General features: G+C 38.5%; 1 protein-coding gene across 1 annotated transcript; it reads left to right on the forward strand.

The window, feature by feature from the left end:
* The first annotated feature begins 435 nt into the window (after positions 1 to 435).
* On the forward strand, positions 436 to 46,090 carry LOC107188746. Its single transcript, XM_015577092.1, has 2 exons — positions 436 to 3,808; positions 45,837 to 46,090. The coding sequence occupies exons 1-2, from the start codon at positions 558 to 560 to the stop codon at positions 45,940 to 45,942; spliced, it is 3,357 nt and encodes a 1,118-aa protein (XP_015432578.1). The 5' UTR covers positions 436 to 557; the 3' UTR covers positions 45,943 to 46,090.
* Positions 46,091 to 72,089: the final 25,999 nt, after the last annotated feature.

Raw genomic sequence — 72,089 nt, forward strand, 5'->3', positions numbered from 1 at the left:
CTTGCGCGCGGAAGATAAGGCAAGAAAGAATTCCGCGGTCGACGAGAGAAAGAGAAAGAGAGAGAAAGAGTGAGAGAGAGAGAGAGAGAGAGAGAGCGTGGCTTATGTGTCCGGTGCATCTAGCTCGCGGAAGTGTTCGGTCGACAATGTCAATGCCCTCGAGATCGATCGTTGCTTGCTCGAAACTGACTTGTTTGTTAATGGACGGTGAGAAATTGACTTCGGGGTGAATCGAGACCGGCTAAGGGGGTGGTGGTGTGAGTTCGAACCCACCCGTGAGCTAATTACTTAGTCGATGAAGCCATGTGCCAGTAGAATATCATCGCTGAGCGGAGAATGTAATCGCGATTTTAGGAGACTGTCCGTTTGGAATCACGCAGAGTGTACTCTCTTAGGCTTTTAGAATATACTCGAAGATCGTATTCCGCGCGGTACTCGTTCCTTGACAAGTTGATAGTAATTATACCGAACAACTGGAAGAAAGGTGAGGTTCGTTGGCAGAAGAAGTCGTCTCAGTGGACGAGTGGCAGAGTAATAACAGCTCGTTGGATGGAGTGATGAGCGGGGCCCCTGCACGGGGCATAGCGCCCCGTCGTCAAAGACGTCATCATCATCACCATCATCACCACCACCACCACCATCAGAAACACCAAAAGCAGCAGCTCAGAGACGAAGAGCGGAGGGCCTCGCAGAGGGAACAGAGGATCGTCGAGGTGCGATGCGAGGATTACGACAAGAGGAATCGTATCAAGCTGACGAAGACGGCGCAGGGATGGCGTTCGATACCGAGGACAGCCTCGAACATGTACTCGACGAGCTTGGGGGTCACCTCCCAAAAGACGAGCTGCACCGACACATCGAACACCACCGACAGGAGCGACGAGAAGGAGATCGGGAAGGAAGCGACGATGAATCTTCAACATATCTCTACGAAAGAGTTGACAAATGGACGGACCAATGGTTTGGTCACCAAGGACGGTGTTGGAACGAAGAGGAGTTACGATGAGATTAATCGAACTACCGAGCATCGACGGGATTACGGGTATCCGTTGGACAATTTGAGAAATAACGCGAGAACAAAAGCGACTTGGGACGAAGAACGACGAAGGGTGCCGTGTTCAGACGACGACGATGAGGAGGGTGATGACGACGACGAGGAGGATGAGGACGATGACGACGAAGAAGACGACGACGACGAAGGGGCGGAAGAGGAGAATAGATTCGAGAAAGAGCTGGCTAGGGGCAACGGGAGAAGTAAGCTCGAAAGGCTGCAGAAGGACAAGTTACTGCAGCCGCGAGTGGTGCTGGAACAGCTACACTTTTCTCAATTGCCCGAGGGCGTTCATCAGAATGTCCTTCAGAGTCAAGGAAACGACAAGAAGGGGCAAAACGAGGATGATGTTATTGCCGTTGAGAAGAAGGCGGCGGTAGATTGCGAAAAAAGACGACACATTAACAAGGCGGACATTCAAGACATACTGAATATGATAGATGCGACCGCTTCGCCAGTTCTAGCTACTGATACCCCTAGCGCCGATCTGCCTGTCGACTCCACGAAAACATACGAGATACTCGGCGAGAATCTTCATGGTAAATCCTCCGACGGAAAGATCAGAGATTCGAATTCTAGATTACTGGAATTATCGAGCAAAATGACCGAACAGTCGATGAGAAGCTCGATGTCCAGCTATCAGCGCGAAGACACCGATAAAATCCGTGATGATCCTGTCGATGATAGAATCGAGATACACGACGAGAAAATTCCGAACCATGGTGTCCAGAGCGACAGAGAGAAGAAGCCTCGAATCAGAAACGATGTGACCATCGTTCCCAAAAAGAATAACTCCGATTCGAAGTTGTGCAAAGTCGCGGAGGCAGACGGTGGTCTTGGAAATCGTGCGAAGTGCAAATCGAACACTCGTACAAAATACCAGAATATGGTAACGACGTACGACGACACGCAGTTAGAAACTGAGGACGAGCGACCAGACGAGCCCGGTGAACCAATCAAAATAGACTATAACGATAGTTCAAAAATTCTAAACGCACTCAGGAATACTCCGGGTCTTTCGGTTTCTATAACGAGAAACCACACGCCGGAAAGTACGAAGAACAACGCGACAAACTTGACCAGACCATCGTCGAAAGCTTCCTCGTCGAGCCGATCACCGGACTCCCAGGCGGAATCTGCGGAGAGGATGCTGAAAAGCGCAGATTCCGCGACAGAGAGGCATAGAACGTCGTCCCCACCGAAGAATTTTCCTGGCCTGTCCATCATCATACCGAGCTATCGATATAGAAATCCTCATTCGGCCGCGACACACTCGATTTCTCCGAGTACGAAATCGCGGGTCGAGTCCCCGGAGAGTACCGTGAATTTCACGAAAAACGAAGGGTACACGGACGAATCGAAATTGGACGGTTTCCCACACGAGGAGGACCAGGTCGAAAGGGACATGGAGGAGGACATCGAAGATGATTGCGACTCGCAGGTGCTGGAGGATCTGAGGCGACAGAAGGCCGACTCGTTGGCGTACGAGTCCGACTACTTTCACAGGCAGAACACGGGGAATCCGGAGGATCGGGGAACACCTCTGGAGAGCACGAAGAACCAGGCCCAGTGGATCAGCTCGAGCAGGAACAGCGAGGCTCAAGCGAAATGCAAATATCAGGATGTAGAACACTTCGACGAGCAAGTCCTGGAGGAGCTACGCACCCGGGGCACCGTTGTTTCCCCGCAGCCGAGTGGAATTCCGTGTTCCCCGGCGTCCAGGAGGCCCTCGTCCGCGTACCTCGAGAGGTTGCTACCTAGTCCCCCGTGTTCGGTGTCCTGTTCCGAGGACGCGAAGAACGATATAACATTGAAAGGTATTCTGTCGTCCCCTAACCAGCTGGAGGTGAGAAACTACGAGAAGCAGAAAGAGATATCGAATCGTTGCGATCAGATACCGAGCGAGCATCATACCATTCGGCTGGATCAGCCGAGGGATGCCGAGAAGTCGGGCGCACGAAAGGGGAACAGAAGCTTCCATGACCGATTGACCGTTCACAATCAAGAAATGAGAAACTCCGGCAGACCGATGTCCAGCGGTGACATTCACAGCACCTATTTGATGTTGGATCGTGGCGCGCCAAAGAGGCCAATGTCCGCCGAATGGTCGAACGGCAGACAGAAGAATCAGTCGGGTATTTATCAAAAATCTACGGAAAAACATCGTGGACACGCGATGGATGAAGTAGCGACCTCAAGTAGTACGGATAAGCTTCTCGATCCTGCTAGTCAGCTCAGAGAGTTGATCGAGGCTTCTGGACACTTGATACCGGATCCTCTTCTGGTACCCAGGGACTATTTGCCAGGACTCGCAGCTGCCCCAGCTACAGAGATCCCGAAATTACTGGCCTCCAGGCCGGAGCTTAGACTACCGGAGGCGTTGACCAGACCGGATCTACTGAGGGATCCGGATTTATTGGTAATATCACTGGCTCATCTTCAGCACGTTCTGGACCACGGCGAGGGCCCGGTATCCAGATCACGACAGTCCCATCCGAGGCTTAGCATCGGGGCGAACAAAGGGTCCGGTCACGCGAACAACGGGGCGAGAAACGGATCGCACACGAGACCGAAACTAAGCTGCAAACCGATCGGCACGCTAATGCCGGCGCCGATCGATCTGTCCAGCAGTCGACGAACCAGTCCTTATCCGCCGTTGCTTAGGGTGCGAAGCGGATTACTTAAGCAGGAACCGGAAGTCAGCTCTACGGCCAGCTCGCCCGATGACTCGCAACTCTGGCATCCTCTATTCGGCAGGTAATTCTTACTTTTTCGTTGTTTCGTGTCTGTGCCACTAGAAAAACGATCGTTTTATTGCATGACGTTCGAAATGGTTGTTCAGGGTGTGTGGTAATACTAGTAATTTTTGTAGGGAGTATTGATTTGCAAAAAAGTTTGTAAAGGTATTTGATAAATCATTGCTTTGGTATGGTAATTCTTTTACTTTTGATTTGAAGGAAGTTCTACTTTGACGGGTTTTTCCTAATAATCAGATATAGTTAACCCTGTAGTGCACACGTGGACAAAAATCTTATTAGTGCTACACATAAAATTAATTAAACAGTTCATAAGATTAAATAATTGTTTGCCAAATATAGACTTTTTGAGGAAGAAGTATTATTTTGTTATATAAATTGGAATCTCCACTTTTAAACAATTAAAGATAGCGAAGTAATTATTATATCTTTTATTCGTTATTCGAAATTCTTTATCTAGATAATGAATCTGCCCACATCCGACTTTAACGAAGGTATATTTTATTAATGAATATTTATTACCAAAGACGTATTTTATTAATGAACATTTATTAACGAAGTAATATAACTGGACGATAACCACTTTCGTATTCATTAGCTTTTATATCCATTACGTACTCCATTTGATATTTATACTTTCTTTTGATACAAAGTATATATCGTAACCAAGAGTATCGATACTAAAAATATTTGGTATCGAAACGAAAGTATCCATTATTCACTTGTATTTACTTGCATCGGTTCATGCCTAAGCATAGGCTTCCCAGGTTCAAAGTGTGCTCTATAGGGTTAATATGTTTATGATACATTTAATAGCAAGTTTAGTTGAAAAAGTAATTATTAGGTACAGTGGAAAATTTAAGAATCTTGTTGGTGTGGAATGTTAAATGTGTAAATATTTAAAATATATTTAGTGATTCTAGAAGTCTTGATATCAATTTCTGTTAGATTGTTGTGAAACGAATTATTGAAATTGATTAATCATATAATTTTCATTATTGTCAACTAATTCTTTTGCATGACAATTCCACTTTGTTCCAATGGAATGGAGTCAAGATCTTTGTATGTATGGGAATCGGTCTAAATGATTTTTAGAATTCAAAAAGATACAAAAGAAAGAAAACACACATGGCTACGAAGATATTTGAAACATTCTGAGTGGATAAAGTTGTTACATCAGCCTACATCTGCATGCTTACCAAAGAATATCAGGAAAGCCAATATATTCTAAAATAAAACTCCACCTTTCGAAAATACAACGTTTCCCATTGGGTCGAGTCATAAATAACTTCTCCTAGAAGCGACGAAAACTTAGTAAGAAACAACTGAATAATAAGAATAACAAAAATAATTATATTCCTAGCCGTAGAAAATATCAAATTTAGATTAATATTAATTAAAACACTAAAGACAACAAAAATTATCAAAATTTAAAATAAAATTAATTGAACTACGGTAATTACAAGATAGCGGGAGTTGTATATAATTCGTTCTTATTTAAAGGGAACACTTTTAAGGTGCCATAAACAAGTCCTTAACAATATTTTATTTTCATTCAATAGTTACATACTTATAGAGATGCTTGTTTATTTGGATGTTTTCGTACATGAAAATGCAAAGTTGTGTAATAAGTAATAAGATTTTCACCTCATTAGTTAAAGGTTAACTCAACATTATTTTTTCGAACTTTTCAAATCCGTCAAATGTATCCAAACGATCATTAGCACGCGATTATCATTTAAGTAGAATGTGACCGTGCAGATCAGCCACCGCGACGCGCTTACAATAGCTCATCCAATATTTCAATCGTTAAATTCGCAAAGCGAAGAAATAACCGCCTTACGTCTTGAATAACGAACTTGAGTCGCTCGAGACCCAGACTTCAACTTTATGCTAAAACACAGGTTAAACATTTCGAAGAAATGTTTATTTGGAATTTCGGTATGGGTCAGAAATGACCCGGCTCTGCTTTCAACGGGTTAATACGTTAAGTGTCAAGCGACAGTTGTTTACAAATGTTAGATAATTTTGCAAATAATGTTACAAAGAAAATATAAAATGATGTCGGGACAGATAGTGCTACAAATCCGATTATCATTTTCATGTCGTGAAACAAGATATTGAGTTGGTTAGAATGTAATCTGTCATTTCTGCAATAGAAAACGCTATTTTTATTTCAATACAAATCACTACTCCTCATGGGAGTTGCCAGGGGGCAGGGAGGGGGGGTCTTGCCACCCCTCTGGACGGAAAAAGTGGTTCTTGCACTACACTAGATGAAAAAAATTGAATTTTGCCCCCCGCCCCCTGCGGACTGATGACCTGGCTATGCCCATGCAGCTCCTAATTAATAAACTATACACATATTCTCAAAGTTGACACTTCAACGCGTCGTTTAAAAAGAAAATCATTACGATTGCATTAAATTTTCTTGAATTGACCTCGTTTTAAAAATAGGCAACGAGAAGGTGTACTTTCTAGCAATTATGCTTTTTCTTATTTCCGTTCGCTACAGCACCATCAACATGTATGGCAAATCATTTTATGTTTTTTTTGTACATCGTTTTTTTTTTCAGAAATAAAAAAGCATAATTACTCGAAAGTACACCTTTTCGTCACTCATTTTCAAAACAAGGTTAATTCAAGAAAGTCTAACGCGATCGTGAAAGTTTCTATTTTGAATAATGTGTTGAAATGTCAGCTTCCAGAATATGTATTATATTTTACTGGTTAGGAGCAGTGTTTTGCATAGAAAAACAAAAAAAAAATCCTTTACTGCGGAAATGAGAAATTACTTCGTGGTCAACCCAGGATTATTTTCTACATTTCACAGTAATTCATCACCTATGACCGACACGGCACTTACCGTGTTAAGGAAACACGAGTAATTCATTGAAAGGGCGCAGAGTTTCGTGACAGTCTGTCGCGTACAGTGTTAACAGAACGCGTGACTTACATCGCCTCGCGAGGCAACGTTTCACATGTTGGAATTGAAGTGAAAAACACGTTATACGGTCGAGGTGTCGTTGATATTATTCAAAACGGGACAGAACCGTGATACATCGGAACCGTCGTGCTCCGTCCCGAACCGCCACACGTCCCTTTTTACTTCGTCCAACCCGCTTTGCCCACAAGCTTTTCCGCCCATGGTCTTTCGATCGATGTCTCCATGAAACAGGGCCGCATTCGAACATTTTCACCACGTTTATACGTCGGTAAACACGGCTGAGCAACAACTCCAATAGGCCAAAAGCGTAAGAACGAACCATTGTTTCGCGTACGTTCGCGCAAACGAGACGAAACGAAACGCTATTCAGGCTCATTCTTTCGCCACCCCTCGCAGTACATGGGAACAGGGAATGTTACTCGATAAAGATAATTATGCGCGGTTATTTTGTTTATTTTCTGGTATGCAAACGAAGAGAGGGAATCATCGTATGAAATATGTCGGTGTATGAAATACGTCTGGTTAAGCGCGACGACTGTAATTAACGCCAGAGAGGAAGAGAGAGAGAGAAAGAAAGGGAGGAAAGGAGAAAGGGTAGAAAAAAGAGACAGCATTATGAAATGCATATAAAATTGAGTGTCCATGGATTAACCTTCCGTCGCATCTGCAATCTGCATCTAGAAGCGGAATTAACTTGCAGACGCGACGTTGCCGGTTAAAAAGGAGGATGTCAAAGCGTAGGACAGCGACACTCGAGACCATTGTCTGAGGGGGGAGAAAATGTCGTTGTTCGATGACAAAGCGGTGGTTATTATTTGAAGGTTTTCAAGGAAACAGTATTCCAGACGACGGGAATGTATCGGGTTGGTGAAAAAGAATCGTCGCGTTAGTAAAAGACAAAGTAATATATAGGGTGATGAATAGAGAGGGTTTAAGACTTTTAGGGGTTTATAGTTAGGGATAAACCGGTAAGGTATCGATACTTTTACTCATAACTTGTATCAAAAATAAGTATCGCATTAAAAATATCGATACCTATTTGTATTGAAAGAAAATGAATACAAAGTCTTTTTTTTATTAATATGATATATTTTAACTAGAGTTGAGCAGAATATTCGAATAATACATAGTGAAAAGTTGCAGTATCTAAGGACGGCATCCTGAGCTTTAAACAGTTAATGAGATTAAATAATTGTTTACCAAATATCGAGTTTTCCAGGAAGAAGTATTATTTTTTTATAAAAATTGCAATTTCCACGTTTAAACGTTTAAAAATGATAAGGTACTTTTTTATCTTTTATTCGTTATTCGAAATTCTTTATCTAGATAATGAATTTGTCCATCTCCCATTTTAACGAAAATGTATTTTATTAACGAACATTTATTAACAAAGTAATATAACTGGACAACAACCACCTTCACATTCATTAGCTTTCATATCCATTACTCGCTCCATTTGATACGAGTACATTTTTTCGATACCGAGTCTACATCGCAACCGAAAGTATCGATACTAAAAATACTCGGTATTGAAACGAAAGTATCGATTACTTGCCTGTATTTACTTGGATCGGTTCATCCCTATTTATAGTACTCCGGGAAAGAAGTAAAAAATATCTAATCAACGTATTACAGCCACCTCCATAAATTGCAGATTTTACGACTTTAACTGTATTTTTTATAATTACATACGCTAAGTGTAATTATTGTGTATGTTTTTAGGGGAACTTTGTTAATTCAAAATTATCCTGTGTGAAAACCTTGATATTTGTAATTTTATTTTCATACAAACACAAGAAAACATATTTTTCGTAATGTGGCTCTGATATTTGATCACCTCATTGTAGGTCTTAGAATTAATCCTTTCGGTATAAAATTAACTTTCAAATACACGAGTGTTCGATATCGTAAGTTAGCCTCTTCGCAATATATTGAATGTAAACAGAAAAATTGTTTAGAAGTACATTAATTCGAGCTGATATGAGAACAAGCAATACAAGATGCAGAAGGAATAATGGAAATTGTACGCAGATGTGAGTTTTGTATTGAAATATGAGGAAGACAGATGGAACATCTGTAACAAATGTGAACAAACTCTTTTGTATTTTTCTTTGAAAGAATTTATTTTATGACCTATATCGATTACACATTTTTTACTCCTCTCGGTGAGCACTATAAACCTTCTAAAGTCTTAGGTCATTTTTTATTATATTTTTGATGAATCAAAATTTTTATCGGTAAATTTTATATGTTTCGTTCTGAAAGAAGATATTGAAAGTGGAGTACTATGATGAATAAGTAAATATGCCACTGAATTGTTAGAATATGTGAACGTATAGATCCATGAGTAGGTCCATCTTCGATAGTGCTCTGTTTTTAACAAAATGTACGTTTCTGTTTACATTTCATTTATGACTTAAAATTCAATGACGATTGATTCGTCATAAAACTGGAAAAAGTGACACATCTACACGTTTGATGAATCTACATGACGTAATAAACGTTTGTAATGTTTTTAAAGTCTTTTGCCACATTTATAACGAAGAATTTTGTAGATTCAAAATTCACTTTTTCTATTAAGAGAACATCATAACGCATAAATATCTAAAAAGTCGAATATGGGTTGGAAATTTATTTCTTTTGTTTATAGTTTTACTAAACACATAAAGTACATACTTTATATTTTTAGTCAAATATAAAGCAGAAACCTTCTTACATTTGAATATATCTTTTGTCATAGTTTGTTTTTCTAATTCATGTATTATAAACGCAAAAATATCAACAGTCTCTTTATTATATTCTAGCAACAGGTATTGTACAGTAAAAAAAGCGTTTCTTTTCAAATTAAACAGATTGAGTTATTTTAGAGTCGCAAATTCCTATAAGAAATAGTATTTTACAGTCATTTCTTTAGTCTTTTGGGTAAAAAGGTCAAAATTAATATTCAGCAGCTGATGCAACGTGTAAGCTATCTAATTAAAGAACGAATTATGCGTGATCTACGAATGAACACTGGAGACAGACAGAACATTCTACGCGAAGCGTTCAGTCTGTCAACATAGAGATGTTGCATCCACGACATCGTAACAGTGGATAATTAAATGTCAACGTTCCGTAACGCAAGTATTATTCACTAAATGATGAAATTTCAAATCTAGTGGACTAAAAATTCTACGCGTACCCTATCTGCTTTGACGCGCCAGACGCATGTGTGTGGGAAGATTTTTCATTACTTTCATTCCAATTAATTTTAAATGTCTCTCATTCTTAATTTATATATAGTTTAAACGAAAAACATCTTTTGAAAAATCTTAATTCTAAAGAATCTCAAAAATATAAAAAATAAAAAATATTTAAGAAATCTAGAAAATTTGAAAACCCAAAAATCTACAGTATCTAAATTTTCTTGTAACAATACAAAAGAATACGAAATAAAGTCATAATATTACTGTAGATAATTCAACCTTCAACATTTTTCTCGATCTAACCGAACCCACCCAATGACTCAGGAATATACATATGGGTCATTCCGTCATTCCACGCGAAATCGGACACTTTTTGGAACACCATTTCGGATTTTGAGATTTCGCGTGGAATGACCCATATCCAACGAGAATTCAAATTCAATTCATCGAAAACTGAGCATCCGGGAAAAGAATATCATTGTATTTTCTAAACATATCCTTGCATGTGGACTCTATGCTTCGTTTTTAAAACCAATCGCGGAGTACTCTGTGTTTAAAAATACCAATCCTTTTAACTTTCTTACTGTCCAATATTGCAAGACTTGCAATTAAGCACTTAACCTTTGATCGGGACACGGTTCACCCGTCACCGAACTGTTTATACTACTGTTATACTATAATATTTAATGTCACCTTATACATATACACATACTACCCCTGGTAACAAATTTTTGCTTGAACAAACTAAACGTCTAATGTAAATCTTACATTCGTGCTGACTGTAAATATGTTTTTACTAATAGCGAACGAAATAGAAAGGAATAGGCTTTATTTTTGTAAAATATTAATATAAACTTGGATATCTTTGTTTATGTACAAAATACAAAACAACACGATTAAATAGAAATCAAAAAAACTGTTTAATCATCTGTAGGAGGTTGAAGAAAGATTCCTTTCTCTTTAGTTAATCCCAAAATGCTACCAAACACAAATTTTTCATTGGTATGGAATAATTATAAGAATTCATCAAAAAACATGGTGACTTTATAAAAATTTCGGCCAGTATAGCATGACGGTACTAGAAAAAAGATGCATTGACCTTGAAAAAATACAAGAAATCTAAAAAAAGAACTATAATTAAAATGCTATACATATAATCCATTAAAAAGTGTTTTGATATCACTAATAGGTAATAAGTTATTCTATAGTAGTATTAATATGTTCGTGAAATCATGTAATGGGTCACAATTGACCCAACCGTTGTCTGATACGATTTATTATTCCGAGGATCAATCGTAAAGCCAAAGTTACACATGAATGACCGGCAACGTTTCGCTAAACGAGCGTCTTGCCCTTGTCACTTTCGCCACTCGATCCCTCGTCTCGATCGTCGACCGCGAAGGACAATTAAACTTCGATCCCGTGCGCTCGTAATCGTTACCGTCGGACAATTAAATTTCCATTGGGATCGCGCTCGCGCGCGTACCTATATGTCGCGATACTTTATGCATACGGAACGGGAAAGGAGACGGTGTCAGGGTGTTTTGCAAGTCCGCGACGGACGAAGGTGGCGCACGGTGATAGGTACAACACGGTCGGTGATAGTGCGATCATTTGCATTTTAATACCTACCCGCAATACACAGCTCTCTCGCAGACTCCACCTCCTCGGTTCGCGTCAGCCGTGTGTGTTCACGACCGCGGTTAAATATTCAGGCGAGATCGAATCCGACGAACGTGCTCGTTCTGACACCTCCTGAATCGATCCACCGTGACCAATACACCGTCTTCCTTGCGACAGCAATTACGGTAGAACTCCATTTATCCAAACTCCATTTAGTGGAACTCTGTTGCGGATTTATACGATGGATTACAGTAAATCATCGATGAGTGCTCGAAGGCTCCTCGGCACTGAGTGTTCAGACGTCATCCCCACCACTGGGCGCATCGCTGGCTTCACGGACGACCTCCCCCAGTGGTGGGGATGACGTCTGAACACTAGGGATGAACCGATCCAACCAAATATAAGTTAATGATCGGTACGTTTCAATACTGAGTATTTTTAAGATCGATAGTTTCGGTTGCGATAGACTAGGTACTAGTACACTAGTATACTTGGTGTCGAGAAAAAGTACTCAGATCGAACGGAGCGAGTAATCAATATGATAGCTGATGAGTGTGAAGGTAGTTGTTGCCAGTTGTATTACTTTGTTAATAAATGTTCGTTAAGAAAATATGTCTTCGTGAACATCATAGGCAAATTCATTATCTAGATAAATAGTTTCGAAGAACGAATATAAGATAAAAAAGAACTTCGTCGTTTTTAATCGTTTAAGCGTAGAAATTCCAATTTTTATAAGAAAATAATACTTTCTAAACAAGTCGACATTTGGCAAACAATTCTTTAATCTTGTTAATTGTTTAAAGCTCAGGATGACGTCCCTAGATACTGCAGTTTTCCACTATGTCTTATTCGAATAAAATTCTACTCAACTCTGGTTAAAATATAGTATACAGGGACCACGCGATTATTGACTGATTGTTGATCCACGATTAGTGTCCAGGCGTCATCCCCACCACTGGGGGGGGGGGGCGTGGAACCCAGCAAGCGCATACTTTGTTGCCCCGACGTACCGAGGCGGCTTCAGTGGGACAATACTAATGCAACGATAAAACTTTTTTATTTTTGGTCCTTTATTAATAAAACTTTTATGAACATATTGGTGAAATTTTGTCTCATTAAAATGATACCAAACACGACACAATTTGGATCATAGTTACTTATGATTTATCAGAAGCGATAATGAACGAATATGAACTGTTAACACTTTCTACATGACAATGGAGATATGATGTATATAAGATCATATCATACATGTAAATATGATCCAAATTATGTCGTATTTGGTATCATTTTAATCAAAAAAATCTCACCAATATACTAGTCGAGGTTTCATTAACAACGAATCAGAAATAAAAAAGTTTCAACGTTGGATTAGCGTTGTCTCACCGATACCCGGGAATGTAATCTTTTTTGACTCGTGAATGGGAAGCCGTCTCGGCGCGCCGTGCAACAATGTATGCGCTCGATAGACTCGACGGACTGAGCGGGGGGATTTACGACGATTAGTCGATGCGTTCAATCGCCAGCGACTGCCCAGAGAGCTGCCGACGAATTAAATGTAGCTGGATCACCTCCAGTCACGCGTACTTTTACTATTGGCCGAAACGGTACACGCACAATCGGACTGTGTGGTCAGCTATAATGTAATCATTGGTCGGCGAGATCGTCGCAGGCGGGCCACGCAGTAGAGTCGAGTGGAAACAGAAGCTTTCTCCTATTTTTCAATCGCTTGTCCTTTTTTATGTTCCTTATACTACAAAGGCGAGTTGCCGAAGCTCGAGCTTCAGGCAAAAAACGTATTCACGACGGTCAGAAATGTTTTGCGTAGTCCACGATTATTGTCCTGACGCGGACCCGAGTTCGGGACGATAATCGCGAGGCCCCTATGTTAATAAAAAAGAACTTCGTATTCATTTTCCTTCGATACCAGTAAGTGTTGATACTTTTGATACAGATACTAAGTAAATGTCGATACTTTTTTTTATACAAGTTATCAGTAAAAGTATCGATACCTTGACTGTATTGGTTTATCCCTATTAAACACTCAGTGCTGAAGAGCCTTTAAATACTTATCGATGATTTACTGTATTTCATTGTATCTTGTTTTGGATCAATCCGTTTAAGGAGTTCATCTTGAGATAAGGGCTTGGATGATGCGGGTAGAAATGTTGGAATCGTCTCGTTAGAATAAGAACCTTTACTCCCTGTACTTTACTCTGCCCGACTAACATCACGACGACTGACAATAAAATGTCCAATGCGAACCTTTTTAGCCATTTAACTCCTAGTGTTTCACTTGTGCAACACTCGTTTAAAAAAAGCGTGAAATTCTGTCGCTGATTAATATCTGAGTTTTTTCAGTACGGATCCGAAGTTTATTGATGTGAAATAGTTTTCGGTTTGTAAATTCAAGTATTCCCTCGTTTTTATCGTTATTATTAATTTAATACCGATATTTTCGATTTCAAAATACCCAGATACAACATATATATCAGTCTCATAATTTTGAAGTAACGATTTAAAGCTCTGGACGTTAAAGAGTTAAGACGCCTTTTGCCACCGTTTATCTTTGGGGTGGTCCACGTAAGATGCAAAGGTGACAATCGCTGAGTCATTTCCCATCAGTACCACGTGCTTAGCCCACTCTAGGCACTGTGAAATCCCAACGAGATGAGAAAACGGCGAGTGGCCGGAACACTTCGACGTCTAGAAATCTTCGAAGTCTAAGTCTTCGAAAATGTGTGCGTTTTCTAGTGGTGCATCCTGGTTCATACCCAATTTATTACAATTGCCCTGGTTGGCCTACGTAATGCACCATCTGGTGCAGGGAAATCCTATTATATGAACGATCCAGTTATAGTAACTGTTTTGTTCCTAATGGGTTCAGATAAATGAAGTTCTACTTGTACAGGTGGAACTGTACAGTTCTACTGTACCTGGTTAGAGAATTGAGGAAATCTCCGAATAACACGGTGTTGTTACACGGTTAAAGAATTGTATAAAATAGTATGGTTTTGTTGTTCTTTTTGGAACCTAATACTATGTTGGTTGCGTGCACATATCAGTTCTGAATTTCGTATAAAATGGTAATTTGTAAGAATCTAACCACCGTATTGTATTATACGAGGGTTACTTGTAGAAGGTACTGTAAATTAAGAAATTTGAAATCCGTCGTTCCGAAGGATTTGGTAATTCTAGCATTAAATAACAATTACAAGTGAATATTACATTTCATTTTAATATCACGGGTCGACCCGTTACCATAAAAACTATCTTCCAAATCATACAGTAGACAATAAATAGAAATGTAAGCTTCGACATTCACAAAATCCAGACAACTAAATTTAGGAATCATTATTCATACAATCGCCACTATATCCACGCCTATCTTTCTCAAACAAAATACTTTCGTTCCAAAGAAAATAGTACTAAACAGTTCACGCAGCTACCCGTCTATTTTACTTCGACCCGCAGTTCACAAGTTCTACACCGAGCGTATTTCACCGTCGTGTAATAGAATAATTGGTGAAGGGAGAACGCTTCGATCGCGTAGATCAGATCGTTCGTTCCGAGACGAACAGCCCGAATTCCTGAACTTTCTAGTAGCTGATCCTTGCGGGTAGCACCCGAGACCGAAGTAGATCGAGCCGGCTGTGTCTCGCTGGGCGATATTTATTCGACGACGACGAACGTCTGCCATACTAATTCTTACGAGCAAGAAATTTCTGAACGGTCTGGAATAGAATGCTCGTAGGTGACTCGAAGAATCGGTCAGTAGAATCGTTTAGAGAATTACTCCTGGGTTGATCCGTCGATGTTCTTCTCACGAGACGGTCGATTTCTGATGGCCGATCTTGTAACACGTGACTCCTAATTGGTGATCGAGACTTCTCTAATTAGGACTGCGTGTTCCACGATCAGCAATTGGCACGACACGAAAGTGGGTCATGTGGTGGCTTCGCCGTTTCGCCCCACAGTTCGTTGTAGACGACGACGGTATTGCGCAAGCAGACATCTCGAATTCATAGTCCTCGTCGCGGTTCGAGGGATTGACCAAGGTGTCTCTAATATAAACGTCGCAAACAGCCGGATCCTTAACCCATTCATTTCCAAGTTATTTAACCATTACAAAATAATATTTTATTCTATGTTTTATTTATATATTATTAGGTTGTTTAGTGCCTTTATATTGCGGGAAACAACCCATTTTAATTGATATAATTTCCTAGAAACTTCGTAGCGTTTTTAACGGCGGAGTTACAATATATATTTTTTAATCTGTACGATATTTTTATTGACTACTTTTTTTTACAATTTCTTCTTATTTTTGAATTAATTTCATTGCACCCGTTATATACAACCTGCTTCTATATTCTCAATTCGAAGGTTTTTCTTATGGGATATTCTAGCGATTTAAAGGAATAATCATCTGATGGGGCGAAGTCTAATTAATTGGCTAGATGCTATAAAATCTTCTAATGGAAATAGTCTAATTTTTTTTACTACTTTGATGGTACGTAATGAGAATGGACTTTGTGCTTTTTTATACGTTTTGTCGGTATATCTCACAGAACGCAAAAAAAAAAACGATCAGTAACTTCTACAGCAAATACATTTAGTACACCTGAAAAATAGTATCTGTTCACCATATCAAACAGTTGCTCTTCGCGTAGTAAAAATATAACTAAGACACTGTGCTCGAAACGCTACGAACTTTCCGAACGACCTAATTCATGGCATATAAATGATTCACAAGAACATTTCAATATTTGGAAAGCGTTTAATGCCATTCATCATACGTTGCCATTTGGCAACGTTTTTGCTTTTATGACAGTTATGTATCATAATTTTACATTATAAAGTTATTGTGCACACTAAAACCCATTTTTACACGTCAGTCTTTAAATCGTTCTTTAAATTAAAAATCCTTTAAATTTTTAAACATTCTTTGACGCGTTCGATGTGATAGACTACTAACAATTTTTGTGAATCTTATTGGTAGGCTGTCGATATTTGTGCAAACATGCATTTTTATACTCTGGAATCAAACAGAAATTTATTTACCCTGTTAAGGGTTTTATTATATAATTAAGAATATATTTACCTTCTGAATCTTATTCAATAAATTGTTGCATTTCTACTTCATGAAATAAACTTGGTCTAACTTAAAATCAAATTAAGGAAATATATTTATATATTGCTCGATTGTTACATATGTAAACTACTGATATCAAATTAATTTCCTAGTTTCTCTGATAAAGAATATTATTAAAAATTAAAGTCTGAGTTTGAGCAAACTGACCCAAACAATGCACGAGGATTAAAGCTAATTAAACTTTATATGTACTATGCTATAAATACATAAAATCCGTAGTCTAGAAATTTAATTTTGCACAAAAGCGATTATTGCTACTTCCGTCGAGAAAACATTTCTCTATAAGAATGATCTATTAACGGTGACGTCGTTTTCTCTATATTATTCAGAATATTCGCTCACGAAGCAGAAAAAGTGACAACGAACTTTTCTAGTTGAAATTAAGTGCCCAGAAAGCTTGGTTTATCAATGAACGGAGAAAAGAAACATCATGAAAAATTCAACTTACTTATAAGTGAACGTAATTCTCGAGTTACGAGAACGTTGCCGTTCGTCTTAATTGAACCTTAATTAAAATAATTTTCAAGTTTCCAACTTGCCGTACGTTTCTATGGAAAAGTCGTTACTTACGATTCAGCATAAGTCGTTACCTCCCTGAAATTCCTCCATTGTCCCCGTTACGCCTTATAATATCGTCCTCATTAAAATTACCTTCATTGTCGGGCGCCCCGACGGGATCTGGCGGAAACTTTTATTTCGTATTTACACGGTGTGCAGGAAACGTCACACGAAAACACGATTACGGACCTAGTGTCCTCGAGAATATTATTGGTTATTTGATCGTAAAAAATTTCCTTGTCGTTAGACAGTTTAGAACCGCAGAACGGAAATTATGTGGAGATTAAAAAGCACTTTACGCTATCGTTATTCTCAGCGGGTATCATTTAGTCTGTAAAATATAACGTTTTTTATTCTTCGAACGTGCCACTGATGAGCATAAATTTGTCCATTAAAAAGAGTCTAGACTGGCGTGTCGCAGTTTTTGAATTTGCATAAATACAAAAAGTGGCTGTCATTCGTTTAGCTTTTTTTTCCTTGTACTTGAATAGATTTTTCAAACGTAATAATACACAAATAAAAACTATAAGTTTCGTTACTTTACATAATGGTGCTGGTTATGTAGCTTTTTCTAGAAATTTTTGGCACTAATTGTAAAATTACTGAGCACGTTACGTTATTCTAAAATATTTCTAATTTTTTTTTAATATGCTTAATATTTATTTTATAAATAAGTAACGTTCATCGCAATTGCGTTAATTACTATAATTAAATATTTCTGGACAGGCCTAGTATTATCATCCGGGAAATGCTATTCATACAAACAAAAAGTAAAAGGGTAGACGAATACTTCAAATTATAAGAGGCTAAACTTTTCCATTGCTACATGATTATTAGACCGGGAATTGTATACGCGTAAGAAATAGAAAAGCATGTATATAAAACGCAAAAAAACACAAAAGTTTATCCCAGATTTATAACATTACCTTATTTTTAACCCTTTGCGCTCTAATTGGAAGACATCATGGCGCCCTTTTCGAACGATAAAAGTGTTCCTTACCAACAAATATTTATAAACACCCACGATTTAACTTTCATTTCTTTAATAACTGTAATTATTAACCCAGATTTTATTATAATAGAAAAAACTTCCGTTTCACGAAGATGTGTAGCTCAACAATCGTTGAAATACATTATCCATCAGTACCAACAATACATATTTCAAAACTAGATCTCCCATAAACATTCACCAATCATACCCCCGAAGCAACCTAACTGCGCTCCAAACCATTTCTCGATCCATCAAACAGTTCGAAATTGATCACATGGTGAAGGCTACTTAGGTCGGCCATCTTGGAACAGACGCTTTGCTCTAATAAACTCATTTTATTGACGGAAACAAACCGCCAAACGTCTAGTCATCCTCTCAAACGTAGCAAATTGTGATCAGTTTGAATAAAACCGGGTGCTAAATCGTCAGTTTGTACTTTCATCGAAAGGAAATTCATGTTTCGGGACTCTAGAGGAGCCAAACAAACGGCAGACCTCAACAATCGCCGAAATAAATTACCTGTCCGTACCAACATCTACGTAAGAATAATTCAGAACACAAATCTCCTACAAACATCCACCAATCATACCCTCGAAGCAACCTAACTTCCGAACCATTTCTCGATTCTCCAAACAGTTCGAAATTGATCACGTGGTGAAGGCTACTTAGGTCGGCCATCTTGGAACAGACGCTTTGCTCTAATAAACACGTTTTATTGACGGAAACAGACCACCAAGCATTTAATAATCCCTCGAAACTTAATGAACCCCAGTCGATTTGAATAAAACAGGGTGTTAAATCATCTGGGTGTACTTTAATCGAGAGAAAATTCCTGTTTTCGATCTGTAGACGAGTGAAACGACAGATGGCCGATTCAGGCACGAGGCAAAATCGAGAATATGTTTATGTTCCACGGTGGTTAGGCACGGCGCAAAGGCGAATGGATATTTTATTGTGACGCGACGGCACGGCGCGGCGTCGCGACGCTAGGCTACCCAGCATCGAGCGCGGCTTTCGCTCTGGCGGAGCACTTGTGTAAATAGCATTAGGATGCTACACTCTGCGCTCGCGGCGAGCGGACGGCTTTAATGAGCGAGAGGAGGTATTAAAGGAGGGTTCTCATGTGACGACACGAACGTTCATCGATCGCACGCCGACGGGAATTCGAAAGCCGCAGGCCAACGGCTGTGGCGGGGGGGGGGGGGGGGGGGGGGAGGTGTAGGAAATTAAAATCAGGGCTCGTTTTAACGTTTCGCCTACGTCGAACGACGGAATTGTTTCCGTTTCGACGCGACAAATTGCGTCCATCTCGAGCCGGATCCTGCGGTAAATATTGTCGCGATCTAAAACGTGCCAACGATGAAGCGTCCCCCTTCATTTTTCTCTGGTATTCGAAGCTGCAAGCGATTAACGGTTTCCTTCTCCTTCTGCGCAAACATTGTGACGTTTAATTCGTTTGACTATTCGATTAATTTTTTACCTAGTTTAACCCTGAACTGGTTGAATGGAAGTCTTATTACTTATTATCAGACATTTACAGAATATCCGGATTGTTTAAAGTTCAATATAGTAAAAAGGTTCAGAAAATTTATTTAGGTCTTCTTCTGTTTATTGCGAACCTGTTAGAACCCTTAACAAGGTAAATCAATTTTTGTTTGCGTCCAGTTTGGAGAAATTATTCAGGAAATTCTGCGTTTGAATAAAACTTCATAGATTGTTTTATTATACCAAATTTTAGATGATCGTGTACGCGACAAATGCATGAAATCCACAGTCTAGTGATGAAATAACACTTCAACTTTCATGTCAGTTACTACATATACAGCTTTCGTAGTTTTATGAGTCTTTTAAGTGTTTTTAGCAACTTTTGTATAATATGAACGTACATTTGTGACAGTTCTCCAACTGACTATTGCAAGTTTATCAAACCGTATGGAACTTAATCACATATATTGTGTTTAACATTTTATTATAATTATTCATTTTAAGATACAGACTCAAATGTGTCACTCTAGTGACATGGCTGTCAAAGCATTGATGGTTACATGATACCACAAAATTTCGATAGAAAGAAGTAATGTTAAAAGTATTTTGTTTAGGTGTATTTTCAGTATTGAGTCATATTTCTTGAAACAAAAGAATTGTGTCTTTATTACGCACGAAGTATATTTTTTTATATTTCCTTTGGACGATTTTCAACGCACAGTGACATTCCACATTACAATGTGTGTAACACTGAAGAGTAGTGTGCCAATTTATCTGTAAATAGACTGTACGATAAAGCGAGTACAGAATACAATAGCTCTTAATTTATAACTTACGTTAATGAAATTTAATATGCAATTAATTGGATCGGGAAAATACACAAAACTCAGTGTAAGAGTCTAAGGACAGATAAATAATGTAATAACATTATAATTTTTTCTCTATTGAATTTATTTTTGAATAATTAATATTACATAAAGGTTTATCCTAATTATACAACGTTGTTTAACGAAATGCTAGTCCAAAACAAAAAGTACACATTTCTAATACTAAATCATTCTATCAGCTGTACCAGTGAACATCCACCATTTATTCTAATATTACCGAAATACAATGCTTAATTCTTCTTTCAACCATTTTCTACCATGAAACAACACGGCCTTTATTACACAGAAAAGAATACATTTACAGAAGAGACAGGAATAAAAATAAAAAGGATACCTATATATAGAACTAGAATATAACAAGAAGGGTAAAGGTGAGGCGAAGCTCAGCCTATTACTATAATTTACATACAATACATTGTCCTTTACTCTTTGTTCGGAACACAAAAGTGGTGTAGACTACTAAAGAAACAATAAGTAACTTTGTGAACGTAGTCTAAATTTTCATCTCTTCTGAGATCGGTAGCAAATGTAGTTCGAAGTCGTCAATACTGATACACACTCCTAATATAAGGTGAGTGCAAAAGTTTCGATTAATAATTTTAATTATAATTTAATAATAATTTAATGAAATGAAAAATGATTCTTTTACAATATATTTATTTTCAATAGAAATTTGTGTTCTAATGGATAAATTTTTGAATATCATTATTATTGAATTTATATATTAAATTGCATCAGAAATATTTTTACAGTCAAACAATAAAACATTTTTAGTTCCAAACAATTATTTACTGTGTGACAGTGATATCAACACATCAAATTCGATGTATTAATACATATATAAACCATTACATTTTGACAAATTCAGTATTTATTTTCGAGGAAATCAGACGCCGTTTCAGAGAAAGATATTTTAAAATGAAACAGTGTTCCCAGCTTATTGAAAAAAAATGTTGGATTCCTTATCAGTATACCTGATATATTAACATAATTTTGTATTGTTTCCACAATATCAAGACGAACATATCCACATAGAAATCATCCAAACTTTTACACTGACCCAATATTTCAATTCTTCCCAACGTCGCCCAACGATAGTTCCGACACAGGTCCCTTTTTTCCCCTTTCCAAAGCTTTCCCCAAAAAATTTTGTGTCATGATGCCATACGAATGCCTAAACTTAGTCTATAGATGCAAGAATCTATAGGTAAAATATGGATTTCCAAAAAAGGTCGAAAATTTGAATTTAGTTCGTGTTTTTACGGTTTCGGATCACTGTGAGTCGATTTCACGGTGCAATCCTCTATCGTGTTCAAGTTCGACGAGAAACGGGCCACGTATGTCGATCACTCGGGTCAGAATTTGAAGGCCCCGCGATGAAAAATTGTATCGAGGTGTCTGTCAAAGCTGGCCTAGGGAATCCACGAGGTTGGCCACGATTTACGATACGTCCAGTTGGATCGGTCGATGCTCGTCGGCCCTGAAGGCTCACCTCGCCTACGTCCACGCCCACGTTTCCACCGCAAAAACGGGGAGAGGGAGAGAGAAAGAGAAAGATAGAGAGATAAAAAGGTAAAAGACGGCGAAAACTTGTCTCCATCTCTCTCTCTCTCCATCTCCTCATCTGGATCTCCACGCTGCCACTGTGTTTTCTCTCTTTCTCTCTGCGTTTATCCGAGCCTCTTTAAATTCTTCCCTTTTTTTTATCCCCTTCCGCTTCAATCTCGCTCCGTCGTTTTTTTTTTTCGTTTTTCCGTACATTTCCATCCGTATATTTCTAATTGGTTTCCTCATTTACCATTGTTACCTCTCGTTGTCCACTTTATATCCCTTCTCAAAATTTTATTTCACTTATTTAGTTGTATATACGCGTGCATTGATTCTCGTTTGCATTCATTTTAACCCAAAATGAATGATTGATTTATATATATCTTTTCTCATAGACATTTGTATATCGATTTCACATTAATAGTTGACACACGTGAGAATCTAGCAATAGGTAAACGTGTTTTGTCGACCCGACCTTGACTCTGGAAAAATTTCTGTTCTAGAAATTTTCTTTTCTCTAGTTCAGTGTTGTAGACCACTAGATTATTAAACCAGTAATCTTTTAACCACTAGAACTATTAAACCACTAGACTGCCAGACCACTAGTGTTCTATACCACTAGAACATTAGAATTCCAAAAGCAGTCGAAATAATTCTTCCAAAGTAGTCGAAAAATTTCTTTCGAAATTTCAAAGAATTCCGAAGGCAGTTGAAAGTTCGTTTATAAATTTGCACATCTTTAGAACGCTGTCATTTTTATCGATCCGATAGAAGTGGACATGCGTTCTTCATCGGCAGTTCGAGGATTGAACCGTTCACAGGCCAAAGTGATGAACTCCACTTTTTCAATTTTTTTTCTTCATATTTTCATGCTAAAGTACTTGATTGATGCTCGGTTATAAATTTATTAATTATCTCTACTTATTGTTTTCCAGAGTTAATCGCTCCGGCCAATGAACGACTCAGTTAAGATAATTAGACGCGTCCCGAGGGTTCGATTGCTAGAAATGACCTTTCTGGTCGGTTTCGTGCTGGGTTCTTGAGTCATGTTCGCGAGTCGTCGTTGATGTGAATGTCCCTTTAGAAATGGATCGATGGATACGAGCGGCGGAGCCGACTCGAGGAAAGAAGAATCGGCTTGAAAGCGTCCCGCGGCTCCTTCGATCGATGAATTTCAAGGTTTCTTTTCTTAATCCCATTGAATCGTTAAATGTACATTTACGACCCCGTCTCTCAAACAAGAGGGACTGATACCGATTCCGTCGATGTGCTTCTCGACGGGAATAAAATCACCTTTTGTTCGACACGTAAGTACGATTTCAAAGAATAAGTTTCGTGGCATTGGTATTACATTTCTCTGGAATTCTCGTTATGGGATTACTAAGAAACGCTGGAAACTGATGGTTTTTACGGGAGTGTAAAGAAGTGAAAAAAGTGTCGTGTCACTTAGGAAGTCATTGCAGTTATGGGGACGGTATGATACAATATTTTTGTAGTTCAATTTTAAGAAGCCAGACATACATTCCAAATAAAGTCTGTGTCGAACATTATCGATGTCGTCATTAATATTTTGTTATCAAGTATTCTGTATCAAATTTTGTCACTAAATTATTCATATTAATATTATTCACTGATTCACGCTCGTTTCCGTGAAAGTGTTTTTGTCAACTTTTGTAAACATATTCATGCAATAAAAACTCACTTCAATTTATATTTACTGATTAACGGATAGTTATAATAAAAATTCCATTACTTCGTCCGGTTTTAATTATTGGTTGTAGAAGCATGACTCATTACCTAAAGAATTAAGTAGATTACGCAAACATTAGCGCGTTCTTGAGTAAGCATTACCGATTGCATAACCAGGCTTCCTTCACTTGACGTATTCGATCGATATTAACCATTTCGAGGGAAAGTATTTCTCAATTTGAATATCTGCAAAAAAAGAGACTTCAGGAAATGCCAGTGGATACCCAGTATTATTAGTATGTTTTCTACACAGACCTTCTGTACTCTGTTTTTTATCGTTCCACGTTAAACTCTCGTAAATTCAGTTATACACAGTGACAGAAAAATCGAAAAAGTAATCTTTCCTAATCGTCCATTTTGCATAAAAGTACGCCTCGGCTACTAAATTGGTATCACGATATCGATCTTGATTGTATTCTCCGACAGAGGGCTGTAATCAAGATGAGTACACTGTGTAATATTCTTTGGCTTTAAATTAATGCAGCATAACACGGGATAATGGCGTAGTTACATTCTTATGACTTCGAGATACATCTTTACGCCGACAATGAGCGTTTTCATACAACGTTTGTACTGTAATTAATTGTGGGAATCTTTTTATATAAATCGAAGGAATTGTTTATGTATCTAAATACTTATTTAATGGTATTTATTACTACATTCTCATTATATCATTGATGAAAATGTATAATACGAATATAATAGGGAAAAACGAAGCTAATTGTTATATATTTCTATTTTTTATTTTTTATCTTTTTGGATTCAATATTCACTACTATTAATGACTCCTACTTAAAGTACATTTTTACATACGTTTTTCTACCAATCACCCTTACTTCATATAATTGAACCAAAACTATGACCTTCAAAAAGTTCATTTTGGAGGTCGAAACGTCTCTTGTATCAAAGGCTTCCAAGACGGGGCTAGTTGTTACACTATATAGGGGTTAAGTATCTACAATGTTAAATTTTGAAACAGAGGTTAATTATACGTAATACAATTATATTTCCTTGAACAAGATTACTTTAATTACCGTAAAAATCAAGTATACTAAATAAATCGCCATTATCTAATTTTCTGTAAGAAGCCATTAATGACTTCAGATCACGTTGAAAGTTTCCAGCTTGTTCCTCATTAGGATCATGTTTGACAAAAGGATAAGACCTTCATTCAATACCTTTCATAAAAAAACTGTTTCATAGAATTTGGGTCGATCGTGTTAAATCAAAACGAATTGTGTAAAAAGGTTTTCTAATTCGTGTTAAATCAAATTTGTGTAAAAACAGAATTGGGTGTATTCTTTGCAACGGAGTAAAATCAACATCTTTACCATTGTATAGTAACTGGACAGGATTCAGTGAACTCGTAAGATTGGAAAAAGGAAACCTGAAAACTAGTTAAAAACCTAACCCAGACCTAGCTCCCCGAGAACCGGCATCATTCACGAGGTGACACGTAATCGGGCCACCCGTTGGGCCCGTATAATACTCACGCCCATAAACAGTAGGTATTCTTCTAGTCTACGGTTTAGCGCAGAAACTGGAAAAAAATACATTTTCCAATGAAATTAATTAGGACTACATTAGAATGGAAAGATTTCCTAGAGTCCTAACAGAACGTCGAAGTCTACCCCTATCAAACTTCTGTGAAAAGGGTTGTTGCGAAGTGTGAAAAAAGTTCTTGTAGTCATGGAAAAAAATTTCACAAGTTCTATGTCTTCAAGTATGTACTAAGTAGATAGATCTGGTCCACCAACTATACCACCAGTTACGGAACAGCCCATATAGTCTTCGCTGATAGCAAGGCTATCTGGAATACTTGAACAGTTGACTACGTGTTTCAAGTTTTTGTGAAGGTAGGATTCTCTCGAGGTGTGAATAGGGTCCTTGTAGTCGTCGAAAAAAATGTCACGAGTTCTGTATCTTCAAGTACTACACCCTGTCCATCGACTATATCGCCAGTTACGGGAGAGCCTCTATAGTTAACGCTCATGGCGGTACTATCTAGATTACTCGAATGGCTATACCACATATTTCAAATTCTGCGAACAAAAGATCGATGTGTAAAGAACGTCCTTGCAGTCATCGAAAAAATATTTACGAGTACTATATCTTCAGGAAAGAATTTCATAACATTCTGTCCGCCAACTATACCACCAGTTACGGAACAACCCATATAGTCTTCGCTGATAGCAGGGCTATCTGGATTACTTGAACAGTTGACTACGTGTTTCAAGTTTTTGTGAAGGAAGGATTTTCTCGAGGTGTGAATAGGGTCCTTGTAGTCGTCGAAAGAAATGTCACGAGTTCTGTATCTTCAAGTACTACACCCTGTCCGTCGACTACATCACCAGTTACGGGACAGCCGGCATAGTCGTCGCCTGATGGCGGTGATACATATCTGGGCTACTTGAACGGGCGCACTACTGGGCCAGGCGTACCTTACAAAGAGACGTAGACGGTACTCGAGTTACGCGAGATACATGAGACACTTGTCGATACTCGAGATACCCTGGCTGGAGGACAGGGAGCGCGGCGAGGACACCTGAAGTCTGGTTTAAAAGCGTGTACATATTACGCGAAGACACTCGAATTACAGAAGCCGCGGGGACGTGTGGCGAGGGCGCGAATCTCGGTCAGTGGTCGCAAGAAAGTGCACGGTCTAGTTTTAATGACGCCATTGGCATTCGGGACACTCGGATCTATTTCTGGAGACGCTGTTCAGCGACGCTTTATGAAATTATGAACTTGTCCGTGGGGGTACCCGAGGGTTTCGTTTATTTGCTGTCCGCTACGTCGACGTCGGTGTTGCAGATAAACGGGTCTGTGGAAATAAAAGAATTATCGGGAATCATTGTCGACGAATGATTTCCTAGACCGATCTGTAGGACACGTATGTACAAATTGTTGTATAACCTTGCTGTGTAACATGTTTTTATAACTTGTTACAAGACATTATTAATAATGGCGACACACTAGACGGAAATGTGTTAGAAAAATGTTATGTAACATCACGTTATATAACATTTTTCTTTCTGTTTTTCTAACAAGTTTTATAACTTCGCTATATAATTTTATGTTATATAGTGTAGACGCAGCTTTAGTGATCACAATTTGGTTAAGATTGACTGGGGATACATACGTAATTACTAGAATTGGGTATTAAGTTCGCATAGGTTTCATCGATTACTCTTCGACTGATAATAATTGGCTTCTGAGTTTATGTTCTGACTTTTTTTATTAGATTTTCTACTATTATCAACGATATTTGTTCGATCTATAAAAATACTTACGAAAAATCAGGAGTATCTCAACTCTCTTGCCTGTCATAAAATCCTTTTCGTATATTTATTCTAGTCATTCTAACAATAATAACATGGACTCCTTATTGTCGCCATAATAAATGTTAGTAATCTACTTGAATTAATCGAGAATATCAACTAAAAAATACAAAAGCAATTTAAAAAAACATACGAATATTCGACCTGTCCTTAATTGCTTTAGACCTTTTTGAACATAACCATTTTACCTTTCAATAACTATTTTCTATCAAATTGGCATAATTTATTCCATTTACCTTTCACGTTAACTACATAATTTCCTCACCTCCTTGTATGCAACTTGTAATATAATTATCTAAATTACCATGATTGTAGTACAATCGACATAATCTTTCCTCTCTTTACATCGTTTACTACGAAGAAAAGCCAAATAAATATATTCCCGCGAGACAGCACGTTCTCCTAATTTCTATAATTTCGTAACACGATTAGCCCCAATTGATCTAACTGACGCATCCGACGAGCGGGATTAAATTCCGTCGTATTTGTTACGTCCAAGGACTCGGGGAAACAGACGTGTCGTAACACGTGGCAGTCAGTTTGGGGTGCGGAGATTTGTGCCCGAGTCAGCTCTTGTGGATCGATGTTCGTATGATATACTAGCTGCACAGACAATGTGTTCCCTGTAGATAGGTGGGTGGATTCTGCTCGGTGTATTCGGTTCATAGACTCTGGTCTACGTTCACTATTCTCGTCGCGGTTTTAAATGCTTTCATTTAAGACTACACTTCCGCCATTTTTACGAAGTCGCCGGTTCTACACGGTATGTCCCAAAAGTTTCCGAACTAAAATTAAAACAGTTTTCCGTGAAACGGTGATGTTCTTCGTCACCAAATATTCACAACGGTTTTCTTTTAAAGGGACATATTGTTCACAATAATTGTGGAACTCTGGAAATGGCTCTGATAATTCTTCTTCAAGATGGTGGAAAGAACGACGATCGAAACTTTTGGCTTTAAGAGTACACAACATTCTGGTCTCAATATGTATCTCACGATTTGATTACCGTATTTATCGAATTCAGCCACAACAAACTAATTTCTGTTACCCAAATTGAAATAAAACTAAAATCAATTTGACATTCGTAGGGCTTCAACGACCACTTTCTCCGCCATTTTGAAGAAGAATTATCAGAGTTATTTCCAGTGTTCGTATAATTTCCATGAATAATATATCGGTTTAGAAGGAAACCACTTTCAGGGGTTGCTGATAAAAAGTGCGAATAACATACGAAAAATTGCTATTTTAACTGCAATTCGGAAACGTTTCGGAAAAACCGTGTAGAACCGGCGACTCCTTAAAAATGGCGGAATTCAGATTTCTCGTTTCAGAATTACTGAAATGATAAAAACACTTCTGTCGGAATGTACGTTGACCTTTATTTTATTATACATTTTATATTACACCATATTGTGCTGAATTGTACCTACTATAATATATTAGTATATTATATAATTTAATTTTGTACACCTTCTACGCTGGCGGTTCTAGTGTTAAGGACAGTCATTTTGTTACACTGTTATTTTAATTTACTAGTTACGTATTGTCTGTCATGACAAAATAATTTAATTTTTAGTAAAATTACAATTAGTTACAGAAGAAATGGTTCACACGGATGGCATATTTTACACATTAGATTAACGTTCAAGCCAGAATTAAGGACTGCAATTTATATTAGTATAAAACTTTATTAGTGTGAGGAAGTATACACTGTTTATTTATAAGCTTAAGAACATATTAGAAAAGCTTCAGAATAAAGTTTGGATTAAGAAATTCTTAGGACCATGGAAAAATACAGTGAATAACAAGATTGTAAATACTTCAAGAGTTAGCTCATCTCTTTTGAAATTCGTGAATAGTATGTATTGAGTTAATTTCCCTTTTCATGCCTGTCCCTTCGTACGGTACGAAGGTCAAGGGATACAAAGCACGTGTCACCAGTGTCGTCACGTGGCACTCTATTCACATATGTATGCTTTCTTCCCTCCTATTGTAATTCCATTGACGGAGAAGAAGATATTCGTACATTCTCGATTTCTAGAATACACGATTTCTGTCAAATAGTCAGAACGAAAATGACACGATAAGGGGATATCATTCAGTAAGCAAAAAAGCATCGAAGCATGCAAAATACAAACTCCGTATAAATTGAAATTACAATATGTGCATTTCCAATTATAACGGAATAACGTTGTAACTTTTATTAGAAATTTGACTCTCCTCGAGTAAATATCTCAGTAAGCATCAGCCAGAGTTCTCCTGTACTTTAATACTGTTTCTTTAGTTTAATTAGTTAGATTGGTGTATAATAAATGTCGGTTTCGAACTACAAAGTTTGAAGAATTATGGCTCATCTTGAACAAGAAACTTTTAATCGAAGAAATATCCATCTAAATCGACAAATTTTTTCCGACGAGTTACAAACTTCTTGATCCTATGATTAACATTGTTCTTAGGTGGACAAAACGAAACGTGTTGAAAAACGGCATTTATTATGCAACAACCTAATATTTCGAGTTAGACGTAAATAATGAAAACCTCATAAACTGAAGAAGATTTGAGTCATTGGGCTTCTTAGTTTCAATTGGATTATTCTAATGTCAACGATGACAGATAATTCATTTATTATTACAACGCAATGGAAAAACATTCGCCAAATTCAAGGTTGAAACACCATACATTTAATCCCACCACTGGTAATGATAAATTGATCCTCGATAGGACATGGGCCCCGTCCCACGCAAGCTCCCTCAAGAAAATCACCATAATTTTTCAATCATAGCTGCAATAAGGTCGAACGAGCGATATTTTCGGAAAATTTATGAAACCCTCCTTTATCAGAACAAAATCCGAGAAGACGATCAATGGAGAAGAAATTTAATACTTCAAAATTTAACGAGATCAGCGTACCCAAGCGGATTTAATCTGTAAAACAATTTCTACATAATGTTAATGAAATATTGTTAAATCTAATATAATTTTCCTCGGGAAGATTCGACGAACACGTGTGCGAAAGACGTCACAAAAGTTACTCCATTTCAACTCCGCAGAGTGCAGCACGTTGAATGCATTTCATTTGCGATCTTTGTTAGTGTAAACGTGGACGACAAAAGTGAGTTGAGAACATCGACGAAACTTAACACGTTGACTGCCGTGGTGACCACTGGTGACCGAAGCCATTGATCTACATACACGAAGAAATATTCAATTTCTAAACAGGAGCATTTAGCATCTCGAAAATATAATTAGTAGTAGAGTAATAATGAAAGTAATGAGCGTTCAAATCAAAGCGTAAACACTTAATATCATTAGTAGCAAAGTGAAAGGAACAAAAGTATTTTATTATTATATTGTCCTAATAGTGAAAACTGTGACAGTCAACGTGTGAAGGACGTTAAGTTCAGTTCAGTCGATATGTGTCCTTATTCTTCAATGTCTGCCGCCATTTTAAACGAAAAAAAAAGAATAGTTTAGAATTTAAAGCGTGTTTGCAGTTTATTTAAAAAGCAGTGGATTACTTATGGCTGAACCTGATAATAAATGACTAGTTAGTATGCTTCATGCGACACTTTTTAGAAATTTCTGAGAAGGAACCCTTTCCTAAATATGTATTACTCGTCGCTTCACGTTACGAATTTGGTATCGGTTATTCTACGTATCATTGTCAGAAAATGTATCTGTTACGTATGAATGTATTATGTAAAACGGACGAAGGTAGCAATTAATGCATAATTAGGGACACATCGATGGCCACTTTGTCGCGCACGATTGCCGTGTTTAGCAGGAAAATAATTTGCTATCCTAAAGCAATTGGGAAACGGTTATATCCGTTTCGAGTCACAGCGAATTACAGGAGAAATTAATTCTTGTTTACTACGAACCAACCGTATTTTAATTACCAGAAGCTTGCTTTGCAGAGTAAATAAGTCCGCGAAAGCAATTTGAACTCCAGCGGGCAAGTTAATTAAATGTTATTTAACCGAGGAGGCAGAACTGTGTATATACAAGTCTTGGGTATATAATATTAAATATAAGGCTTCCTTTGATATTATTATTGAAAGTTTCCGTTTGTTTATCAGACATACAGTACCCGTTTAATGGAAATATTATTGATACAAGGTATTGAGGTAGTTTTATTTCGCAGGGCTAAAATATTCCAACTGTGAAGTTCGAAAGTGGCTTTTCTCGGAAGTATAGCCTCTGAGGAAAACAGTTCTCCCTTACTTTTACCTTATTTTTGCGCAAGATATCGTCTTTACCAGCTGGAACCACTACTTATTATTGAATTGTAGTTAAATCCGCACAAGAAGCAGCTGTCACATTAAACCGTTTATGACAAAACTTCCATAACATTGAAAAGGACCTTATCTTAGATAAGTTGCAGTAATTTTGCATTTTTCTTGTGGACAACACACAGAGCACTAATATTCATATGGCATTTCGAGCAACGATTAGTGGCGTGCGGGGAAAACTATTGTAGAACGACATTATGATATAAACACCACTAATAACCACAGAGCAGCCAGGAATCATTTTACCCCGAAGGATCGTTTTAGACACCTCTCCCCTACATTTGATTAGATCTTTGTTATCAGCAATATAAGCATTTACGCGTTGACTTGAACACTTATTACTTTCATTATTACTCTACTACTAATAATATTTATAAGATGTTTAATGTTCCTGTTCAGAAATTGAATGTTTCCTCGTTTAATTTAATGGCGCCGGTGATCGCTGACCACCATGGCAGTCAACATGTTAATGTCGATTTCTTTCATTCCAACAGTTAAAATTTTACTAATTCTTTCCTCGTAAACCTATTTCCATGATACTATATCAAAGATGGAACCAGTAAAATCTAGAATCCACTGAATTGACTATTCCAGTCTCTCTTTCGATCAACCCTGTCACCATGAACTGAGATCACTTTCAGTCTCTTCCCAAACTGCGATCAAGAACTTTCCCTCTCACCAAAGAGACAATTAATCCCCATCTACTTTCATGGTAGCATATCAACGATGGGACCAATAAAATGAAAGATTCACAAAATTAACAATTCCAGTCACTCTTTCGATCAACTCTGCCATAATAAACTCAGACCAACTTCAGTCTCTTCCTAAAGTGTGACAAGAACTTCCTTTCGCCAAAGAGACAATTAATCCCCATCTACTTTGATGGTAGCATATCAACGATGGGACCAATAGAATATACAATCCACGAAATTAACAATTCCAGTCGCTCTTTCGATCAACTCTGCCACAATAAACTCAGACCAACTTCAGTCTCTTCCTAAAGTGTGACAAGAACTTTCCTCTCGCCAAATGGACAATTAATCCCCCATCTGAAAATAACCGTGCTACTGCCAGTCACGAGCGGCAACAATGACGCAGGCGGTCCCCGTCCGTTCGGCCAGTACAACGTATGCAACCCGGTGTACACGTGAGCGGTTCGTGTACAGGCGCGTGGGTGGCGTTGCGGATGGGAAGGGTGGGTTGAACCTCGACGCGGTGGAACAGGATCTCCGGCATGGGGATGGATACCGTGAAAGGGAATAGGTAATAACGTAGGAAAAACAGAGGAAGAGGGAAATGGTAAATAGATCCGCGAGAAAAGAAAGATGAAAAGGGACAGGGATAAACCAGGCGGGGGTGGAGCGGGGGAGTGGTTGGAACCAGGGAGTGAGAACAGGGAAATGGGAAAAGGTAGCGAGAGGAGAAAAGAGAAAGGACACATAGGGCGGAAGACGGGGGTGGAGCGGACGATGCTGCGCATGCGCGGCAGCCACCAGCACCTCGATCGATCCTCCTCGTTCCGAAGAGTCGTTACGAGAGCCGGAGTGCCGGTACTCCACGAGCTGGTACTAACAGCCGCGTACTGTCAGACCAGCCGTAGTGCGCTACTCGAAAAATTTTCAGCCGTACGAAACTAAAGAAACACACTCCTTACGATGGCACTTTTCTGGTCGAGTGTTGCCCACTCCCGGATCCGGTGGCCAGGTCCAATCCTTCCGCGGCGAGAACATCGCGGAATCGTCTGGATCGAATGGGGGGTCGTGATGCTTGGGTAGTCGAATGATGGTATCCGTTTCTAATGAAAGACCTTCTATTAGCGAATATCAGGCTTTCTTTGCCTTTTGTATTACCTACTTGGTAAAAGTACTTAGCTATCTGTTTTGTTCTTTCATTGCAAGGTTCTACGATGTTGTACAGTATTGTACTATTGTACAGGCGACCCTCCCCTAACCTGATATTCTCGTAACACGGTTTCGCTCTAACACGGTTAGAGAATTGGGGAAACATCCAGATAACACGGTTTTCAGGCAACGCGGTTTCACTGTAACACGGTTAGAGAATTGTATAGAATAGCATAATTCTGTTGAATATTGGAATATTGGGTATTATGAAAATATTGGGTTTTCGAGATAGAGGTTGTGAGGGAGTTTTTTAGGTGTTGCCCCCTAGTGTTCTCTTTTTACCTGTTGGTATCCTTGGAAAGTAGTACTTACCGACTTTGTTCTTTTATTATATGGTTCCACGATGTTGTATAGTATTGTACTATCATACAGACAACCTCAGTATAACACGATTTCATAACTGGGGAATAGTACGGTAGTGCTACGACACGGTTTCGCTCTAACACGATTAGACAATTGTGTAGAATACAGTAGAACGACGGTTATCTGAATGTCGATTGTCAGGAACGCCAATCATTAGAAATAACGATTATTGGAACACGAATGTTTTGCAGTGAATCATGCAACCTTTTAGTTAAGGTAAATCCTCGATGAGTGTTCAAAGCCTCTTCGACATTGACAAGGAGAGGTCCGCAGGTGTATCGGTGAATTTTTGAATGAGGTTAAGCACAGTGATAGAGCTTGGAATTATAAAGCCAATGATATTTGTTTCAACCGGATATGGCCATTAGTTTATGAAATATCTAATGTTCAGTGTCGGTGAGCCTTTGAACACTTATCGACGATTTAGTGTGCGCTGTACAGAATTTGAATAGTTCAGTTGTAATAATATTCAAGGATAGTCAGAAGTACAGTGAAGGTAATCCAGGACATAAAATTATAGACAAAGATAATATTCGTTAATCTATTTTTGTTGAAGAAAGTACTGATATAGGCGAAAAAATGACAGAACCATAAAAATAGTATTATTTTTTATTGTTTTGCGACCTTCTGTGGAATAGATGTCCATCTTTTGAAATTGTTTTCCTTCTAACCGTTTTCTGATATATATGAAACTTAGATTCTCCTATTATCCGAACGAATGTCTTCCCCTGTGGTTTGGATAATAATCGGCGTTTTAGTATAGTAGAATTTCGTTAGTTTTTAGAACCTGACCTGTTTTTTTCTACATGTGTGAAGGTACATACTAAATAGTTCTCAGTTTCGTACAACACGAATTCCCATAAAAGATAGTAATTTTTAGAAACCAAACCACCGTGTTATACGAAGGTTACCTACCTAATGATTGTAATACTGAAAGTTACTGCATTATTCAGTTAAAAAAGAAACGCAGTATTGCCTGTTTCAGAAGGTGAATTAAAGTCATTGTTTTCAAAATGTTGAAAGGAAAGGTTGAACAGGGTTCTTATATTTTTCATGCAAAATTCAGCGACGAACAACGAAAGATTGACTCGAAATGTTAAAAAGTCTCGAAGCAACCGAGTGACAGAGACATTGACAAGTTGGACATCGTTATGCGTATTTTCAACCTACCTCACTTCCTTTATAAATATGCAAGAGCATCGACAAACAGAAGCATGATGATGTAAAATCAGAAATTATTCATACCCAGATAGCTCATGACGCCTTGAAGACAGCTTAAAGGCGCCTTAGACCTAAAATAGCCGTAAAATGGACGTTTTCGTGTGCTATCTGGGTATAAACTCTACATCGAGTGAAATTATCAGCTCGACACACCGGGCGTAGTCGGAAACTTTTCTGTTTTATGGTAAAAGGAGAATTTTTTACGTGATTATGTTTATGTAGCGCGTACAACAGCGGCCATACTGCTTGAAACACGAAGTTGCAATTTAGATCACGTGAATCGGGTATAAGTATTACTTTTTTATACAATACTAACGATAAGTACGTGAACATATTCTTTAATCGAATATCATTACCTGTTTTTCACAGAATTCCGCGATATGTTGCATGACAATGAAAGACAAATGTATTACATATATTATCTATTTTGCGAAGAAAATTCTGTTCCATTGTATGTTTTAGATTTGTTGGTATTGAAATATTTCTAATTAATTCTGCATCTGTATTACGCAAACCATACAAATATAAACATATAATCAGTATTCATACAAAGTACGTGTAAATACGTAAAAGTTAAAAGTCCAACCGAGAGATTGCAAATTGATCTAACCTTTAATACGTTTTATTACGTCTTAAATTATTCGTTAATTGAACAGAAAAAAAGGTTGCTAATAACCATATTCATGATTTGACATGACATTCAATATTCCGGTGTAATTATTAGTCTGTGAATTTTACGCATTTACAGCATCTACAACTTTACAAGACAACAAAAAGAAAATATTAACGAAAGTACAATAAAATTCTACTGTTGACTTCTCCAAATTTGAGATTTAAAAAACATCTCCTTTAAACGCTGACTTCATATGAGCGTTTAGTAATTACAACACTCAGAAATCAAATCATTCACGTTACTTCAAATAGAAAGAGGGTCTAGAACTTAATTTAATTTCTCGATCTTCATCGCGTCAGCTGATCCGTCTCCGTTTCAACACCCCGTATACAAGATGGAATTCACAACAAAACCATTTTATAAAGAAACAAATATGTCTCTTGAATACTAAATTTGCATAAACATTCAGTTATTAAAAAGTCAGAAAGAAAATCATTCACGTCACTTCGAATAGAATGAGGATCGAGAACTTAATTTAATTTCTCGATCTTCATCGCGTCAAATGATCCCTCTCCGTTTCAACACCCCGTATACAAGATGGAATTCACGCAAAACGACCACACAAGCCGTGCAATTAAATCAGGCAATAAATCATAAAAATGAAGGGACGCAACTCGATCCGCGGTGCAAGTTTTTCATTTTCACGATGGGAAAAAGCGAAATCCCCGCGAAGCTCCATCGAATATCGGTTATCGATTTGTTGCCGATTTAATGAGACACGAAGCTGCCCGAAGAAGCGGAGAGGAATAATCGCGGCAACAAGCAAAATATTGTTCGGGCTCCACGACACTGCGGGGCTCTCGCGACCGAATCAACAGGGAGAGTCATTCATATCGAATGAAAAAAGCTCCCGTTCTGGCGTGCCTTTGATCGGGAATTCATATTTCATAACCAAGTCCGCGTGTGTGTTCGCGAGAGGCGGCACCGGTTGCTATGAGACAAATTGACCGTCTTTGTTTCGAGTCACGGCCCGCTGATTTGTTACTTGCATAAATTACCAACGTGCTAGAAACGAAAGCATGTCAAACGTCTTCGTTCAGACTTTGTTCGACGAGCGTTCGATGTTACAAGCGGTTATGTATTCTTCGCTCGATTTATATGACGTAGGTACTCGTGATTGTATTTAACCCTAGAACAACACTGCTGCAGATTTTTCGAGCGTATGTGATGGGTAGACTACGGATTTTATGCATTTATACCCTATGGGGCTCTGTGCAATACAATAAAAAACGAAACTTTCATCGGATCCAAAGAGTTTTCTATTTTATTCTGAACTGAAAATAAATTTCTACGAATACTCCTGTCTTTATAAATTACTTCAGAAACTTTTACTTTGCATAAAAATCCTCAGTCTAGTGATGGGCGTTTGAATGATAATTTCGAAGCGATATGAAGCTTTTCGATGCTGTGGAAATTCGAATCATTTCGAACGTGATTCGATATCCTAAAGTTCTTGATGAGTCTTGAATTTTGAGTGTTGATTACTCTTGAACCTTGAGTCTTTAAAGATTCCGTAGGTCCTGAAAGTTTTAGAAGTCTTGACAGTTTTGATAGGTCGTAAAGGCTCTTAAGGTGACTATTTAAAATGCTTTTGAATGCTTTTGGGAGATACTGAATACACACCAAGCTTTCGAAACCTGTCAAAACTTACAAGACTCCCAAGACTTTCAGACTCGAGACTAATCAAGATTCAAAATTCAAGGCTTATCATGACTTTCAACAGTTTTAACTGTTAGTATTAGATTACTTTAGGAATTACTCCAATTAATAAGAATACATTTCAAAATATTTATTAATTGCCCACTACCGTGGTACCCTTCGTTTACAGCGGAGCCCAAAACACATCGTTCCCATTACTATTATAGTGATATAAATAATAATAACTATATCATTACTGTACTACGAAAGTTTATGCAAAATCCAAATTTTAGTCAGTGATATCTAAAAATTAAAAAGGAGCCAATTTTTTAATTCTGTACTAGAAGCTTTACTATGTTAATAATAACACAGAAATAGTATTAAACTGTATGGATACGTTTAATTTATTGCATGTGCCAAATTAAGAGTTGTCATAAATGCTTATAATATATCCGCAATCTACATTGATTACTGTCGCTGTCTTAGTGATACTATACCGATTACAATAGGTATATAATTATTAAAAAATCCGTACATTGCAAATAACGATTATATCGCTACATTAATACCATTAACTAGACCACACATGTGTCACGTGATAAAAGGTATCGATGCTTCCGCTAATCTTTCATTCGCAAGTCATCGACGCGAGAAATCTGGTTGCTCGACGAACCCGTTCTATTATAAGCATGAAGACAGTGGCAGAGTAGTCAGGCAACGTAACCAAGATAATTCGTCGGTACGTTCTCAAAACCGGACGATCTTCGGTAGCCATTGCGAACTCTATTTCACCGGTATGCCGTTTTCTGATTTTACATGCAGTTTACGCGCGGTTTACACGCAACCTGTACTTTAAGTCAATTAGGATGCTTAATGCAACAAGGCCCGGCACATAATCGAAAGGTTTCGTGATCCTTGAAACTTATGAGAACTTTACGCGAAGTGGTATGGTGGCGGGTGGAATTAATCCCACGCTGCTGTCTGTTACCATTAATGGGCAATTGTACTCTTAATGAAAGATCAAGTTAAATGCTATTTAACTTCGGTCTGTATTTCACTATGAATTCAGATTCCTATCGAATAGTATAATACAAGCCCTCGACAGCATTAATCGTGTAAGTCGAGTTTTCATGAGTTTTAGTCCAAATCATAGGAAGATAGCCTTAAACCCAATCTATCTTGTACATGTACATACATGGCATTTATTAAATGATTTATGCTATGTAGCTTCACAAACAACAATGTATGTATTGTTGCGTAAGTTATGTCTGTCATTTTTTAGCCATCTGTTTCCGCATTTGGCATAGGTTCTGCAGGCAATGCCAGCTGTACACAATGCTAAAGCAAATTGCCAGCAAGTCTTGCAACATAACCTGTGCCAAATTGGGGGCAAAAACGGAACAGAGTCTGCGCGAGTCAATTTGCAGCCTATGTTGCTACCAATGTGCGCGCAAATTGTTTGTAGCAAATCTTAGATCGATTTTATAACCATAACTTTATAACAGGCATTGGACAAAATTTGGCTATGCAGGTTTGGCTGACTGGGTCAGTCCTCGAAAGCATTAATGGTGTAAGTCCATTGTTGATGAATTTTAATTAACATCATAGAAAGATAGCTCTAATTTCATTATATCTTGTGCATAATTGGTGTATGTCTAGCTTTATTAATAGTTCAACAGGGGATATTGAGTATATAGGTTATACCTAACCTGTAAATATCGCAAAGCATATTAAAATTTGTTGACATGCACCACTAATGCTTTCAAGGGATGTATATAAGTTACTTTCAAATTTTTGCTACATTAAGTAAGGTATTAACTCCAAAACATGAATCGATTGTATATGAACGTTCTCTTTACCGCTGTATTCAAAGAAGATCTTGCCTTTTCAAAGATTTCCATCTTGGAACAAAAAAATTTCAGAATAGTCACAAAAATAGCCATGAACAATATTTCTTGCAAAGTTCACTCTCTATACTTTTGTTACATTTTTCCTGTTTACATTAATGAAGTTATTTTTATACTGTACACGAATGTTCTCTTTTACATAGTTTCTTTTACTGGCAGACTCCATTTACGTAGCTCTCCAACTCTTTGAAATGGCACTACGTGGAACTCAGCATAAATCGAGGTATACAATATATGTATATGTACAATTGAGGAGCAAGGGGAAAAAACAGGGAATGTCCATTTTCAGTGGTTTTACGACGTATAGCGCACTTTGTTGGTGGCTACTGAGACCACAGAATTGTCGAATCACAAACGATTATAACGTAGAAATGTCCACATAAGATACCGTTAAAAATTTAGTATGGTGGACTAAAGTATTAAAAATTAATTTTCTCATTAAAGCTGTTTTGTGACACTCCTTCTTTGTCTCCCCTTAGCTTTCAGTTGTTATTAAGTATACCAATAAACAATGCAATGCACTGTTTCTTGACGAAATCAGTATTCGTTACTAAAGTTAAGTGTCTATATTTTGCAATTTACATCCATAATAATTGTCCAACATCCTACATCATGTTCACTCGGCAAAAGGTCGAGAAGATATTTGGAATTCCAAATACAGTTTTTGCATTTCAATTTCAATATTTTGCAACTCAAATTCAACTTTTTGTAAATCAAATTCAACCTTTTTTATATCAAAACCAACCTTTTCAATATCTGAAAGGAAAAATATTATCCACTCAACAATCAACGATCTAGTTGCCTTTGTGATAATTTGAGTAGATAAGTTATTTTTATTCTTCCAAGAAACGCTTAGATCAGATCCTGGATAGGTCGAAACGTCGATTGAGATTCGGAAAATGAACCGACAAGGCACTGTTAAACTTTTAACCCCTTTTCCTTCGTTAAACAAAATAGGCAATATATATTTGCGTGTTAATAAACGAGAAACTACAAACTCATATCTAAGCATTTCTTACACGAGTAAACATAAATCACCTACTCAAATTATCACAAGGACAACTAAGTCGTTAATTGTTGAGTGGATAATTTTGATAAACTTTGAGTCGAAACTTTAATTTTGAATGCAATTTTGAACACTCCAAATTTTCAACATTCTATTCAATGGAATATCTTTATCTTTGTGATCAGAAATCAAGAGTACATAAAACAGAAATAATGACTCATACAAAAGTGAATATTGCAAAACCCATTCCACTTTTATTTAAAAAAACATGCTGAAATGAAAATCAGAGCTTCAGCTGGTAGCCAACATGTTAAAATGTTTTTTCATTACTTTTCATTTCAAAACTTGCAAAAGGTTGAATTTGATTTGCAAAAAGTTGCGTTTGGAGTGGAAAATCTGTAATATTCCCTTACGATCACAGAGAATGATGAATTACTTGTTGGTATACTTAATAAATCTATACCCTAGTCACGTTGTGCCATCGTGAGAGTATAAACTTCGTCTCGTTCTCTGCATTTCCGTGCAACTCGAGCCTCGAGAATATTATTTTCCTCGATGTGGATGGAAGAAGCGGAACACGGGGGCCGCAATACGGAGGGGGGAGGGGACCTTGTCCTTGTTTCAATTAAAGCGACACGATTACACAGAAAAACAACGGCGATTCCGTCTCGGTCCCATGGTCGTCGCATGAAAATAATTCGGTTAGCAGGGACAAGGGGGAGGGGGGAGGGGGCAGAGGGCGCGATGACAGATTTATAAGTCGCTTAATACCAGGCGAAAAAATAACGGCTTTAATCCAGAGATGGACACCGGCCGCTCGGCGGTCTCGTTAGTCGCCACGGATTGGGAAAAACTCCGAATCGGGAGCCACGACGGAATCCAACGGAGCCGCGTAATTACCGGGTATTCCAGGGCCGGGGGTTAATTTGCATTTCAATGCAATCACGATTCACCGACGTAATCTCATTCACGTCGATTATTGTGACTCGCGACCGCTCGCTGAGCGTTATTGTTACAACTGGCTGTATATACATTATGTACATTATATGTATATATATAGATGTATGTATGTATATACACATGCGCGAGCGGTCGTGCATCGAATATTAATCTCTTGGACCTCGAATCGTTTGTTGTAGTTCTGTGACGTGAGTGAAGGTAGAAGCAGGAAAGCCTGCTACCTATGTCATCTTCCGTAATGGTTCGCGTCAGAGTTTGGCTGAATTTTAGTCGAATAATATACAGAGTGAGTCACCTAACACTTTCACCTAAAATATCTCCGGTGTTTTTAATGATACGAGAGAATGTGTAAATTAGAAAATGTTTGTTCCTGTAGGTTAGTTATTGTGATAGAGAAGATTTTTTTCTCAAGGTCGTATTTTCCGACATTTTAAAGTCATCGTCGTTTTTTTTTTATTGGGATAACGTATTTCGATTCGTGCAACGTTATAACTAATGAAGAAACAAATTCAACCATGTATTGTAAGTCAACCTTCAAATGACCTTCGGAGGAGTTATTTTTTAAAAAGCATATCTTAACGTACGAGGACGATGTTCATGCTTCCTGTATTCTAATAGGATCTCGGTAATGTTTCAGTGTTTACATCAATGAGAACCTACCAGGGTACGGGAAGCATGAACATCGTCTTCGTACGTTAACATATGATTTTTGAGGAATAACTACTCCGAAGGTCATTTGAATTTGTATTATAGCCGTTTCGGATAGATTTTTATGAGCTGAAAAAATCACTTTTTAAACAATTGCAAATTTTGAACTTTGAAGGTGTGTTATGCTTTTACAGTAGTAGTTATTCAGTTGTTTTTAACACGAAATAATTTTCCGAATTCACCCTAACAAAATGATGTAAACTGTTGTTATATTATAGACATCTAAATATGTATAAATAATGATCAAACGGAAAAGGACACCGAAAGCGCACTTATTGTTGCTGATATTCTTTAATTTATTTCAAGAATTAAGGGTCTAGGAGAAAATCTAACCGAATCAAGCAATAGAGCAGATCTTTCTGCTAATGAGGGTGTTAAAGAAAGTTACAGAATCTGTTTTCTTTTTAATAGAGAAGCGAAACAGTTCAACAAAACACACGGTGGCGGCAGTTGTACTCACAATCAGTGACAGCGGTCGCTCTGCCTATGCACGTTTAATGTTCTCATTACGCTTAGCAAAAACAACTGAACAACTATTACTCTAAAGGCACAATTTACCTCCAAAGTTTAAAATTTGCTATTTTAAAAAGAAAAATGTTTTTCTAGAACAGGTCGTGCTAGGGAAAACGGTTTGCAGATTCATATTCAGATCATAAAGATCTATCAGAAACGCCTATGAACGATTATGAGGTAGGAAAAAAGTTCAATTTTGTTGAACAGTGTAATTATCTAGAAGAGACGGCCTCAACTCCAATTTTGTTGAATTATGGATATGCTGTAGAGGGGAGGGCCCTGAGTGACATGCATTCTGTCGGATGGGTGGTACGATCGTGGTTGAAAAGTTATGAGAAAAAGAAAATTCTATATGTTACAGTACATTTACTCCAATATAATAGATCAGTAGAAACAGAGTGCAATGAACAGACGCGTTAGCTAAGGTACCAATCCAGCGCTAACCATGCACCAATTATACCACCACACACATGTTTAGTTATTAATATCTACAAAAAAAAAAGGAAAAAAGTTTCTTCATCAGACCCCAGAACACATCGTGTGCGTGTCTTGTGTTTGGTCGGGTGTTGGGTGTGTGATTAATACTGGATTGAGACTTGGCTGACGTGTCTGTTCATCGAATTCTGTTTCTACTTATCTATTATATTGGAGTAAATGTAATGTAACATGTACAATTTTCTTTTTCTCATAACTTTCGAACTATATCATTATTCTACTGGTACTAAAGTCTATCTATAAGTTCGTGCTCATTTTTTATAAATATTCATCGAGAAACCACAATTACTTAACCAGTTCATGCATATAATATTATCGTCGAATTTAGAGCAATGCTACTTGAAGCTGTACAGTAAAACAAATCCATGAAAATATATTATAGCAAAAATTATTACAATGAAATTTATTTTATCACTTCACATGTACATTTTAACGTCTTTTACGAGTTCCATTGAGTAATACGCATATCTTTCCTTGTTAGAATCTCCAGTACGTTGCATCGAGTACTGAACATAGTTGCATTGCCAAGTTTATGTAACAATTTGGCAAGAAATTGGCTAAGACGTCTGACAAGAAGCTATAAAATTCGCGTAAAATACCGTGCATGGAACAATACTTTATATTCCTTTCTAATTGAACGAATATACGTCTACGTAATAATAAAATTTGTATCTTTATGTTCTAAGTTTGATTTCCTTCTTTGCACATTGAGTGATCATTACGTTCAAATAAGGACACGAGCAAATCACCAAGTCTGAAGAAAACGAAGTATAAAATTCGCTTTAAAAGTATAATAAATTATTATTTCACCACAGAAATGCATACGTACGCACTAAAATACGAGAATGGAAATGTTGAAATAGCAATAGAAGAAATAATGCTCTTATTGAATGACAAAAAATCGCAGAAAATGACGAGGAAAATTTATATTTAACGCTGGAGCATTAACATCTGCTCTTTAATTCCAAACGTGAAGTATATTGTTGGATTTTTCCAGCACGCTGAACTATGTTACTAATCGTCAATAAACCAGGCTTGACTTTTTATGATATTTACTGCTCCTTTCACTTCAGCTATCGCGAAGTACGAAGTATATGCAAACGCGATAAATATACGTTATCGAAAAGACATATGAAGTAGATACTGAATCAATTTATCATGTACATTAATTTTTATTTTAAATTCATTATTTAAAAAAAACTCTAATTGAATACAGTAAATAATTTTATATACTTCTGAAGATAGGAAGTAAATACGAACGTAGTTTATTAGAACGGACTTTAAAAAATCAGTTATTAGATTGGTGGAGATTTATGCAAATGAATAATATTTAACTAAACGTTATGTTCGTCTTGCAACACCTATTTGAATGTAAACTGGTGGCATACTTTACCTCTCGAAGGAGAGGCAAGATAGTATCACCTAAATCGTGCATTATAATATCACGAGTCACGTATTATGCATATGTATATCACCTACAGCCCTCTATTGTGTTTTACAAAGCTAAAAAGGCTTTGTATGATCCACCGAGTGCAATTAACATGTTTTACATTAATTTAGAAGAGACACTGCGATCGATATCTTTACAAAAATCGTATCAAATAATTTACACAATGAAATCATGTTATTTTATTGACAGATAAATCATTGAGTCACAACCAAAAATTTCCCGAAATTCACAAAATAATTCCCATTTAATCTTTCCTTATAATATCACAATATACTGATCAAAGATCACAGTGGTGTTTAAAAAAATATTAATACTTATATGGAAGTAACTTTGTTAGAAAAACAAAACTGATAAAACAGTATATCGTATTCACAAATGTATTTTCTCTTGGAAGACTCACCACTTATGCACCACCACTGTTAATACATTTTTTGAATTTTCTCCAGATGGTCTCCAGAACCCTGAGGTACAATTTTTCTTAATATTGTTGCAGTCGAATTTGCAAAGAAAAGAAAAGAAAATGTAACGATTATTCACATAAGTGTTAAAATTTTTCTAAAGCACCGTATATACAGGGTGTCTCACCTAACATGAGTACCTTAAATATCTCACTTACTTTTGATTTTCCGAAAAATTATTTTAACAAATGCTCAAAGTGATGTCTATCAGTTTCGACACCTTTTTGCACTAATCCCTCTATCGCATTTGCTTTATTATTTAACTCTACTCCCTTACATTTGTAGGTTTTTCATACTCGAGGTTAAATGAAGGTTACACTGCTATAGATCATTAGAAAGGTCTTGACCTAAACTATTACGCCTTGATGATAAAAATATGTAGTCCCATTTTAAAAACCACCGTTGACATAGAAAATTCAAAAGATATGACCCTAAGAAAAATGTTTCGTTTATCACAATATTTGCCCTTCCAACCAAATAACATTGTTCGCTCACATTTTTGTATATCTTCAAAAACAAGTGTGACTTCAAGATGCTCTCGTTAAGTGGGACACCCTGTATAAATTTATGGAAGTAAATTAAGGCAAACGTACTGGTTCCATTCAAATCCAAGTAAAATCTTATTTCCAGTCTTGTCGGTATTCAACCTCTAGAACAAACGTACACCAGCAACGAGCTTAGAGCTCTTTTTCTCCCCTAACAGACGGCCATCAATAAACTTCTCCGAGGGTAATGGCGAGACCAGCCGTAAGAGAAGGCTTTAAATTCGATGCTTTCGGTCAAAAAAAATGTGTCCGCGACACCGCCACACCTCCTGCGCGATAATTAAGGTCATATTTCACCGCGAACCCCTCCCACACACACTATACTTCGGTATTCACGGCTAAAATCACGGTCGTCGAACGCCCACGCGGCCCGAAAATTCAGCTGTGAACGCTGTGAAAGTAATCGCACGATCCTGTTCTTGGTTTCCAGTCAGAAGAGGCAGCAACAGCAGTACCACCATCAACAGCAGCACCAGCAACAGCATCAGCATCAGCACCAGCACGCCTCCTGGCACAGGACCACCTTAGCGTCCTGACCACGGTGACCGTGACCCTGGCCGCAAACCGAGCAATAGTCCTGGTGTTCCAGGGTGAAAGGGTTCCAGCTGGCGAGAAAATACGTACCAGCGCGATTCCTCTCGCGGCCCGGTCGCGAAACGATATCTGCAACCACCAATCAGGAGAACGGACACGCGGGAAAAGAGACTTCGACGCGGGAGACGCAACGTACGTTCGCGTACACATCCGTGGTCATCATCCCTGTCGGGGCTCTTCGCTTCGATCATCTTCGTCGCGCGGGACTTCCGAGATTCCTCGCGGTTACCATTGTCGAGGGCTCCTCGCGATTGCCTCTGTACAGGTGCCCGTGAGTCCATATTTGCTGTGTGTGTGATCGGTTCCACGGAACTACTTCGAGCGATGTTTCTATCCATAGAATTCTGGGTAATCGGTCCTGCTGACAGGAACTGTTCGATGTCCCTTAACACTTTGACCGCCGGTTAGTTCGTTCGGTTGACACACAGCGCCATGTCGGTAATCGATGACCGACAGCACACTGACCGCTCGGGTCCTGTCGGTTATCGATAAATAGACTGCGGATTTTTATGCAAAATTACAGTTCATACATAAAGTGATTCATGAAGGCAAGAGCAAAAGTAGGAATTTTTCATTTCTTTGAGGTCTCTTATTGGGTTAAAGGTAAAATAAAAATTTAAAAAGTTCTACTTTTGTTATAAAGTGTACTGCTTATGCTATAAGTGCATAAAATCTGTAGTCTATCTGATAACTGACCATGTGAAGTGGAAGAAGGAATACCAAGCATATTCCTAAATGGAGGTGGTAAGGTTATGAAAAAGAAAAATGTTTAGCGGAATTTTTAGAAATATTAACGAGTACGATACAATGATACAATTATCATTTGCAAGGAACTTGTTGAATAGCATCAGACAGAGATAAGATGTTCCATCGCAATTATCGCAGAATGTTATTATTTTTATAGGTCTATTTCTAGCACTTTTTCCTCCAAATCATGTTGCACTGTCTTCGTAACGTTTCTTGCAAAATTTTCTAATCTCGGACATTCTTTCGCTTTCCTACTGTAATTTATGACGTAATTTTCGACTTTTATTTATATCATCACTAATGTAAAACGTTTTAATTGAATTGAAATTGATCGAGTCGCTGAAAAGTAAGTTACTAGTTGAGAAATGCGAAAATTATGATAGATAAATTTAGAGGTGTTTCACAAAAGTACAACATTTTGGCTTGTTTTTTTGGAATATGAAGGAACGGTAAAAAGTTGTTTCGTAATCAACGCGAAGAGTGCTAAAGAAGATGATTCGGTGGTCAATGTGTTAAGAAAGGTCGTTTTGATTACCAGAACTTTTGTACTAATTGTTATACAAAGAGCTCTCGTATATACCAGGGATTTTTAACACTTTAATCGTCACTATCGAGTCTCAAATATCACTCTTACAAAACCTTTTACCATAAAAAGTAAGGTTCAGTTTTATTATTTATCTTGTTTTGTTGATGTGTACGGTTAAAAAAGCTTTATTTACAATTAAGTGTTAAAAGTTTCTAGGTTGAACATTATTTTCCTTCGGGTTTTCTGCATCTCATAGCGACAGATAACGCGTAGGGTGCAGATGCTGCAATACGCTAACAATAAGTTTCATATCAGTTTCTTCGTTTTCTGTAAAAATCTATTTATACATCATTATTCTACTGGTATTAAAGTCTGTCTATAAGTTCGTGCACAATTTCTATAAATATTCATCGAGAAACGATAATTACTGAACTTTTGTTCGAAGTCTAACCACGAAATCGTTCGTTTTCGTGTTTAAAAAGGATAGTTTATGACTTTGACGTAAACAACGTTTATATTCGTCCGTAAGCATCACTCTATTAGCTGATTCCCATCTGCCAATAAAATATCAAGTCAAATAATAAATAATATAAAGAAAAGAGAAACTAAGATTAAACATCAGTAACAATAAGTGAAAACTATCGTCAGGTTAATATTGATATTGGATGATAAACACACGAATTTATGGACTGACAATGTGTGGAACTAATGTAAACGAATCACACTGAATTCGAGACAAAACTGAGAGCCGTACGAAACGTTGCAACGATCAGACTTGCCAGAAAATCGGATTTCGAGAGCTCGATCTCGGTTCTCGCGGAACGGCGAGACGTGACTCACTCGTTTTTTTAGAAGAAGTAGAACAATCCAGCCTAGTGGGTAGCAAAAAGGTATTTACCAGCGGGCAAATAGAATGTTAAGAATCTGGTAACGATAAAGCCGGAATTGGGAGCAGTATGTAAATAAAACTCACGTGTTTCTCGTGCCGCGCGCGAAGTGCAACGTAACGATAATGGATGTAATTTCGTAGAAGTCCGATGCAACTTCGTGATAAGCGAAACCCGCGGAATGGTGTGCGTCCCATTTCGAACACGGCGAGGTCGTTGGATTTCGTTGTATCCTAACGAGCCGAAATTCACGGTTCTGTTCGTGCGCACGATCTTTCGCAGATTAGGGTTTTCGATGTTACACGCAAAGCTGAAGAAACGTTCACGTAATTTCTGTGTATACACAGCAAGGAACAAGCGTATTGGCGTCTACAAGGTTAATATTACCCTTGGTATGTGTTATTAAAGCATCTTAAAGGATAAAGAATGATTAGGAATACGGTGGAACTTCTGTTATGCGAACTGGCCAAGCGACAGAATGGAACGATGACGCTTTTATGTAAGGATATTAAAGAAAACTGGATTCAGTGATGTTCGGATAGTCAAGGTTCTACTGTACTCGGATATTAGATCGTTGCATATAAAATAACGGTTTCACTAATTTGTATATCTGACTACACTTTTGTCAACAAAAATCATTCAAAGTCGTAGACGGTATATTGCAAGCCATAATTTCAAGATGGCAGCAGGGAGAAAATTTGAGGGGGAAAGTAGAGGAGATTGAACCTTGTAGATTCCAATTCAATTGGTCATCAATTTAAAACCTAGTACGCACTTGCGAGCAGTTATTCGATAATTCGGTGTTCTCTGAGAAGCGATCCGGTAACATTTTGTTCCACAATGAAATTATCAGTTCTACCTTTGTCCACAAATGAGAATGATAATACTGGAATTCTTAAAGCACTACTCTAAAATTCACTGTCAATACAAGTGCGTGTTAGCAAGTACTGGTTAACTTAACACGTTTCGTAGATAACGTTATGTTCTCAACTTCCGACAACACTTGAAAGAACTAATCAAAAAGACGAATTACAATATTTAATTATAAAGGAATAGCAAAAGTAGCAGTCACCTGAAACTCTTCGTAAATTGTCCGTTACCCTATCCTAAGATAAAGATAAGAAATAAATGCCACTGTCGCGTGAACCACCTATGTGGCGCGGAACATATTAAGTGTGTGTCCTCGAGTTAACGATTTTGTCGATTAATCTTCACGGAACTACGATTATTTAGTGAAGATAAATGATTGTTACAGCTAGAATCATTTTTCTCGTTGATGCAAAGGGCAATTGATTTCCTTACGCCTACAAGCGTATACCTTAAAGGAAACGTATTGGTTCCCGTTGATTATTTAATTCCACGTTTGAGTTCTTCATTCGATTCTGTTCGTTCTTACGTTTTCCGGTTGTTTTAACGATCGATATTATTGTTATTCGACCACTGTTACAATCTGTTCGTAGTGTAAAGAATTGTTTCGTCGAAAGCGGGATAAGCAGAGTACGTATAAGCGAGGAAATGTGCAATAACCTAACCTTCCCTTGCGGACACTTCACACCGATCGTCATGATGATCGTGAAATCCGTGTGATCTGATCGGGACGAAGTATCGATAAAATGCGAATAAAAAGTATTTGTATCCTACGTCCAAGTCGAGTTTACGTGAAAAGGGCATTCGTTTGGTAATTTACGCGTATCCGCAACGAGGTTGCAAATTTTGAAACGGTTCGAGCATGAATGAATACGAAGGAATCCATAAGAAATATTCCGTTATCTCCATAACACAAGGCTCATTCAAGCGTTTCGCGTAATTCATCAAAAAGTTGTCATTTTGAAGCTGTCACGCCTCAAAATCGATAGGGGCTTTCGTATCGCTGGTCACGAAGATCTTAATATAGCGTCAAACTAATTGGGTCAAATCAATTGTTTATAACCCAGTTCCGCCGCGGTTTCAGCTGTCCCCGTATTAGTCGTTCGGTGGAAAATTTCCGATTACAATTTATATGAACGTCGAACAAGGATCGGGTGGTGAATGTACGCATATTGATTGCGTGGATGCGCACTATGTTAAGCGTCTATGAAAGATGGTCACGTGAAATATTAACGACTAATAGAAAGCGACGGGTGTAAAAAAAAAATTGAAACCATTACGTTGCCTAACTGTTCAGGTGGAGGAACGTACGTAAGAGTATGTCTTATAAAGTTATTGAAAAAGTCAAAAGTTATCGAATATTTCGGTTAATTTTATTTATCGTCATCTGTGACATTAAATTGTATTTAATTATATTTAATGTGAGATATTTTAATCTGATTTGATAACACGATCATAAAAGTTGAGTGTGTGCCGTACTTAACTACACTTCTGTTAAATAATTTATTAAGAAACATATCATAAATTCTGCTGTGTAAATAAGTATCGTTTTTAATTGCCAAGAGATTGTTACATAAATAACTTTTATTACCACAAACAATTATTTTATGGACACTACAAGTACCTACAGTTGTTAAATAGATTACTTTTAATACTTTTAACCGCTCGTATACGCTTCGATGAGCGAATGGAGCAAACAAGGTTAGGTTAACAAGCGTTGAAATATTTGCACCGGAAGGGTTAATAATCGCCCGGTATTGCTATACAAAAGAGTTATTTTTTTTTGTACGTAGCTCGTTTTTCATTTGTAAACTCGACTCCGGCAAACAAGATTAAAGTGTTTGAGACACGACCTATGCCACGAACATATATCAAAAAAATGGAAAGATTGTAACTATGCGCGTCTGAAACGACGAAAATAGGTGCTATTCGATGGTTAAGTGGAGGCGAAAAATGTATTTCGATGAACAGAAGGCACGTGAAAAGCGTATAGGTAGATCCTTTAGGTAGAAAATATTTTACATATTGTATACATAGGAACACACAGATGTACCGTGTAAACAAAATGTGCACGATTCATAGTCAGTGCACCTATTAAATAATGACTTCAAAGTAACCTTTCTCGGTGATTATCGATCATTTGCGAACATAAATCATTTAACAGTTCTATACGTCTTATTACTCAAACGTGTTTCGATTGAACCGCAATTGAGTAAGCATACCTTCCCAGTATTTCTAAAAGTCTTGATCAGTTTGATTACTTGTATCTAATAAATAAAATGCAAGTCTTTATTGTAATATTTAAAAAGGAAATTGTGGTACATGAGAAATTTTCCAACCAGGAGATAGAAAAGTTTTTCTAAGAAAAAATAAACATAAATTTGTAATTGGGTTGCCTGATCATTTAGTAACATTGCCCATCTTTAAATGTCATCACTTGCATAGAAAAAACTAATTAAGATTTCTATCTTATGTGTGAGACACATTTTTATGGAATCACTAAAATAAACTGAAAATATATATATATATATATATACTGAACTTTTTAGAAGGTGTTAACATATTTCTACTGTAGTGTTTCTGAACCCCGAAATTTTATACAAAAGTAATTTTCACTACTGACGTGAATTAAAGTAAATAGTAATAGTATTAAGTAATTAAATTACGAACTGTATACCTCGATAGGATATAATACACGAAATTGAACAGTTTCTGTTTACTTTAAGCTATCATTCCGTTGCGCCAATGATTTCAATTATTAACTGCAAATGAATAATTACTTTAACGATATCTTCGACTAAGTAAAAATGATTTCTGTTATGTATTCATGACGATATTACTATATTACGTGCTTTATTAATAGATAACATATCTCTTTTTTAGTACCATAATAACTGTATATTTATAACAAAAATCGATGATGAAATCGCTTCTACTTTCTGCACAGCCGATGGAATATTAAAATTGACTCGATTCTTTTTAGCCCTTGTGCAACGTTTGCGTCAATTTGACCCGAAATCAAAATTTGATTTTTTTTATTACAGTTGCTTTTTGTGACAAAACCTTATATTTATTGAAGACTATTAGTTGACGTACATTGTAATCTAGAAATAGGTAACCAAATATTTTCGATTCGATTTCAATCTTGTAATAAAGTAACACATTTTGGATCGGTGCACAAGGGTTAAAACGAATGCATATTTTCGAACATTATCGTTTCTTACAAAGGTAATTTATTACTATCATCCGCTCTCGAATTAATCAACCACTGTAATATAGACTCCATATCGAATACCGACAAAATTGATTGATATTCATTAATATTAACGCACCATTATTACCATTCATGTGCTCCCGTAACAAGTTCGCAAATGACAAGTTAACAAGCACCGAGAAAGCCGATTGTTATCGAAGGGACTACAATTTTGCTCCGCCGCGACGAGAATAACAGATGGGGACCTCCGACATTTGTAGCAGACGAGGTTTCATGACGGAATTGTATACTATTAACGCGCGCATCCAAAATAGATGATGCATTCGGTGTCCGATTATACGTTCCCGATTTGCAGTTAACAAGTTGCCGTGCATTATCATTGTTCGCCAGGGATTCGTACGGTTCATCATTTATGAATCTAGAAAAATGTCCTGTATCACGCGAAGATAGACACGGTTGCGTTTAAGAATTCAGCAGGTTCCGAGCGTTGCAATCTCGACAAGTTCAGAGTGATTCTGCTCGATAAAATTCACCGCTTGAATTACATATTCGCAACTCGAACTCCTCGAAACAACTGAAGTGATTAAAAAAGGACAGTTCGAAATTTAACAAGCACGCAGTAGTTACTGAAATTACACAAACATTAAGTTACTATTGATTCAAGTATAAATTAATACTTTTCATACATTGGACTTTAATAGTTGCATAGATGTTTACTTAAAATCAGGCACCGGTATCTTGTAATAGAAAGAAATGTTATGTTCTGAATCTTTTCGTGTGTACTCAAAAACTTCGTTCTTGATCTGTAGATATTTTTGTTTCTTTCGATCCTTTGGGTGCTCGAACCAGAAGATTTTCGTACTTTTTAGACTATAGCACGAAATGCGGTAGGTTCCAACACTCAATCCATAGGATTGAAGATTAAAAGTTAAGAAAATAATAATCATTTTTGTAACACGGATGGACCGTTGCATATTCGAGTAACTTTTCCTTGTAATCGTCAGAAGATAAATTATGTATTTCGGAGTCCATCTTCAACGAAAGGGAATCTTAATTTTTTATCATAGAGGAATGTTGTGTATGCACTATGATCTAATTCGAGTGATTATCCTTAAGGCGCATTTAAATAGAAACTGACAAGAGACTGCTCGACATCGTGTTCACTGCGATCGTGGTTCACATTATTAATTATCATCACTACCCTCACTACCACGTGACACGTGGAATGTATAGATTTGTACTTGTTTGTTTATTTATTGTTAGGTAGCAAACATAAAAAAAAGGAAGTAAAAGACGAAACCGCGAATTGGAAGATTCGTGGGGGAGGAGCCAACTTTTAGATCAACCTTGACTGTTTAGCCTTTAGATTTTATTAGCTATATAAGAACGACTAAAGCATTATTTTGTTGATATATATTGTACGACATTATTGATTATAAATCATGAATAATCTGTAAATATATGAGACCAAGGCTATGTCGTATTTCTTTCTCGACAAACATCTGCAGAAACCTTATATAAAAGACTACATATTATTATTTATTAAGTTTGATAATCTGTTCTTTTTAAGGTTGTATTAATGGTGGTGACCAAATTTCATTAATGTTTATTCTTTTCGTTTGTAAAGAGAAGTTAATAGGGACTTATTTAATTTTCACTTTTCGGTTTGAAAGTATGTAACCTATAAATTTTTCCAGAAAAATCACATGTTTTTAATTGTATTGCATATTCTTGAGCAATTCTGTATTTTTCATCGAAAAATTTTTATCTTCAATGGAATAGAATCATTTTCATAACTTACCTTTCATTTTGTATGAACAGTGTAAGGTAAGTGAAATAAAAGGTGTAAAGGTACCAATAAAAATTAAAAAAGGGGCAATGAAAAATGTATAGGTAACAGAGAATAAATTAAACATGTAACATAGACAAACCATATAGGTGGAAAATTAAAATTAAAATAATAGCAATTTATATTATCATAGATACTCTACTTAAATGATAATGAAAAGACATTGATTCTTAAACTTTTACCTCTACCCGATATATTTTACAAATAATATGAATAAATAGGAACGCTAAGAATTAATACAACATTTAAGATCTTCAAAAAAAGAACAATATGCGATTATTAGACTGCGGATGCTTATATAAGTTAGCTCATATTTTTGTACATCAATTTGCACAAATGAGAATTCAATGGACATTCATTTATTTTATTTAAAATTGTGTTAGGTATAAAACAAAAGTTTATTTTAATATTAAAATTTTATTATGTCCTGTATATGTACATATACCTTAAATACATACATCATTGATGTATAAATACATTATGCACAATATATTAATTATGTAAATTACGTAGTACTGTGAATGAATATTACGTTACCGTTACAGAATTCAAAATTCGCGCCAATGTGGAACGTTATCTCAAGATCGATTATTGGCCCAGTTGTTACTTTTAATAAAAAACAGACAATTAATTACTAAACATATGAAACAAATATTTGCAATTACAATCATAGATTTAACAAAATCATTCGAGAGTAGCAGACGGTATAAAAAGGAATGAAACGTCAATGACGAACTGTAAAGGTTACGTTTTACTGGCGGCCATTTTGTTGGAAACACGCGCGCGCGGCTTGGCCGACAAACAAAAAATAGTCCGAGTGCTAGAGTGCCGTGAGTACGTAGAATTTTTCTATTGCTGGAACCTTTGCCGTCGGTTTCTGTACGCAGCTTGTGTCATAACCTTCACTTCAGGCTCCGTGACAATTAATATCGTGCTGATAGTGTACGAAAGACGTCGCTGTCAAAGAAACGTGTGAACGCGTTTGATTGGTCGAAACAAAAAAATCCGCGAAGATGCCGTCTACATGAAACACCAGATAATGCGGCAAAATTACAACAGTGCGCGCAACGATTGGCGCAGTCTTGTCTGTAATATCGTTCCCTACGGAAAGTCTAATTCTACCGACAATCGAATCGTGAATGTACACGATGCATACGATATGAACGAACTAGAGTAAGCGAAGTACTATAATGCATGACGCACAGGAACACAAGCATGCACACATAAACGCACACTTGAAAGTGGTAGAGGTCACTAGCCTTACGCACCACGGGGTCGTGTTCTCGTTTTACCTCAGTAACGTGAAAACTTCTTTCAAGCATATCACATACTGTCCCGATCAGATAGTTTCCGTGACCGTCAGCCATAATGCAAAAATAAGAGTACTCTTTGAGAACCGTAGAGGGGCAAAGGACGAGAAAGAGAGAGGGAGAGAACGAAAAAGAGACAACAGAGTTGATTGACACGTCCCTGTGAGACATACACTTTTACCAGTGCGTAGTATTTCATGTACCATCGACACGATATTCCTATTCGACGTTAATCACCGCCGTTTAATGTTACTGCTGCCCGTTATTGTCTCGTTCCTGCGGTCTTTCGCTTTGCTGTCGTAATCGAATTGTCAAAGAAAGGATAAGTGAGGTTATGAACGTGTCGGCCAGTAATGTTATACTCCGATGGTGTCATTAAGTAACTTGCAAGTCAAACAAATGTCACGGTTTGTTCGAAAGTGCGATTGATATTGTGATACAAAGTGCCGCTGTTGGTATAAAGTGGAAGCATATAACTGAAGGTAATTCGAAATGTATAAAACGCAATTACCCTAACATTTTGTTAAGCATCTGCGCCCGATTGATAAAGAATAATAAAAATAGTAAATGAATATAGAAAGTCTTTCTTAGAACGAGCTAGGATATTTTACTTTAGATCATTAATTTATTCTTTACAAACCTTGTGAGTACTCGTGTTTCTGCAAATAAATATGGTGACACAAATATTGGGACATCATTGATGCAGATAATTTATTTTCACGAAAACTAATGATTAATTGTAATGTATTATTCATATATTACATATTCATTTCACAACTTGTATGCATAGTTCGGTTAGGATCACAAATTTAATCGTTTCAATTGACAAGTAATGTCATCGCGTGTGCAATAATGGGCAAAGTTTCCATTACATGGAAGAATGATTAAATATTGACTTTTAAAATATAAAAAGATTTCAGTTTATATATGTATTATATTGTTTATAACATCGTATAACAATTCTAACCTTAAAGCAATAGGTAAAGCCACGTCTGCGCGATCCTTGTTATCGACTATCTGTCGATAAGAATTTTCATTCAGAAAGTTTTAGATAAACTATGTCTAATAACGTACTATATATTATTCTAATTTACTTTTTTTTTATTTTTCAGAACAAAAATGAAGCATTAAGTGAATAATAAGTAATGCATTGCCTTAAAGAAAGAAATGCCTAATTTTGTATGGTGAGATGTATGAATACATGCTCACGTGATAACATGATACCATAAGGTTCAGAATATTTACAAATTTCATTTCTTAAAATGTTTGTGCGTGTTAAATTATTGCAAACGTGTCTTTGGAAAATATAAACGTAAAAATGGAGGATAGTAAAGTTAAAAGCTTAGATTTAACTGAAACAATGGATATGACAGATACATCCATTGACATAACTACTTCCAAAAATGAACGCGAAAAAGTGGAAAAACACGTAGACGATGTTTCCAATGAAAACAACGTGGAAACAAATGATTCTTATGACAAAAAATCTGACTTAATCATTGATCTTGATATAAAGGAACAAGAAATAAGCATTGAACTCGAAGAATCAAAGGCAACTGAAAAAATGACGGCTGAAACTGAGAATGACTCTCAAACTTCTTCTAAAGAAGAAGTAATATCAAATGTAATGCATGAAGAAATAGATAATAAAGCAGAAAAATCTGAATCTAATAATTCAACTGTGAAAGCAAATGAGTCACAGTCATTAACTAATGTTTCAGAAGCAGAAAATGCACTGAATGAGATATCAAAAGTAGTGGATGAAAGTTTAAATTCAGAAGATGTTCAAGAATCTCTAGTTGACTCCAAAGACATGAAAGAAGAAGACAAGGACAGTGTTGGTGATAGTAAGCAAAAAACAGATGAAATATCAATCATAGAAGATGTCACAGAGGTGATTGCCAGTGAAAAAATAAATAATGTTCCTGTAGAAACTCAAAAAAAGCAGACTATTGAAGAAGAAGAAGATGCAGAAGTAGGAATAGTAGGACCTCCTACAACTGTTAGTGAACTTATTCATGAAGAAGAACTGAGGGCTGAATCTTCATTATCGACTGATCCAAAGGTTAAAGATCATGTGGCAGAATGGGTTCAAAATTCTGCTAAAGGTGAAGAATTAATCACAGAGGAGGAAGAAGAAACTCCTGTTCAACATATTCAAGAAGAGAACAAAAATGTTAGGGAGAAAAGAACCAGGAAGAAGAAAAATAATGATGTTCTTGCCTTACCAACCAGAAAATCCCAGAGGATTGTTAGCAACATCATCAAAAAGAGTATTAAGTGGTGAGTAATAATATAATTTTTTCATTCTAACTCTTAGATATATTTGTGTTTCAAAGCTTTCTGTTACTTACAATTATAGCAAAGAACTTCACATATACCAGATGATTTTTCCTATCAATTAAAACAGGTAAATGAAACTCTACATCTCACGTTTCAATCAAATCAAACAGAGCAACACTTCTTTAATGTTTTGGCCTATTGTTTCTGTACTAGTATTCTTGAATTCTATGAAAACATAACATACTGAACAGAATGCAAATGTGCTTTGCGTATCTTGAACTCCACTTTGTCTTACATAGAATTATTACTAAAAATTGCAATTCTGCATTGTTCTATTGCTCATGAAAGCAAAGCAGTACAATGATTTTTATTAATTTTAACTTGATATATTCAGAACATGGTAGAATTACTATTAAATTGTGATAGACAAAGCCTCTATCATTAAAAGAAAATGGGATATATAAGAATACTGACAACGTGTTTTCATTCACTAATATTAATGTACATTTCAAATTTAATTTGGAATAACCGTTTATAAAGTAAACGATACTCGGTAATAGTTGATAATATGAAAATTACCACCGTTTTCTCGTGTATGGTATCATTAAACAGAAGATTATGACAGTAATTATTCTGTACATGAGACATGCTGTGCAGGTTAACGAAACATACTACTGTTTCACAAACATACTTTCAAATCAAATTTACTCTGAAGAGGTACATTTTTATGCAAAGTTTCTTCGATACTCCTGTGACCAATTGTGGTTAAAAAATCATTCGATTCATGGGCTTGTTTCGGTCAACCTCTGTGAAAAGAGGAACCGGTGCGTGCGCGTTTCGTAACGAACATGTGCAACGAAGAATCGAGACAGGACGTGCGTGGAAATCGTCTTTGTAACGAGGTTGCGGTCGTACTCGGGCCCGTTCTCCGTGTGGAGAACGGCCGCTCACTCGGCCACCCGACAAATTCGATCGGCTAAAATGAACGCCCAACGGCGGCGTCGGTCCGCTTCCTTTTTTCGTCGTAATCGCCGATGCTGTCCGAGATTGGCGTTATCGGCCGATAAAGTCGGGATAAGAGGCGCGTTGACGAGCGCGCAAACGCGCTCTAACGACGCGGAATCGGAGAAGTGGGAGAGGTTAGGAAAAAACCGGGGAGAGAAATATTGACCGTGGAATGATAAGCAACTCCGGTAGTGTCGATAACAGGATGACTGTTTCTGGCTGTCCTCGTGTCTCCTTCCCTTTCGCCTACCTGCTCCACGAAACAAAAGTGGACCGGCTGCTTCCTTCTTCGTTCCCCGTTTGTTTCTTCATACTTAAACAAATACCTTGGTACCGCTTATCTCTACGAAATAATACCGATTGGTCTTCCGGCGTTTAGTATCGTTGCAACGGAAAATACAAAAGGAGCTACAATCGAGCATGGTCGTCAACCCTTTACTGCGTGGAACTGTACTTCCTTGAATTGATTGGTTACTTGGAAATCTTGCACTCGAGGGGAAAACATCTTTTCGTATTTAGCATATCAGGTGGACGGTTTCTATTTTTAAATATTATACTTGGACAAAATTGAATTTGAAATTAAACATGTTTTTCTAGATTACGTTACTTCTGCAAAATTAACACGCGCTGTTAGTAACTGAAAACATATCATCGATGCTTTTAGATGCCGATTGCTTTTTTAAATTATTTTTGTATCGTGATTTGCCATCTGTGTACCTGTATTTTGAGCTGGTGATATTGAAATTCTTTGCAATATGTAATTATAATGGATGAATATTTTATATAAGACATAGGTTTCCTTATCCATTATTGACATAATGCTTATTAGATAAAAACGTTGTACCAATGTAACAGTATGATTTTTATGACATCAAGTTGTTAAGAAATTTATTTTAAAGTTCATGAAAGATTAACTTCTGCGCTGATTATCTGCTCGCTCGTATAATACAAAATAGATAGTCGGTAATTGTTTTAGAACTTTAAAAATCGAGAAATATTAGGATTAACGTAAAAACGGTATAAATGCTGTACACAAATATGCCGCCATTTTGTCATCTGTTTAGATGATTCGTTTACCAAAACGCGATTGTTACATCACAGACGAATAAAGTAATGGATTTTGTATTAACTTTTTATTAAATTTGTATAACGATTAGGTTAACGATATACTACATTGATATAAAATTTAACATTTTATTAACACGCGTTACGATCACAACGGGGGAATCGCGAGCCACTAATACTTTCCGGAAACACGAAATTTATTGAATTACGGGATCAGTTATGAATGTTCGAGTTAGCCACGTTACGTAAAGGTTAAACGAGACTAATACGAAGGTCATGACACCAGTCATGACAAGCTCATGTTATTACTTCTATTTACTACACTCGCGATAGCGCCATCGATAGTAGCCGTTTTAGTACGGGTGGTAAAATAATTCGCGAGTTCCTTTATTAACGGAACGAGTATGGGAATATTCATTCAGTTCGTACTAACGAACTAAATGCAAAAAGAACTGGCAATTAAAATTGTAGAACATTTAATGTATTGAGAGAACAGAGGGAGGACTGGTTTTATACGTTTTATCAAAATTCCTCTTAAGGACTCCATTTTTGGACACAAAAAGTTTGAATCCATTTAAAGCAAACGATTTTCTAAAACTTTATTTAATGGTTCTTGGTATGAGCAGTTACGATGTGTTTGTGCATGATTTATGGATTTTTGATTGAAGTTCACACATGGAATTTTCTCTTAGGCTGCACCATTGAAAAGTTTCCTCTACAAGAAGAAGAAAGCTGAAGTAATTAATTCTTTTGTTAAAAAAAAATTCTGATCGTTTTAGTAAGCAATTGAACCTTGAATATTCGGTACATTTCACAGTTTTATACGGTAATCGACTGTTTTCTTCTTGCACACTTGTGCCCCTTCGCATTAATGAGTTAGTTATTCCGAGGAACGATCTGAAATCATAAGCTTTCACAATTGTTGTCCGAAGTTTATTTTGAATCACGACCGGAAACTTCCTGGAAGCTTCCCAGTCATTCAGAAGACGAATTCTGCCTTGCGCAAAAGATTCCATAGCCCAGTCGACGCGTTCAGCGGCCATTGAGTGATTCCACCGCCGCACAAGAGCAGTCTTCTTTCACGAATACGAAACCACTGTATACAGGGTGGTCGCGGAGTGGCCGACTGTGTCTTTAATTGATTTTTGATCCAATTTTCGATCAATTCTAGTGCTAATTTGATTTTTCATTTAAGTAAAGTTATAGTAATATTTTTATAATTTACAAAATATAATTTGTTATTTATATAAGAATGATATTTTATAGTACAGTTAAAACTGTTGAGCGTTTCGGGGATATGCTGTGTACCCTTGGAGAAACTATTCTAACGTTTTGCAAGCATTGCAGCTAACTTCATCAGGGTACCAGTAATAACTGAACCCTGTGTTGTGAAAAATATGAGACACCCAGTATACATGTCCAAACTAAAATTCATTAAGAATTCTAGAATTTTAGTTAATTTGTCTCCATTATGTAATAGAAGTTCATTATGGTCTTTACAATTACGATCTCTCAGACCTTAAATATTATCTTCTTATACAAATATATAATTTTAAAACCTCGATTTTAAACCTCAATATATTCAATCGAAATATTTTTTGGTACATTACAGGAACTATTCCGTGTCTACAAACCACTGATAACTTCACAAATGTGTTTCCAAGTATCTACAAACAAATCCGTCAGAACCTCTCCCGAAGTTTCTGTGTTTCTAAATCACCCGGGCTCGCGTCGCAAACAACCGCTTCCACCCAGGGAGAACCGCGTTCGCATCAACAAAGCGAACCCTCCTTGCGTTACAGTCACCCCTCGTTCCGCGTTACCTACAAACGCATCCGAAATCAATCCGGCGTTCGTTTACCGCGATCGCAACCCGACCATCCAATTACAGGACACCATACAACACGCGTGTAGTGTTCCTTGCAGGGATGCTCTGTCTGCGTCAGTTTTCCCTAAATGATCGCGCACGTTACGTTGCCGATCGCGTTCGATTCACCGCCTGGGAAGCTTACGGACTCAGGGAGGCGACCGTACTATGTATGTATCCCGTGGGCTTCGGGAGGAGTGAACCGTAATTATAGGTCGTACCCTGATTCCCCGATTAATTATTTAAAACGATCGTGTGCGTATGTGTTCGCAAGATCGACGCGAGCACACATCGAGGAGAGGCCTGGTCCCAGGCCAAGGCTGGTCTCACCCCGCGGCGGCCCGGATGAAAGTGGAGCGGTCTGCTGAGCGAGAGCAGCCGCGGCGGGAGGGGCGTTAATCCCTGCGAACGGTACCATAGAAACGGTACCGGTGGGGTCGTTACGTGCGCGCCTTGCAGACCGGCGTTTCGAGCAACCACTACTGGCTTAACACCGTGCTTGGCTCTCTCTCTCTTTTTCCCGGTACCACCGAGAGGACTCGCCTTTACGGTGTGCGTGCGTGCGTATGCGCGGTGCGTGCGTTCGTGCATGGCGTTCCGGGGCAAGGAACCTACGATATAATCCAGCCCAAGGCCCCCCTAAGAAAAGGGGAAGGTCTTCTTTGTCCCTCGGTCCCTCGGGCGAAGGACCGGAGCCAGATGTCGGCTGACGATCCTTGCGACTGCGTCGACACGCGTGTATACCACTTCCTTATCGGTGTATATATGTATAGTATACATATATATTGAGTGTGCACCACGGAACCGACACGTAGGCGTACGCACGCGTCGCGTCGTCCGTCGTCGTCGTCGATGCACGCTCACGGGTATTGCGTATCCTTCGTGGGTATTTTTGGTGACCGTGTGTACAGCTTGGTTCCTTTCGTGCACCGAATTCCTTGGTTGCCGCCTCGCTCGTACGCACGGACGGATCGTTCCCCGTCCAAGGTTATTGTGTCGTTTCAGGCTATAGAAAATGCCGGGTTCGTTGCGAGGATTAGAGGGGATACTCGACGGGCTTTAATGAAACTTTTCGGGATTGTACTAACAATCCCACAATGTAATGGATTCTATGGAAAACAATCTTTTTCGGCGATAATTCACTCTGGAGGGGGTGAAATCAACCCTCGGTACTCTTCCTTTGTTTTTCGTTCTCTGGGTATAACTTTGTGACCGTGCGAGATGAGGGAAATTTATTGTTTATCGGCCTGTGCAGGAATTTTTCATGGTGTATCATTTTCGATAAAGTCTTGCGTGTTCGTTTTTTATGAATAAGATATTAATACCAGGAGACAAAGAAATATTTCAAATAAAACCATTTCACTATGGTGGATCAAGTGTGAGAGATTCTTATGCGATATATGTATAGGTATATTTTAATAAACGTTGGAGTTATAGATAGGAATGTAGGAATTTTAGTAACGTAGAAACATATTTTGTTTATTCGTTATTTGTTATAAGAAACTGTAAAATACTAATTTTCATTTTTCAATTATTTTACTAATTTTACTACTTTTCGTTGCCCAATTTATTTAATCATTTTCGAACATTTGATATGAATACCACATGTCCGTTTAGACAAATGCAGCTCCTGTAGAAACCTATCTATGCTCGTGTTACGGTGACGCCAGGGGGTAAATGCAATCTTTTTGTTGCCCGCTGGACACCTGAATTTCTGCAGACTCGTGTGAAAACGAAAAGAGAAAGCTCCCGCTATTTCGAATGCCCAGAATGCTCGGGGATGCTGCATTCTTTCTGATTGTAAGGACGCTTTTAGAATAAGTATTTTCGTCTCAGGTGTTCCTTTTCAACTATCGTTTTGCCGTCATTTCTCAAAATGTTCGTCTGATTCTGATATAATTCAAAGTTCAACCAGCAGTCACAATAAATCTCGATAAAACCCTGTAAGACGCGACGAAAACGAAGCAAAATAATCATGTACAAAATTTATAACTGCAAAGCTTTAGTCCTTGAAGTTCCTTAACTTTTGCTCCTAGTTTCACAAAAATTTTCAGAAATATGTAGGTACTGTACCTCGATAATCCGTTACAATAAAACATTCAGTCGATCATCAGCGGACTGTGGATTTTATGCATTTATAAAAGTTTCAATTGTCTAAAATTCAGTATAGCAAAAAGGTATAGAAAGTTTATTTAAGTCTTCATTTATTTCGAACCCATTAGAATCCTCAACAAGGTAAGTCAATTTCACAATGTAATCAAGTTTGAGCAATTTATCCATAAAATTCTATATTTGCATACACATCCACGTCCTCCCAATCAGCCCTTTAGACTATTGTAAAAATTAATTCTTTAAAGCAAAGTGTTGTCAAAAACACCCTACAAATATTAAACCGTTAAATTATACTTCTTATTAACGTAATTGTAAAGTATCCATTAACAAAAAAATACACGACTATGAGGAATGTATATCAGAAACAAAATGAAATAATTTTCTTTCCGCGAAATATAAATTTCCCCAAGTATGCAATAAATCCCCGTATACGATCAAGAACGTTCGCCCGTGAATATTTTTTTCACGGCCGTACGGACGTTGGGTTCGTGTCAGCCAGCCCTTCATCCGAGTTCTTTCGAGCGTGCGTGGTGGTACCACAGGCCGGTGGAGAGCCGATCCACGTTCATCCGTGTGAGGCTTTCTTTCGCTCGTGTACCTAGCCACCTCGAGGTCCCTTCTTTCGATGGTGTAACGGCCGTTTCCTGGAAGTTCCTAGGTATCCGGGGTCCGAAGTTCGCCGATCCGGGCGGTTCCCCGTGCGCGGCCTTGAAGGTATTTGGTACCTGAGGCCATGGGGATACGCTTTGTCTCGCAGGGGATAAGACGTTCCCCACGGCGGTCTAACTCCAAAAGGCTTTCAATAGAAAATCCCTCAATATACATTTATGAATATAACGCGGCTCCGCGTATTTTTCTCGCAAGGAATATTTGCAATTACGTTCAATTTCCCGAACAAAAGAGGCTTCCTTCAGGCTTCGCCGAAAGGGCAATCGAAATCACGTCCGAGGAATTCGTCGTTTCGCCCGTTTAGGTCGAGTATTCCAGTGGGGAATCATCGGGGGCCTCGCGCGGTAATTTATTGTACCCGTAGAAGTTTGAACGGTACCAGAAGTATACCGTTTCCCCCATTTACAATTAAGCCTGTCCACGGCCATGTCGATTCCTCGGGACTGGATCGAAATTGGAGAAGGACAGACCGTCCGGATCGCCGTCTGGCCTCAATTTTCGACCTGCACGAAAGTGTCGGGAAGGTCGAGAGACGGGCTCGCGTAGGCTGCGAAATTCGTCGGATCCGCTGGAATCCGTTGGTTGTATCGGTTCAGCTCTACTTCGTGGAACTCATCGAAATTCTAGAACGAATTAAGATTATCGGACCACCGCGTGTCGCACTGCAACAAGCGATAGGATGTTTATTGTTTGCTCCAACTGTTAGCACCTCGATGTTATAAGCTTCGATCGACGTGGGATCATTTTGAGAATCGTGCAACCATTAAAATAATCTCACTATTTCCCATATATGTTCTCTTAAAATTAATCATTCTAATTATTGCTAACATAAAAATAAAAAGGAACCGTATTCACCGCGGCGAAATTATTTCGATACACAGTAGCGATAAGAACAATTCACGATCACGGATCGTGGGCACTTTCGACCCGAAGAAATAAATCATCGTTGGGCAACGTACCCCAGATTTCCAGAGAGTATCCGCGGCTTAGAAAGGCAGCTTAACTGTCTCCGGGGGTCGAAGGTTAGTCTCACGGTCCAATAAAGCAGGACAACCGGACGAATAATCACCATAGATTATTCCGACGCGCGTCTCCTGGTATCGGGTATCCTTGTTCGTATATCTGACCGCCCGGTATAAATAAAATATCAGTGATCGAAGCGACGCAATCGCGGGCGAGATCCTCGACGCGGCGAGTCTGCGCCCGATCTCTCTGTACCATACCGAGATAGAGATCGGGAACGAAGACACACAGGAGGTGTGTCATTACCATATGCACAACGGTCCGGCGACGACGACTCCGCAGGAGAGACAGCAGGAAGAGAGAGGATAGAGAAAGAGAGAGAGAGGGAGGAAGAAAAAAAAAATCCATTGTCGGGCTTTGACTTCGACCTCAGCGGATACACCCGCGGGAAGGTGACGTTTTCATTGGTCTTTGATCTTTTGGTATCCTGGTAACGCAGGAATGACGTCATCGACGGTGATCCAAGCCCCCTGTCGGTTACCATCCGTTCTCATCGTGCAATACCATCACCACCCTCAGGCGTGCCTTCCAGCCCCTGTGCGTGCGTGTGCGTACGTGCGTGTGTGTGTGTGTGTCTCAACCGTGCGCACCACGGTCACATCCCCCTCCTGGAAATCCCCCTCGCGATTCCGCCCTCCAAACGGGCTCTGACCCCTCTTGCGCTATCGCGTTTGTGGCAATAACGAGAGGAAAGAACAGCCACGCGTTCCCAACGTCGCGCGCTTCGAGGCCCGCAACACAACGGGTTCTCCGTCCTCCGGAGCGAACCATCGCCCTTTTCAACCCTTCCCGTTCCGAGGCCCGACAGTGGGAAAGATGGAAGTCGACTCGGCTGGCTGGGAATCCGGTGGTTATGAACGATCGAACGATCGATTTCGTGGACTCGGGAGGTTCGAATCTCGGGTGTAATTGGGAAGAGGTTCGCCGAAGGAGCGAAGGGGTTGCGATTGGAATTTAAATGGATGTGATATTACTGAATTCTCGTGATTATTATTTGGGGAATTTATGATTCCTTGCGGTAACAGGTAGACATTTTATGGCAATGAATTTTCTTCGTTTGTGCCTCGTACCGTTTCGATGATTGGACTTGAATATGTTCAAGCGTTAAGGGATTTAGGGGATCTGAATGATTGGTTTTAGAATTTTTTTTTCGTATGATGTCTTGTAACCTTGCAATTTTGCTAGTCCCCGGTTCACAATAGAGACAGCCGCCATTTTGAAAACCGTGATACACTGGTCAAGCTTGAATGCAAAACCAGATCTGACCCAGCAGTATTCTGTTTAAAAAGACGCGAGGGATCGATTAGACTGTCCGGGGGACTCCTAAACGTGATTTGACAGGTTTTTCCAACATCTGCGGGAAGAAAGATAGTAACTTCTGTTCTTTGAATTAAAATATGTTAAGCGAACAAATTGGTATAGAATTCTAAAATTAATTAAATAATGTTGGAAGCTGAAATTGAAGCTTTCAACGACCTACAAATGACCTTCTGAACATTTATTTTTTATGAAACGTAAATCCGCGAGCATGAAGTACCAATGTTGTTGCAATGATAATTAAAAAGCATAAAAACCAGTGAAAATATTAAATTAGAATTTTCATGTAATATAATTAAGATTCTCGGTCCTTAAAATACCAACCCGATAATGTTGTATGTGTATAAGCCGGTATAGAAAGAAAGAAACGAAACAGCTTGGATCCTAATACATATTAAGTGACATACTTTGAATAATAAAATATGGTAATCCAGCATTTCATAAGCAGTTACCCCATAGTAGAATATTTTCTCTATACACAGCATCTACAATAATGGAACAATATGTCCAACTAGAATCGATTTTATTTTAACAAAATCAGACATCATTATCGATTTTATTTTATATTTTCAAAACACTAAGCCGAAGATCTTTCTCCATACATTGTCTCCTAAAAAGTGTTTTCGTATTAAAGGCATTGTAGCTTGAAAATTCGTATGATAAATATATTTCGAACAAGTATTCTGTAAATATTTCGCGTCGCGTTTTGGTACACGAGCCTGTGGTTCCGACAGCGGCTCGTCGGCGCGTTCGGAACACATCGGCTTTGTACCCGGTAACGGGGACAAAGGAAGGATGAATTAAACATAACTTCATACAACCGATCGAGTGGTCATACTTTATACATTACTAACGACGTAACTACACGTCGATGCGTTTGTTCGGTTCATTCCTGGCGTGAACGCCGAGGCATCTTTCCGGTTACAAGATGGCGGTCGTGAAAGAAGCGAACGTTAAGAACGTAGCAGTATCTAGAGACATTCTCCACAACGATCGTGCACAGGATATTCTTACAATTACCGTCCAAGCATAAATGTTCAGTTGTGGCAGCAGCTTAATTCTGGACACGGTCAATTAAGATTGACCATTATGTAGATTCAGGTGGCTCAGTCCGAATGAAGTGGGCTGTATAGAAAATTACAAAACCGTAGAAAATATTGTTCTTCGTATTTCGCAAAATAATTCATTGCTTAATTACGCCGATAATATGAACCCTTCCTCCCATCCGACCAAACAGCATCACTGGATTTAGGAGACTTCAATAACCTCTAGCCTCTGGGAATTCGGCTAAGAACGGAATGTATTACGAAATTTCTCTCGGAACTTAGCTTCCTCGGAGTGTTTCGCTGAAACAGCCTCCCGCTATTTCTCGCCTGTAACCTTGCGTTACGCATCTGTGTCCCCCGTTGCCTACACGTCCGTAATCGATTCAACTCATCAGCGGCACACGTTGAAGTCACGCCATACTGTCGCGCAGCCCGCGAGGAGTAGGTGGCCGCCGTAATAGCGTGTCCCTATAGCGAGAGCCATCCGTGTCGTGGCGGATCCGGGAAGCCACTCGAATTCTCCGGAGACTTGGGCACAGACGGAGAGCACGCGGGGCAGGTTTTGGCAGCGCATAGGCAGGCAGGCAGTCAGGCATAGAGGCAGGCAGGCAGGCAGCGCAGGCAAAGAGAGGGTGGCTTGGACTTCGGCGGTTCGGATGGCGGGTATTGATCCTAGCGAACCTAGCAGCGGAGTGGCCGGGGACCCGCCTCAAGGATGAAGGGTGTCTCCCCTTCTCTTCCCCCCCTCCCCTCCCTGCCCCTCTCGTTTGGAACCTCGCTGTCAGCCGGCGTTAAAGCGAGACGAAGACAGGAAAAGAGAGCCCACGTGAGTGGGGTGGTTGCCCCTTAAGAGAGAGGGGTGAACCACCTAGAGCCGCCGCCGCCGTGTACCAAAGATACCACCATCCCTTAGGCCGTCCGTAATAAGCGGCCCGAGAAGTGGCCGGAAAACGAACCGAGGGGTGACCTGGAGACGATGGAAAATCTCGAGAAGCCAGGTGAGCCCATCGGGGTGCGCGTCCACCTTTCCACGCTGGTTCTATGATCAATATATACAATTCCGTCACACGTCGATCCTTCTTTCCTTCTACCTCTTTTTTTCTCTCGACCGCTTGGAGAACCGACGCACTCGAAACGAACTTCATCCTTTCCTTCGTTCCTGTTGATTTCACGGAGCCAACATGCTCGATTCGAAATGAAAGTTTACCCGGTGTGAACGCTATGCTATCAGGGTATATATTTGTTTTTTTGTTCGTTTTCTTCGTACACCGAACCGTTACGATTAACGTTAATGGACTCACGATTTACCCTGGGGGATTAATGACGTCATAGTTTCTTTTCTTTCTATGGCAGATACATTTTTCTTGCGTGCAAATACCTCCGGCAGTAGTGAGTCACTTTCTCCGTTGACGTATACTTCCTCGCCTGCTTCGCCCCGTATGCTTCGTCGATCATAAGCAAACAGGCTTAAATGAGCGTGTTTTTATGCCGGTATTCGTTAAAAATAGGTTTCTCCTTAAACGGATCAGTTAATGACTCGACGTTAATCTTCTCCCAGGACATGAATCATGGTGCAAGTGATATATGAGTATTCAGAGTGAATTGTTTGTTGAAGCTTCGCTGATATTACTCCACGGTGCGTTGATTATCGCAGAAGTAAGACGGAATGTTAATTGAATATTTCAGGGAAATTGTGGGGCGTGAGAATGAGATAATGATTATCGGTACCATTCCATGGCTGGCCTCAGGAAAATGCACTTTTCGATCTTTCGCGTGTTCAGTGAGTCCAGTGAAGTGCGCATGCGCCGTTCGTGCCCGGAGACTCGTGTGAAGATGTGTTAACACCAAGCACATCGAGTTCCGATTATGGATTCTGACACGGAATATATTTCTTACGATCACGCGATTATTGACGCCTCTCTTAATAATAAAGTACACGATGTCAATAATTTTACATTGGGTACAACAAAAAATGTATACAATAGGCTTCATCAATTTTTAATAATTTCTTCAAATACGAAGTTACAATAGTAATTTATTATATCAAGTGTCTTCATCACATTAGTTTCCTACATCTTAAGGAATTATTTCACTTTTAAGCACACTCGATATACTTTATTGGCCCGAAAACAATGAGAAATATTTACAATTTCGAGATCACTTCACGGATTATCGTCCTGAATACAAGTAATATCGCGACAAAAAGCAAACGCAATAATATTAATAATTATTTCAAACCAGTGATCATTAACAATTATTCTGTTATCAGTTTATCAATGGATTTTCGGTTGGTACAGTAGTCTTCTATCAGTATCAATTGACCGTGGAACGCAGAGACGCGTTAATTCGACAACGCGAACGAACAAGCAGAGAGAGGAAACACAGCCATTGACGGGGCCGAGAAACCACGACCGATGAACGAGCACACCAGAGAGCCTATCGGCGTGTATTTCCGTCTAGCAGATAACGGCCCCGCAGAGAGAGCGAGGGGAAAAGAGAGAGACAGAGACAGAGAGATCAGATTAAGAAAAACGGATGAAACCAACGTGGCGTTGTTGGTTCTCGCGCGTGCACTCGGTGACCGGCCCACGGGGCCCAGGTTCCTCTCCTCGTTCATCGTCCCACGAAGAGAGGATTTTTCGACCTGCGGCGGCCGGGGGCCTCGGTTCTCCCGAGTTTAACCGTGTAAAACACAGGCACAGAAAAGAGAGTCGCACAGCTGCGCATCCTTCTTGGTCGTGTTCTCCAGGCGGCCGTGTCTGGTGGCCCCCGAGTCGGAGACGCCTCGGCTTATTTCCCTCCTGTGCCAGCTGTGCTGGAGCGCCCGCACACACAGCCTGCTGTCCTGTTGGGACGCACCGAGCGAGCGTCAACGACGAGGATGGACAGAGACGGAGACGGACGTATACGCTCTGGCGATGGCACAAGAGGGACGGGTCAACCGTTCTAGTCGTCGGGAAAGAGAAAGATAGCCTCGGAGCGTAACGTGCTCTAGTAACCAAGACGGAGAGAGACGAACGGTTCTGTATGGTCGAGGGGAAGATGGAGACACGTTTCCTTCTCTTTCTCTATCTCTCACACACTCGCTGTCTCTCTCGTTCTCCCTCGTTCTCTCTCCGTGACGTTGGACCTAGAAAGAAGATGGAAAGGGAGAGAGAGACGGATAACCCCGATCGGTTCATAGTGGGGTCAGGTTGCTGCTGAGGTTCGGAGGGGAGTGAGGGGTGGGGGACAGGAGTGAGACCACCGGAAATCGGTCTGTCCTTATTTGAGAGCCCGCGTGAACCACACCGAACGAAGCCTGGCCGGCCTTTCGTGCCTGCCCTGCCTCGCTTCTTCTCCTCTTTTCGATGGCTTCGCTTTAGCTGCACGCGGTCGACAGAGGGACGGCAACCGGCCACGACGCGCATCGAGGCAAAAACTCTTTTCTCTCTTCGAGCATATGTATATCGTGCCTCTGCGAAGAGACGATTCTGTCGCGTCGTAGACGCTTCTGGTACCAGAACGTGACGGTTCTCCACGGTTTCCGCGGAATTGCGTTCCTCGAGAAAATCGTTTCGTCAGGGCCCTCGGGGCGGGGGGGGGGCAGCGTCGGGGAACGCGAGGGAGATACTTGGACGCCCGTCGTGCGATGGTTATACGATATCGCAAAGGGGAAAGGATCCTCGACGTGGACCGATGGGAAGCTGTTGCGTTACAGAGCGTTCTCGCTTTAGAACTGGAGCGCATCTACTACACCTTGCCGCTTTATTAAATACCTTTTGTTGTTGCGCATCGTGATGAAATAGGGGATTATTCTTATGACCGCGATAGAAATGACGACAGGTGACAGTCTGTGATTTTTTATTTTCTTGCGGACATTCGCCTGTTACTTTTTATCTTTGGAAAAATTTGGAAGTTATACATTACGGATAATTTCATTTCTTCTTGCAACACTGGTACCATACTATTTTTTTTTATCGTCATTTCTATTACTTTATTCGTCTAGTCGATTGTTTCATTTTTTACGGATGTTAATAAGGTATCAACCGATACAGTAATTATTTGATCTAAGGGGATTTGTGGAGTCGAAGGCCGCGAGAAGCATTATTAAACGTTGAAGGAAACATGAATCAGTCGAAACACGTGATATCGGACGACGAACATTTGCTTGTACTTTATCTAACAGAGTAGATCTGTCTACCATGCATAAAGCGAAGTGCTAATAGAGCAATTCCAAACCATTAATCCCACTAATACTTGAAGGAACGGACATTATCTGGTATGCGTGTCTTCATTATCAAACTAAAATGGCCGACGTGG

The sequence above is a fragment of the Dufourea novaeangliae genome, unplaced genomic scaffold (genome assembly GCF_001272555.1).
Source record: "Dufourea novaeangliae isolate 0120121106 unplaced genomic scaffold, ASM127255v1 scaffold108, whole genome shotgun sequence".
In the NCBI taxonomy this organism is placed as follows: Eukaryota; Metazoa; Arthropoda; class Insecta; order Hymenoptera; family Halictidae; genus Dufourea; species Dufourea novaeangliae.

Coding starts and splice junctions, on each gene's coding strand:
- LOC107188746 (XM_015577092.1), top strand. CDS start 558: ATGAGCGGGGCCCCTGCACGGGGCATAGCGCCCCGTCGTCAAAGACGT. Junction 3,809..45,836: donor TGGCATCCTCTATTCGGCAG/GTAATTCTTACT, acceptor CTTGGTTTCCAG/TCAGAAGAGGCAGCAACAGC.